The sequence below is a fragment of the Lepisma saccharinum genome, chromosome 23 (assembly GCF_977018435.1).
Source record: "Lepisma saccharinum chromosome 23, izLepSacc3.1, whole genome shotgun sequence".
Classification (NCBI taxonomy): Eukaryota; Metazoa; Arthropoda; class Insecta; order Zygentoma; family Lepismatidae; genus Lepisma; species Lepisma saccharinum.
In genome coordinates this window covers 56,507,540-56,579,628 of record NC_139251.1, presented here as the reverse complement: position 1 = coordinate 56,579,628, position 72,089 = coordinate 56,507,540, and the positions used below count along the sequence as shown (strand labels likewise).

General features: G+C 39.4%; 1 protein-coding gene across 1 annotated transcript; it reads left to right on the top strand.

The window, feature by feature from the left end:
- The first annotated feature begins 13,418 nt into the window (after positions 1-13,418).
- LOC146005522 (uncharacterized) lies at positions 13,419-52,199 on the top strand. Its single transcript, XM_083144767.1, has 3 exons — positions 13,419-13,677; positions 16,001-16,126; positions 52,090-52,199. The coding sequence occupies exons 1-3, from the start codon at positions 13,419-13,421 to the stop codon at positions 52,197-52,199; spliced, it is 495 nt and encodes a 164-aa protein (XP_083000893.1).
- The last annotated feature ends 19,890 nt before the right edge of the window (positions 52,200-72,089 follow it).

The window sequence follows — 72,089 nt, the reverse complement described above, 5'->3', positions numbered from 1 at the left end:
ATCACGTCATAATGAAATTCGAACATGTAAAGTTTCGACAAGTCGAGAACCGTTGCGCCAACGTAAATTGGTTTTCTGAATTTCATCAATTTTATATCTAGATTGAAAAGTGCCAAATTCTCGTTGTAATTTTTTCTCGACTTGAATCTAGGATCGGCTATCCACTTCCGACATTTATTCTTATCGGAAATTAATTTCACGTCTACGTGCTTTCTAACATTCTCCATGGTCTTTCCGTACACCGCATTGTTCATTAATTTAAAGAAGTCCTTGTCTAAATCGGAAGTGGCAGCTGTTCTATGTTGTGTGTTAGTTTCTATGTAAGGTCTTAACCACGTGGAATGTTTAAACTTTAGTATTCTTCTAACATTTACTATCTGAACACCCTCCCCAATCAAAAACCGGAGATTCTTGTAGTGGACGACGTATCTCTGTTTAGGGTCCAATTTTAACAAAAGCTTGTCTTGAACCGAGTCGGGTGGACATTTGATTTCGGGAGTCGGAGGCAAATCCGAAAACGTGTCGTGCAGGTGGTCGGAGAATTGGAGATCTACCTCTGAGAAGAAACCACACTCGCTATCGTCGAAATGAATAATGTCTATCGAAGTGGGATCTAACCATTCGAATCCCCGTAAGGAAGTTTCTGAACCATGGCATGTCCGTAGAGATTATTAACCTCGGCGTAGAAGATGTAATTCGATGCTCGATTTGAATCGTAATCTTCTTTCATGTGTACGTTATTAGCTTTTGCATGTCTCTGTACGCATTGCACCATTCCACCTCGTATCCCTCTTTCGATAAATAGCAACATGTCAACGTCCGATATCAGTTCCAGCTTGACCTTTGTCTGGAATAACATTGCCGACCACGCTAATCCCGGTAGACTGTAAAAATACGCTGGATCTAATTTATAAATATTCGTTGCCGTTTTCCTGAACGCTTGAAAAACATCCGCGAGTATCGTCACGTCTAATTTTAAGTATGCGTCGTGGTAGTCTCCGAGTGTCCTACATTCTAATTTCTCCCACATGAGTTGCGCGTGTTGGTATTCTTCGTCCGTGATTCCTTTCTCTCTGAGTCTGCTGTAAAATTCTCTTGGAAGTGGAAGAGCGTCGTCGTTAAATTTAGAATTATCACTAACATATTCGTAAGGATAAATCCCTTTACGTCTAACGAGTTCTATGTCTACGTTGGGAAAACTAGCTCTAGTTATTTTAAATTGATCGTCGGTGAGTTTGTTCGCTAAAGCATCCAGACTTGCAGAGAGAAATCTATACGAATCCAGGAAGCGCATCTCGATTGTATTTTTCGTTCCCGGAATCTACACTTGCTTGCTGAGACTAATGTAGCATTCTTCATTCTCGGCCAAGACACCTATACGTTTCGGATCGTAGCCAAGATGTCTCACCAGGTGGTTCCGTTGTGAAAGAATATGGGGATGAATTTAGGTTTCTGGATTTTAAGATTGCACGTGTTGCAAATTCCACCTATGTAGTTTCCGCTGAAATGATCGTGGTGGAATATTTTTTTGTTCTCATCAGTGAAACTTTGATCACATACCGGACACACCTCAGTGGAATTGTAATTTTGAAGTTCATTTTCAGTTAAAGGTGCCATCGGTTTTGATGTAAGCAGTACGCTACCAATTACCTCAACCTCCTCCACCATTTTTTCCAGGAAGTGTTCGATTACATTTGGCCCGCGGTATATATATGCTTCATTTATTTTATCACGTCGCACAACAACATAGCCTAAACTATTAGGTTGATGAAGCTGGTACGGCGTTGTGGAGGAAATTTCAGGATCCGGATCGCAGTATGAGAGTGGTTTGAGGAACGCCTCGAAATCTGCGACGATGATTGCGGGATGTTCTAACAATGCCTTGTGCATTTTGAATCCTTCGACTTCTTTCGTTTCGGGCATCAACATTCTAGCCGGTCTGTTGTCACCGCAATAAATTTTATGTTCGGCAAGTTTCTCGATAGCAATTTGACGACTATGAAGATTTTGATGATCACGTCGGTCACGATCGTCGAACGTGGTTAGGCATCTCGGGCAAACTTCGATGCAATGTTCATGCTTGGTTGTTTGGCTTCCTAGTAATCGAGACATTGAACGAATTAGCGTGTAATGATAGACATCCTCGTTGGAAATGAGAAGGATATTTATTACACAAGCATCGTCATCGTCGATATCGCTTATCCTGACGGGATGCACGAGATATTTATCTGACGTGAAGGAATATACATTAATAGCGATGCGTTTTCCTGCACGATTTTCGAACTTCGTTATATCCGACAATGTCACCGGGTATTCAATGCCAGACATTACACTTTGAAAGTCGGTCTCGTATTGTTTGTAATTAGAAACCTGTTCTGGATTATTTGACCAATGAACAGGATGCAGTGCAGCCAATATACACCAAAGGAAACACTTTTTATCGCTGTTCTGTATATTTAACACAGCCCTCTTGTGTTGAATGTTCGGTGGAAGAGGAACGTAGCTGGAAGCGCGAAGAGGCGAGAATTGATTCACGTAAACAGTTAACGTGTGAGGACTTCCACACAGAGACCATCCCGACCCTTTAGCCTCGAAATCGTCATGTTTCTTAACCAGCTCGTTGGAAACTTTATAATAGAAGTTGTCCAAATTTTCGACGTCAGCAAAATAAAGTGTCTGGTTTTTTCTACGATGATAAAAAATACTCGTTGTGCCATCAATTTCTCGTATTCAGAAAACAGAACAACGTATACTTTTATAGAGTTGTTTTCAAGTTTATCTTTTAAAATATTTAGTACCGATGTTTTCGTTTCATCCAAGAAACTAAGGATGTCACGGCCTGTTCTGACTTAATTGAAAAATCTTGGAGTTGGTCGTTGAATGCAGATCTAATTGGTTTGCGTTCATTAGATAATTTAATTTGCTTGGAAGTGGAAGCTTCCGTTTCTGAATTATCGATTTTCCTTTTCGATGCTTGTCCGGTCGATGGTTTGCAAATTTTGAGGTGTTTACTTAAATTTGCAATGCTGAGCATTTTTCCGCATCGAGCACAGGGCTTAGAAGGTAACGAACGATTAATTCTCGAACCTGTTTCGCTACATCTTGCCCTGTGTACCGGTAAATTGTTCCTTGAGATTAGCTTCCCACAAGTCACACATTCAGTTTTATCATTTTTACGATTGAAACTGGTGGTGGATGCCATTATGCTTTCTCCAAAATCACAGAAATCAAAAAGTCTAGTATATAGCGATACAATTTTCAGGTATGTTATTTATATAGAATTTCTTGGGTGCGAATACAAAACTCAAAAATTCAATGTACTGTGAATACAATTTTCAAGTATGTTATTTATATAGAATTTCTTGGGGTGAATACAAAACTCAAAAAATTCAATCTACTGTGAATACAATTTTCAAGTATGTTATTTATATAGAATTTCTCGGGGTGATTACAAAAATCAAAATTCAAATTAACGTGAATATATTTTTCATGTATGTTATTTTATATAGAATTTCTTGGGGTGATTACAAAAATCAAAATTCAACTTAACGTGAATATAATTTCCAGGTATGTTATTTTATATAGAATTTTCTCGGGGCGATTACAAAAATCAAAATTCAACTTAACGTGAATATAATTTCCAGGTATGTTATTTTATATAGAATTTCTCGGGGTAATTACAAAACTCAAAATCCGAGACAGTTCAGTTTTAACGTGTTCATATTTGAAAAAAAATGCAAAATACGCCTTGGAGATTTCAACCAATCCACTTTACTAGATTAGGGAAACTCTAACTATTGTTATTTGGAACCTTTAACCTTTTTTGGTGACGTAAAGTACGCGTAGAGAGGTTGGGTTTAGTGTGTCGGTCGAGTCTCGGTGTCCTCTGTCCTCCCATACCAAAATAAACATGGAACAAAAAAAAATGTACCGAAAATTTTCTAAGTCCAGCGTTAAAAAAAATCTTAAATTGCAAATATCTCGAAAATGGTAAGAGTTATCGAAAAAATATATCGAAAAACACCCCCATACGGCATCGTTAGATGCCCCCCTGTCGATTTTGGAGGTGTAGAATACGTATACCAAGTTTTGGTGGTCCTGGGGTCAAGGGTTAAGAAGTTAGCCCACCCCCTCCCAAAAACTTTGATCACTCGTAACTTTTGAACGAATAGTCGTAGAGAGGTCGGGTTTAGTGCGTCGGTCGAGTCTCGGTGTCCTCTGTCGTCATGGAACCATTTTTTTCATCAATCGAAAATTTTTTCCAAGTCCTGCGTTAAAAAAAATCTTAGGACAAAAAAAAACCTACAAAGACAGAGACATGGACATAGACATTACATATAGACATAGACATTACACATAGACATAGACATTAGACAACTTAACCTAACTTAACCGGGAACACGAGCCCGGGGACAGGGGTCCAGGGACAAGGGGAAAGGGACAGGGATAGGGATAGGACCCCGGGGACAGGGGGTGGTCACTCCACCGCAGCAGTGGTTGAACGCAGCTAATGATCGAATATTGTTTCCGATGTGCTTTGGATACATACATGAACACCATATATATATATATATATCAAGAACAACATATACATTAAACAACCCCGTTCAGAATCCGTAGACTCAACACAGAGAAGTAAATATACACACTGTTAAAGACTCCTAGACACGCTGAAAAACTTTCGACCACGACCGGGTTCGAACCTATAGGCCACACGTAGAACGAACAATGACAAGAACGAGTGAACGCCTTAACACGCACGGCTACGGAGGAGAACCGAAAAAGGGCGTGTATAATTGTTCTTATATACCCAACAAAACTCAGAAACTGTCATACGCGAGAGCTATATTTTGCAACAACTATAATTACCCAACACTAGCAACAAGAACAAAAAAAATATATCAATTTCTTGTATAATATTAATTAGTAACTTTAGATAATATTAATTATTAGTTTTCAGTTGTAATTAATTTTAAAAAAACAATTAATAACATGTTAGGTGATGATAACCAAGTGCAAAAAGCATTGCATTTTTTTTTACACACAAACAAAGCACCACTTAGTTCACAAAACCTCTAACAGATGGCAGATAGTTACATGGTTCTAGTTAGGATGATGATTTTTGGGTTGTTGGATTGGGGTTGAAGAAGACTATTTCTTGTAGTGACCACAGTATTGTTGTTTTTTTGTGTGTTTTCTGTTCTCTTACGAGAATTAATATAGGTTGTCATAGAACCCTCCAATTCATGACTTAGGAAAAATCTGTTTGGTGATTCGTCACGTACACCTATATGTGAGAAAAAGTATGAATAGAACCTATACTCGGAAATCCAAAATGGCGACCGGAAGTGGGGTTATCTTGGAAACGGTAAGACTTAGGAAAAATCTGTTTGGTTATTCATCACGTACACCTATATGTGAGAAAAAGTATGAATAGAACCTATGCTCGGAAATCCAAAATGGTGACCGGAAGTGGGGTTATCTTGGAAGCGGTAAGACTTAGGAAAAATCTGTTTGGTGATTCATCATGTACACCTATATGTAAGTAAAATATGAATAGAACCTATGTTCGGAAATCCAAAATGGCGACCGGAAGTTGGGTTCTCTTGGAAACGGTAAGACCTAGGAAAAATCTGTTTGCGAATTCGACGACTGCAAGATCAAGAACGTTTATCTCAAGAATGACAGGAACGAAGTGTTCCCGCGCGAGAATTACAACCTCGACATGACCAAAGACGATTACCTCAAACTTTACGAAGCTTACACCTCTTACAAGCGCGTGACCGAGGGAAACGTCGACATGTACTACACGCCCAGCGAATTCAAAGCACGGAGACCCATGTTCGTCATCAACACGACAAAGAGGAAGCAGGTGGTGGTCAACGATCGAACTAACATCATGGTCGTCTGCGAGTTCAACAGTCCGTTGCCCGAGGATACCGTGTGCAGCGTCATCCTGGTCGCAGAGAAGTCCTTCGCGTACGACGTGAAGAACGAGAGGGTCACGGAACAGTTTTAAAATTCATAAAAAAATTGCCACATACTAAAAAAAAAAAAATCAACATCCAACACATTTTAGGTTATATAAAATTTGTGAAAACCTTAAAATACTGAAATATTAAAACAAACAGAGTCCCTTGTAGGTTAGTTCGGTGCGTAAATAAAAAAAAAATTAAGGTTAAGTTATATCACTTAGGATCGTAAAAAAATTAAAAAATCGTAAGAAAAAAGATAGGTTAAGTTATATCACGTAAGATCGTGATATACCTACCAAGTATGAGTGGGGAAAAAAAGTGGTGCAGTGAAAATTTGTACTAAAACATCGCTGAACGCTAAAACATCGACAAAAAATTGTCAAAATATGTCATAAACTGATATTCAATTGATAAAAAAAAGGGATACCTACAAAGTATTACTTTGAATCGGCCCAATTACACTACTTTCATAGTTTCCGAAATATAAGGTTTGAAACCTTGCGTAATTTTAAACATCCCGCTGAAAATGCTTCCGACGTTATGGTTGAGTAAAAGCGTATAAGTGATAGTACTGATTGTCATTTTCCAAGGGCAGGGTGAAAGGAAGGAGCACCGCATGGTGAACGTCAACTTCCAATTTGCATTGCAGGTTTTACTATCGACGTAATAATTTTGCTTAATTTTGCTTAAGTTCTCAGTTATGCTAATCTCTATCTCTCTATATATAAAAATGGATATGTGTGTGTGTGTGTGTGTGTGTGTGTTCCGGCATAACTCTGGAACGCCTGGAGCGATTTCAACCAAACTTGGAACACGTATCACCTGCAATTTCGAGAGACATGTTAAAGGATCGATATTAGTGTAGAATCCATATCTTTTGAGGTCGCTAAGATGAATAGTTACACTCCCAATGCCGTTCAACTACAATACACATCTGGTACCCCTAGGGGTGGGAAGGTGTGACATGTAAAAATAATCAAAAACGTCGGATATTAGTGTGGAATACATAGTTTTTGGGGCCGCTAAGGTGAATACTGACACTGACAATGCCGTTCAACTCAAAAAACACATATGGCATCCATAGGAATGGTTGTGGGAAGAGGGTGACATGTAAAACGACGGATATTAGTGTGCAATCAATAGTTTTCGGGGTCGCTAGGATGAATACTGACACTCCCAATGCCGTTCAAGACCAATAAACCACTTCCACCGCTAGGGGAGTGGGAAGGGGGTGACATGAAAAACGACGGATATTAGTGTAGAATCCATAGTTTTCGGGGTCGCTAGGATGAATACCGACACTCCCAATGCCGTTCAAGGCAGGACACCAATTTCACCGCTAGGGGAGTGGGAAGGGGGTGACATGAAAAACGATATTAGTGTGGAATCCATAGTTTTCAGGGTCACGAAGATAAATAGTTGCACTCCCAATGCCGTTCAACTCCAATACAACTAAAGTACCTCTAGGGTAGGGAAGAGGAGTATGTAAAAGTAATTGAAAACGTCCGATATTAGTGTGGAATCCATAGTTTTTGGGGGCGCTAAGATGAATAGTGACACTCCCAATGCCGTTCAACTTCAAGACACCTATGGCACCCATAGGGATGGTGGTGGGAAGGGGGTGACATGTAAAACGACGGATATTAGTGTGGAATCCATAGTTTTCGGGGTCACTAGGATGAATACTAACACTCCCAATGCCGTTCAACTTCAGGACACTGCTTACACCGCTAGGGGTGGGGTTGGTAAGTGAGTGACATGTAAAACGACGGATATTAGTGTGGAATCCATAGTTTTCGGGGTCGCTAAGAAGAATAGTGATACTCACAATGCCGTTCAACTCCAGGACACGGCTGGCACCTGTAGGGGTGGGGGTGGAAAGGGATGACAAAGTAAAAATAATCAAATACGATCGATATTAGTGTTGGATCTATACTTTACGGGGTCGCTACGATGAATAGTGACAATCCCAATGCCGTTGATCTTCCAAGTTCATTTTACGGTATATTAGAATTCATTATTTTCCATTCTAATAGAAGATTGGTATAAATAAATACCCGGGCAACGCCGGGAAATCAGCTGGTCTTTAATAAATGAAGGCTGAATAACATAGAACTGGTTTTCCAGTAAGAATTCCGTTGTTGGGAGCTGGACTGGCTACCTGGCGGAAAATGATGGCTCCTGTCTTTCTCCGTTAGATTCTTTGGAACAGCCAATCAGAGCGAGAATTTGGTCATGTGAAAATAATCTGCGAGTTTCGAATGGAAAACTTTTGGTCTGTGGTTGTCGAGTGTTGGTTGTTTTTGTTCGCTATTCGATGAAAGAATTAGTAACAAAGGTAATGTACTTTCATGTTCATTAATATTTAGGATTTTTTTCAAAGCTATGAGATTTGTACACGACAAATGTGATTATTCGATAAAGAAAATCCTTATTATTAGCAGTGTATTATATGTTTGATATTTATAGTTGAACAAATATTTCTTATGCATGAATCCTGAGAATTTCATATACGAATATACATACACAAGTTCATTAAAAAGCTTCTTGAGTACCATAATGTTGTTTTGGAGCCAATTTCTAGCCCATGTTGTTCTCTTAAATTTTAAAAACAGCAGGAGCTGTTTTCCTACAACGTTATTCAAATCGCTCGTCCTTTTAAATTGTCTTCTCTGCACAATGCCTTGTGGGAACAATATAATGCCGACAAGTATCTTGTGAGGCGAGAACTAGCAGATGAGTCAGTACCACACAACTACAATAGTAAAAGTCCAACTGTCAAATCCAGCAGCAGATTCAGGCATTTAAATGACATGTCTGCATTATTGTAAATATTATTTCCTTACAGGGAATCTAACATACTTCCAAAAGTCTTTAAGAGTAACGATACATTTAAAATAACACATCAGTTGGAATGGTCAGGAACATACTTAAAGGTAAGATAAACTTATTACTATCATTATATTAATATAATATTATATATAATATAGTATTACAACATAAGCATTTTTCTAGGTATCATTTGTTCCTGCTTTACGAACACATCAGACGAACTTGAGATTTAAAAGTCACCTAAGAATTTAATGACATTCAACAGTCTTGGTATTTTAAAATATTGCTTTAAAATATTTTCACTGTATAAATCAATGTGCAATGTTAGATACAAATAAGAATAATATTTCATTTAGATAATTTATTTATTTATTGACTTATTTTATTGTACTTCGCGTTCTGTACCTCTTGGCTAATTTGCGAAGATAGGGATGGGTGAAGAAATAATGAAATTGATGAATGGACATTCACAAACAATCATGCCCGAGCGGGATTCGAACCCGGGACCCTTGTCATTTAGATAAGAATTAGTTTTCTCTGCATGTTAAAATTTTCTCAAAGAAAATATTTATTGAGTGGGGTGTAAACAGGGAGATACAGTAATGTGGGAAATCCCGTTTGAAACCAATCCCAATAGCGAAGCACCCATCAAACTTCCAGATACACCGAGGTAGGAATCGTGGGGAGAAGGGGGGGGAAGAAAATGTTAGAATGTAATACCAACATGGTGGCTATGTCCAGGCTATCTTGGACTCAAATTCAATCGATAAAAGACAAGGCAATTATCCCATATTAAGCAGAAGAACAAACTCATCGGATATTTTACCCTCCATTTTTACATATAGAATTCAAAGACTTCGTGCAGCATTACAAGTCACATACGGTTATTTTTTCCGTAAAGCAATTTTTCACTTCTTGAAAAAAAAAAAAAAAAAAAAAATATTATTCATTCAATATTTGTCAGTCTTGTTGAGATTTTCTCTCTTCTCTGGCCAAAAACGAAGTATGTTTTGAGTGTTACTTTACTCAAATTTAATTTTACGAATACATCCGAAGAACTTGAGATTTAAAAGTCACCTAAGTATTTAATGCCGTAAATAATTTTGAACCAAATATTTTACCTCCAGGAACTTCTAGAAATTACAGACAGAATAGTATGACAAACCACAAATTATTTTATTGTTTGATAATAGATTTAAAACTCATAATCAGGTAGATCATATTCTCATTCATAAGAGAAGGCATACTAGTATAATCGACGTTCGTACACATAGAGGTGCTGACTGTGCCAGTGACCATTATTTAGTAATTGCTAAATTAAGAGAAAGACTCTCAGTGATAAATCATAAGCAACAAGATCTAAAAGTTATAAAATTTAATACAGGAAAATTTGCTGATGAAAGAATTAAGAAAGATTACCCAATTAAACTGTCAAATAGATTTGATGTTTTGCAGGATTTAAATGATGATGAAAATATAAATGAAACAGATATAAATAAGAATTGGGAGCACATACGTAATGCAATAGAATCAGCAGCTAAAGAAAGTATAGGATACCATAAAGCAAGAAAAACTAAGCCATGGTTTGATAATGAATGTCATAATCTAATAGAAATAAGGAATAATGCTAGACTTAGGTGGTTAAATAACTCTGATGATACAAATCTAAGCAATTATAATAGAATAAAGCGAGAAGTTAACCGCACGTTTAGAAGTAAAAAAAAAAGATTACTTGAAAATCAAAATTAACGAAATTGAAACAAACTTCAAATACAAAAATTTCAGAGATTTATATAAAGGTGTAAATGAATTTAGAAAGGGGTGGCAACCTAAAGTAAACTTGATAAAAGATATAGACGGTGATTTTCTAGCTGACCCAAGCGATATTCTAAATAGATGGAAGAACTAATTTAATGACCTTTTAAATGTTCATGTAGGAGATAAATCAGAAGTAAATGAAGTGCACACAGCAGAACCATTAGTTCCAGAACCTAACTTGATTGAAGTTAAAGATGCTATTAAAAGGCTAAAGAATAACAAAGCACCTGGCATTGATTTAATACCAGCTGAGTTAATTAAATATGGTGGAAATTCGTTAATATGTCAAATTCATAGATTAATTTGTTTAATATGGAATAAATAAGAAATCCCTCAACAGTGGACAAAATCCATGATTGTTCCTGTGTTTAAGAAAGGTGATAAAATGAACTGCAATAATTACCGTGGAATTTCTCTACTCTCAACAACATATAAAATATTATCTAACATTCTTTTAACAAAATTAACCCCATATGCTAATGAAATTATAGGTGATTATCAATGTGGATTTAAACGTAACAGATCAACTACAGATCAAATTTTTCACATCATACAGACACTTGAAAAAAAGTGGGAATATAATGAAAATGTCCATCAGCTATTTATTGATTTTAAAAAAAAGCATATGATTCGGTCAAAAGAGATAAATTATATAATATATTAGTCGAGTTTGGAATACCTAAGAAGCTTGTTAGTATGATAAAAGTATGCACCAGTGAAACAGAAAGTAAAATTCGTGTGGGTATTAATGTGTCTGACAAATTTACAATTCATGATGGGTTAAAACAAGGAGATGCATTATCTCCATTGCTCTTTCATTTTGCTTTAGAATATGCTGTAAGGAAGGTAAAAGAAACTAAGGAAGGACTAAAATTAAATGGTGTGACTCAGTTGTTAGCATATGCAGATGATGTAGACTTACTGGGGGATGATGTGAATACAATTAAGAATAATGCTAAAATATTTTTCAAAACTGCTAAAGAGAGAGGTTTGGAAGTTAACAAAGAGAAAACTAAATACATGCTTACAGGCCGAAACCAAGTGTTAGGTAATAATCAAAATATAATTATTGATAACAACTCATTTGAACCAGTTTACAAATTCAAATACTTAGGAGTAATATTAACAAATGAAAATTATATTAAAGAGGAAATAAAAAGTAGGCTTAATTCAGGAAATGAATGTTACTTCTCTCTTCATAAACTTTTGTCTTCTCGTTTAATATCTAAGAAACTAAAAGTTAAAATATACAAAACAGTAATTTTGCCTGTAGTATTATATGGGTTTGAAAGTTGGTCCCTTACATTGAAAGAGGAACATAAATTGAGAGTATTTGTAAATAAGATCCTTAGGAAAATCTTTGGACCTAAAAGGGATGAGGAGACAGGTGAGTGGAGAAGGTTACATAATTTAGAACTACATAATTTGTATTCATGTCCAGATATTATTAGAATAATTAAATGAAGATGACTTAGGTGGGCAGGTCATGTGGCACGAATGGGAGAGGAAAGAGGAGTTCACAGGATTCTTGTTGGGAAACCTAATGTTAAGAGACCTATAGGAAGGTCAAGATGAAGATGGAGGGACAACGTTGAGATGGACCTAAAGGAAATCGGTAGGGATGGAAAAGAGTATATAGATCTTGCTCAAGATAGGTACAGATGGAGGGCCTGTGTTGCTGCAGCCATGAACCTTCGGGTTTAGAGAGTTAGTTAGTTGATTACTAGATTTGAAGACGAAGAATTATCAACTGATGGTCAATAGTCAGTGTCCTCATTGCCATAATATATAAAGAGAACTGGAATCATCACTGGAATTAGACAATGATGTGCTAAAATTAAGCGATTTCCTCCGAGGATAGAGAAACACGTCACTGCATGACGTCATCTTCCACAGTATCTTGCTATGTTATTGCATGCCAATTGTTGGTCCTTATTATCTTAGCATTTCACGTAGCATAACCAATCAGAAGCGAGGTCACGTCACGAATTCAGATGTAACGGCGGCCTGGTGAGATGTAAACAATATAAACTTCAAATTTTTAAAATCCAATAACTATTTATCCCACACCGAAACTGTTTTAGGTAAAAATCAATGGCGTTGCTTAAATACATACGTTGCAGGGCATAAAGTACACGTACGGAGGAATAAAGTAGAGATTTCAATTGAATGCACAGGGCACTGGCCTATGGATATAAATATCTCAATATTGATGAGATTGATCGTTGCTTAACATTACATGAAAATGTGTAGAATTTAAGTTTGTTTACAAGATATCTCTTCGATTGAATAACAATTTCCTCTCTTTAATTACATCTCTTCCTATTTATAATTATTAGTTATTATCGAGAACTGTATATGTTTTCCCTGGTGTATATGTTATATAACGTTAAAAATGATATAAGATATTTGGAAGCATTTGTGTTAGCCAAAATCATAAAGGAAATGCATCCGTCTAAAACGTACCTTAGCATCAGTAATTTTTAAGGGAGCGAAGATAAATAAGCTCGAACCCAGTTGTTAGTAAGATTCGTCTTTGCATACTCTCTAACCAAAGCATTCTTACTGGTATACACCTGCAGATCATAGGGAGATGAATTCTTCCTGCCCGTAGATAAAAGATAAACTCGAGTTAAACCTGAGTTAGCGTGTGAATTTTCGTGTACTAGAAATTTTGTATTAAAATAAATTATATTTCTGCTGTGAAAATGCAAAACCATGATCATCTTGTGACTTTAATCTACTCCTTAACAGATCTACATTTTGTCTCAGTACGATGTTCCGTTAAACAAAATGTTTGGAACTGTATACGGAGGAACATCACCTAAACCCATGGAGTATATGGATTCTGAGCTTCTAATTCTAGAAGTGGAAGTGGATGAGAATATTAGAAATCTCCCGGTTGAGTCGAGGAATTGCAAGTTTGCAGAGGAGACTGAGGGATTGTGGGCTTTCAAGTATTACAGCTACTCGGCTTGCATAGCGCAGTGCATGGTGGAGCACAAGCTTCGACTGTGCAACTGTACCGATGCTCAAGTAGGGTATCATACAGGTAAGAATTGATAATTGTAACGTTCTACTCGCTTTATTTCACTGGAGATTTATAAGCTATCATAAAATTAAAAAAAGGGGGGAGGCCGTGGATTAAGTAAGCGTTTGGTCAGTAGAACGTACAAATTACTGAGTTGGAGGCTTTTGCCATGTTTTTCGCGACGCCTCAAATAGCACTGCAAGTTTGCTGGGCCAAAAATCGTCACAATAAAGTTTGCTGTAAGAATAATTACTTCACACTAATGTAAATTCAGAAAGAAACACTTTTCCAAAATGCGTCACGCAATAAACAAATTATTTCTTGCAATCTACTCCACTCTACCATAACCAAATACACACTACATGCAAAAATACTAGACCCTTTTTGATTGTTATACTCAATTTCAAGTTTTGGCAAATATAAAAAAATATTCATAGTTGCATTTTTTTAATAACATATCTTTTATTGCGCGTATACTTGTCTACAAATTGCATCAAAACGATAACGCAAACAATTATGAATTTGCAATACTGCGCGAGTCGGCAATTTAACAAGATCACCCTATATATATCGCACACAACAATTCAAAAGTTAAATATTCGTAATTTTATACATTAACAATTTCTTTGGTTCATCCTACATTATATATATCACAGAAAATATGAGATACCATTGTATCTAAAGTATATTTCTTTGGTTTTAATTAAACAGACTAGATCATACCATTACTAACGCCTTAATTAATCTAGCGTGTAACTAATTCTTCACTTTGGCAACAATGTACAATCGAAAGTGACTTCTTTCGTTTTGACCAGCAAAACTACTGGAATCTTAAACTTATCAATTATACTTATCGTGTTGACTACGACTTCAACAAACTAGCGCAATTTTTAAATTACGTAATCAAAATTTGCATGCCTTTAATTTACAGTTACAATAATAATATTATATTAATAAGTTGCTCATAAAAAAGGGAACCAAAATCATAAATGTGAATTGTATTCGTTAGGTAAACATTGAGAGTATCACTATGAAAGTGTTGTAATTTGCCAGATTTACATTTTAGCAAAGAATAGCGTATTTTTCCATTCATATCAAGTGAATGAGATTCATGTCATTAATTTAATATGTGTCGTTTCTAATCGTAAATTACGTGTACTAATATCTTGTGGTCACTCGTAACCTCTTTACATACCACAATGCAAAATTATTGGCAAATTACAAACCGCCAAAAATTCTTCTTTACTGTCACGTAATTTTACACTCAAAGTATGCTTACAAATCAAATCACGCGTACTTGTGCTATTTCGGCATTCGACGCAATTTCGAAGGGTCAAAATGGGTACTTGTCAAAACCACACACGTTGCATTATAAAGTTAACTGCTCATACCTGTATAGTAATGTGACGTGTTCTAGGCTCGAGACTTCCAATTTTTCATGTATCGGCAAACGTGGTCAAACGGATTCATTCGTGAAATGAAGTCCCATCGTAATTTTTGCCTGGCTTCTAACGGAAGTAGCAGTGAAAAGTATCTGGTTCGAATCAATTTAAGCTTCTCATAACTTCGGTGCGAACATCTCACTTCTGCCAATTCTGTTTAATTCATCACTTTCTTGGTGGCTTAATGTTTTTGAACTCGATGACGTATTTCCTACAGATCTTAGAGCGAAGACAGGGTTCAGAATTTTCCCATTTTTTCTGCGGTCACCAATGTATCAGAGACGTAGACTTGCTGGCGCGATTGAGGAAGATACGACTTCGGCCAAGGTCGTGGTACGTGCTGAGATGCCGGTCTGTTTAGGTCTGTTTACGCCGGAACAGTTGGCTCCCATCACTGGAACAGAAGGAGTCATTGTCTTTACAAGACCACGCTGAGAGCGAACGATGTTTCCCACTGAAGTTGTCAAGATATTTTAAAATTAAAGTCCCGGAACACAGAAGTAATGGCACTTTTCATTCGGCCATCTGCCTTTCCCAATTTCGACCAAATGCAGCTTGGTTTTTTATGGTGACAGGAGCGAAATGTTGACTGATAGATGATTAGAGTTCATTGCGGGACCACATTGGTTTCTATGACAGAGGGTGAGTTAATTGATTAAACGTACGCCCGGCGTTGTGGGAAAGAGAGACGCCTGTGTCATTTTTCGGAGAGCAAAACAAATCTCGGGAAAGTTTCAAGCAAGACCGAAATGGTAATGGTAAATCGGTCGTAAGCAATATCTCCAACAAACGTAAGATTGATAATGGAAATATAACCTATGACGAACGTTGGGGAAAATACTACTTCGTTACAAACAACAATGGGAAGCTGCAGTGTTTGGTGTGTTTGCAAATTATATCAGTACTCAAGGAATATATCGTGAAGAGACATTATACAACTAAGCATGAAGAAATATACGGAAAGTATGAAGGAGAGTCTAGGGATTTGATAATTGTGGACCTGAAGAAGAAAGTCAAACAGCAGACAGGTATGTTTAACAGTATTAAAAGGGAGCAGACGTCTGCTCTGCATGCTTCTTATGCAGTTTTATTTGAACTTGCGAAGGCAAAGAAACCTTTTTGTGATGAAAACATAGTGAAAAGGTGAGCAATTGAAATGCTAAAAGCTTTCGGGGTCGCTAGCGTTGCTGGTCAATTTGAATCAGTGTCACTTTCTAACCAAACTGTACAAAGACGGGTTATGGATATGGGAGAACAAGTAACAGATAAATTTATAACATGCTTAAAAGTAGTTCCTATTTTTCGTTGTGTCGGGATGAAAGTACAGATCAAACAGATATGAGTTAGCTCTTGATATTTATACGTATAAGGCAGAACGATTTTTCAACAAACGAAGAATTATTTGACTTCTGTTCTCTTCACGGAACCACTAAAGGGAAGGACAAATATGATGCGGTAAAAAAAAATCGGTAGATAACATCGGAGGCTTTGATAAGTGTTCATGCATTGTAACAGATAGAGCAAAATCGATGACAGGAGAAAATCTGGATTTGTAGGATTGCTTAAGGGAAGTGGAGCAAATTGTCCAGCGTTGCATTTCATTCTTCACCAAATGTATTTGTGTGGGGAATCAGTGAAACTAAATAAGTATTGTAGATGGCTAGGGATGTGGGTGCAGAACGTTTGCTCCTTGGTGTACTTCACGTCCAGTTTCCTCCGTATCCTGGAATGCTCCGACTTGCAGAGGAGAATTCCACAGGAAACGGACGTTGCAAAGTACATCGAAACTGGCTACTATTTAAGCGAAGGGTGCCCTTATGATGATTGATAGCCTAGAAGCAGCCCTTGGATGATTGATAGTAGCAGCCAGTGCCGCCGCCAGGAAGCAGAGGTAAGTGCTGGCGCATCCCTCAGCCACCTACCCTTCTCCTCCTACTCTCATTTGTTTAGCCAAGTAAACTGTATAACACCATCTGACCTTATTTCATTTCTCACGAAGTAAGTGCTCGATCGATATGTAAGGTAGACGAGGTAAGGTATTTAAAACAGTTATACAAATAAAAAAGAAGATTCGAGTATGAACAGAGCTCTTCTACATAGAAAGTTACGAGAGTTTTTGGAGAATAAGGAGGCAGAATATGACGACTTATTCTTTTAAACCATGTGAGGTGGTTGAGCGCAGGAAAGTGCCTTCAGAGATTTTTGTGCAATAAGAGAAATAAATCCATGCGTTCCTTGAAGAGTTTGCCTCATCGGACGCAAGACAACTGGAACAATTTCAGAGGGTGCACTTCCTTAAGAACTGGCGTATCTAACAGATATCACAGGTCATCTGAACGAACTGAACTTGAAACTGCAGGGAAGAAACTGGCTTGTTCATATTTAATGGGAAACATAAATGGGTTTCGTAATGAACTGAAGATTTTCAACGTTACTTTGGAGAAGAATAACCTGGTCCAATTTCCAAGCTGTCGGCGTCTAGCAGAAGATTAAGTAACACTGAACTTTTCTGAATTCAGTGCAAATATTAAAGAAATAAGGATGAGTTTGACTACAGATTTAAAGATTTTGAAGAATTTAAAGCAGCATCCAGCTATTTAGCGATACTCTTGGCGTTAACATCAAAGAACAAGAAGCTTCTCTCCAACTTGAATTGTGTGATTTACAAGGCGATGTGTTACTTCAAACTAGGCAAGAAAAGGGGGCAGAGGTTTTCAAATACCTTTCAAAGGAACGCTGTCCAAACCTTCGTAGTTTTGGGCAAAAAATGGCATCGATGTCCTGCAGCACATACACGTGTGGAAGTGTTTTTTCTTCAATGAAGTTCATCAAGAACCGCTACAGAAGCCGACTGGCAGATTCTTCACTGCATCACATTCTGAGACTTTCAAATACAGAAATTGAAGGGGATATTCCAACTTTAATAAAAGAAGCAGATGGGCTTCAATTTTCACATTGGACACTTAACCAGTGTAAACGTATTGTTTCTACGCAATCCTTGTAGGTATGCCTAGTATTTAACCTCAGTTGTGACATATTTTGATGATTTTGATGATTTTTCTGTTGATTTTATACGATTTGACGATGTTCTAGCCCTATTTTTTGCTCAATCTTATTTTTGTAGGTGGTGTGCCCTCAACGTAAACGCCTACGATGTATTTGAGGGGGTCTCTCTTTTTGTAGGTGGGGTGGGCCCTCCGCGTAAACGGCTACGATGTATTTTTTATGATGTGTTAGCCCCCCTTTTTTCACGATGTATGTCGTGGCCTTGGTTCAATGCCCCCACTACTTTTGGAGGGGCCACAGTGAGAGGCTCGCAGTTATAGAACTCGTCGAGCAATAGCAGATAAAACAAGAATCGTTTCCTACAGCCCATAGTTTATGAATTACAAAACATCTTACAAATTACATCTTGAAATTTTAATCTAAAATAACAATGCCTATGAACTCTGTTTGTAAATTTCCGAGCATAGGTTGTATTCAAACTTTTACTTATCTTCGAGTGTACATTACAAATTCGCAAACAGATTTTGGCTAACTCGTACCGTTTAAGAGATACCTACTTTCGGTCGCCATTTTAAATTTCCGAGCATAGGTTGTATTCAAACTTTTACTTATCTTCGAGTGTACATTACAAATTCGCAAACAGATTTTGGCTAACTCGTACCGTTTAAGAGATAAACCTACTTCCGGTCGCCATTTTGAATTTCCGAGCATAGGTTGTATGCATACTTTTACTTACCTTTGGGTGTGCATTACAAATCTGCAAACAGGTTTTGGCTAACTCGTACCGTTTAAGGGATAAACCTACTTCCGGTCGCCATTTCGAATTTCCGAGCATAGGTTGTATTCACACTTTTACTTATCTTCGAGTGTACATCACAAATCTGCAAACAGATTTTGGCTAACTCCTACGGTTTAAAAGATAAACCTACTTCCGGTCGCCATTTTGAATTTCCGAGCATATGTTGTATTCACACTTTTCACACACAACTACAACAAAAGGGGTGCTAATAGGGGGCAAGCATACAGCGATATGAGAATATACGAATTGTCGGTTTCTTCGATTCAGACAGATGAATCGAATTGAAACTGGGGTATTTTGCATTTTTTTATATGATAGCTAAAAAACAGAGATTTTGATTGGCTAATAATTTATACGTGGTGTTTTCTGATTGGTTTAAGTACGCAAGATTTTTATTGGCTCTATAAATTTATATAAGTCAGAGCACAGTGCTGATTTCTCACCTTTGCTGGATCGGCAGAGGAACCCACATCGCGGGGGATAGAACCTGAACGGGCTCCACCAAAGTATAGGAGACCAGAAGCATATAATTTGGCTTAAAAACCCAAGTAAGGTCATAGAGTTTTCATAGGGAATAGTATTATCAGGTTGAATTTTAAGTTGGTGATATCCCATTAAATTTTATATAAAAAAATTTAAATTTTATATAAATAACATATCTGAAATTTCTATCGTTCGTTTGCTTATATTTTAAAGCATATAAAAAAATGGAATCACCTACCTGTTTTACTCGTAAGAATGATAAGATCGAATGTGTCACTTGTGAGAAACTAATTTCAAAGAATAATTTATCAATACATAAGACAATGTGTAACGGAGCAAATCGTTTGTTACCTTCTAAAGCCTGTGCTCAATGTGGAAAAGAAATTAGCATTCGAAATCTAAGTAGACATTTGAAAATTTGCAAACCATCGACCGGAGAAGGAACATTGAAAAGAAAAATTGATTATTCTGAAGCTGAAGCTTCTGCTTCAAAACAAATTAAATTAACACTATAACGACGGCTAGAATGACTATACGTTATTGTCGGATCGGGTCTATTCGACCCGGGGAAATATTATCCTTTTTTTTCAGGCGTTCAAACTTTCTAATTTATATCAATGACTCAAAATAATGTTTCAGGTTATTTGTTAATGATATTTAACCATTTACATGTTTCTAATATGTAACATGTTTTACAAAATAAATTTAAACATTGAATAACATATGTTATAAAGAATCCCTTGAGTTTTTATTATAATAGTTTTCTTACATTTGGAACATTTTTATCATATGTCCAGTTATCATTAATGATTTGTAAGAATTTACATATTTTTATTATCTACTTTTTGTCAAGAATAACTTACAACATCGATTAACATGTGTTACATAGAACACGTGAATGCTGAGTACAAACGTTTGCATACATTTCGAGCACACTGTTCTTGTTTTCCGATCGATTTTTGATGGACAAATATAACACCTCCTTCTGGATTGCTTCTGTACACCTTGCTCTTCATTTGAACATCCGTTGGTTTGCTCGTCCATTACTAGTTTGCCACTGAGCTCCTTTCCCAGGTACTGCAAGAACCTTCTACATCTAACCGATTTGGCTCCCAATTCTTACAGATGTACTGTTTGGTACAAAACAAATGCATTTAGTGCACTGAAGTCGATCATATCATGAAATATAACCATGGCCATCTCCGAGCTTTTCGTTTCACACTGTAGTTTTGTACCATTTTGTGTTATTAGCTGTGCTGTGAAAGCGTCGATTTTCGGCTGTTCATGGAACCTAGAAAGTAGAATCACCACTTTGTTCTTCTTGGGACAATATGATGCTATCATGAGATCATCTTGAAATCCAAACAAAGTGGAGCAACACACTCGCTGTTTTGTGGCAGTAAACTCTGGCGGCAGCTCTCCTTTGTTCTTTCGCATCGTGCCGACCAGAGTAAGTTTTTTGGCAAGTAGATCCCTTGGAAGAGATACATTGGTGAAGACATTATGGGACGTGATGTTTCTTCCACTACCTTCGATTTCCTTCACTAAACCCTTCACTACTCTCTCTATTTGATTTTTCTCCCTATTAACTCCAGCTTCCTTTCCTTTGTAGATTTGAGCCTTCAAAACAGAAGCTTATTTGAGAATCACAAATCAGCCACAGCTTGATTCCGTATTTACCAGATTTCGACGGCATGTACTGTCTAAAAGGGCATCGCCCTCTAAAATTGACCAGTTGTTCGTATACAGTCATGATGCAATCAGGAATGTACGCTTCTCGGAAGTAAACAGTCCAAGTCTCGAATACATCTCTTGTAGGTTCGAGCTTACCTGGAGACGAGACACGAGACCTAAGCTTTCGTGTATTTGGTACGCGAGCCATTGTATTTCTTCAATTATACACAAGAAATCTTGAGAATGAACAAATTCGTCGTCCAAACTACACAGATGCTATGCACCAAACAAAGTGTGCATGCAGATTCGTTCAGAAAGTTCCGGAAAATTGCGGAACCTGTGCTTTGAAACCAACAAACTGAAATAACCAACAATAGTTATGCAGACTATTCTCGACAAACAAAAAAATCCTTTTCTGCAGTATCCGTCTGCAACTTAGGTTATTTGTTTTTCCTGGGTAAACTGAACAGGCAAAGGGTACTGTATACGATTTCAATTGATTGATTTGTTTTATTTTACTTCGCGGTTAGTGCCTCTTGGCTAATTTGCGAAGATGGGGATCAGTGATGAAATTATGAAATTGATGAATGGACATTTACAAAGAACCTTGCCGAAGGGGATTCGAACCCAGGACCATTGACGTCGCAGTTCGATGTGCTAATCACTAAGCCACGGGATCCAGGAATACGCTTTTCAAGGTTGTGACTATCCTTGAAAAGTCACAGAGGCGAAGAGGGATATTTCTGCAGTAGAAAAAATAGGCCTATATATTTAAAAATTAAAATCGGGCCTAAAGGACCCGTCCGTCCGCAACGCGAGTAATACATTTTCTGACCAAAGTTAAAAAATAACCAAAGATTACAATAAATGATTTCAAAGGCCTTCGAAATTGACGAAAAGTCACGGAAGGAGAACACATTCATTTGCAGCATTAAAAATTTAGACAGGTAAAAAAATTGAAACCGGGCCTATAAGACCCGTCCGTCGTTACAGTGTTAAATAATAAATATAAACCAGTTAGGTCTGCATTTAATGATCGACTTCAGGATTTATCATTTACGTCGGAAACAGGCCGTGACATTCCTAGTTTCTTGCGTGAAGCGAAAACTTTTGTACTGAATACTTTGAAAAGAAATCTTGAAAATAATTCCATAAAAGTATACGTTGATATATGTTCCGAATATGAGAAAGTCGATGGTACAACAAAAGTTTTTTATCATCGTACCAAAAACCAGGCTCTTTATTTGGCAGATGTTGAAAATTTGGACGAGTTTTACTTTAATCTGTGAAATGAGTTGATTATGAAACATGACACTTTCGAGGCTAAGGGGTTGGGATGGTCTTTATGTGATAGTCCTCATACATTAACCGTTTACGTGAACAAATTCATGCCTTTTTCTGCATTGAGTTACGTCCCTCTACCACCGAACATTCAAAGCAAGAAAGCAGTGTTAAATATTCAAATTAATGAATCAAAATGCTTTCTCTGGTGCATCTTGGCATCCCGTTTATTGGAAAAATCATCCAGAGCAAGTTTATCATTACAAGCAGTAAGAGACAGAGTTTGAAAATGTAATGTCTAGCATTGAATACCCCGTGGCATAGTCAGACATATCAAAGTTTGAGTCGCGCGTACGAGATTCTGTTGGAAAACGCATTGCTATTAATGTATATTCTTATACGCCAAAAAAAAAACTTGTGCATCCCATCAGGATTAATGATATCAACGATAATAATGCTCATATAATTAATCTTCTTTTAATTTCAAACAACAATATTCACCATTACTGCCTTATTTGCTCACTATCACGACTAATCAGAAGTCAAGCAACGAAGTATGCAAATCACATCGAGGTTTGTCCAAGGTGTTTGACCACGTTTAATGATCGAAGAGAATTCAATCGCCATATATATACCGCACTGCAAATTGCTATTGAAAAACGTGTCGAACATGAAATATATTGCGGTGACAACAAACCAGCTCGAATTTTAATGCCCAAAAAGAACGAAGTCAAAGAATTCAAAATGTACAAGGCTTTGTTTGATCATCCAGCCATTATCGTCGCAGATTTTGAATCATTTCTGAAGCCACTGTCCACCTGCAAACCAAATCCAGAAATTTCCTCCACAAAGCCATACCAGCTTCATGAACCAAATAGTTTTGGTTACATTGTCATACGACAAGATGAAATAAATAAACCATATGTATACCGTGGACCGAATGTTATCGAACACTTTTTTGAAAAGATGGAAGAGGAGGTTGAAAAAATTGGCAGCTTCTTTGAAATAATCAAACCGATGAATTTGTTGACAACAGAGGAACAAAAAATATTTGATGAAACTGTTGAGTGTCCAGTGTGCAATCAATACTTTACAAACGAGAATCGTAAAGTGTTTCACCATTCGCACACAGACGGTCGTTTCATCAGCGGAATGTGTAATGCTTGCAACCTCAAAATTCAAAGCCCCTTATTTGTCCCCATATTTTTTCATAATGGATCGAATTACGATTTTCATATCTTAATTCGGAAACTTGGATATGACACACACAAAAAATATATTTTTGCTCAAAATTAAGAAAGATACATTTCTATAAGTAAGAAAGTAAGATTTCGGGGACAAACAAAACCATAGAGATGAGGTTTCTTGACTCGTTCAGATTTCTCTCTGCAAGTTTGGACACTCTAGCAAGTAAACTCTGTGACGAACAATTCAAAATTACGAAAGCTAGTTTTCCCAACATAGATATAAAACTGATTAGAAGTAAAGGGATTTATCCGTATGAATACGTAAACAATGAATCTAAATTTAATAACGACACTCTCTCTCCTCGAAAAGAATTCTTCAGGCAACTGAGAAAAGCAGGAATTACGGACATAGAATACGAACATGCACAACTAATGTGGGATAAACTAGAATGGAAAACATTCGGGCATTATCACAACGCATATTTGAAATTAGACATAACAATACTTGCGGATGTTTTTCAAGCATTCAGGAAAACGTCAATGTCTATTTACAAGTTTTACCCTGCCTCCCGGGATTAGCAATGGTCTGCAATGTTGTTGCAAACAAAAATTAAGTTAGAATTATTAACAGTTGTAGACATGTTACTTTTCATCGAGAGAGGGATTCGAGGTGGGATGGTACAATGTGTACAGAGACATGCAGAAGCCAACAACATGCACATGGAAGAAAAATATGATGCAAATAAACCATCGAATTACATTTTTTACATCGTCGTTAATAATCTCTATGGATATGCTATGGTACAGAAACTTCCTTATGGAGGTTTCGAATGGATAGAACCAACTTCCATAAATATTATTGATTTTGATGATTGTGAATTTGGTTTATTTGCAGAAGTGGATATTGAATTTCCAGACAATTTGCATGATATTTTTTCCGATTTACCACCGGCACCCGAACTTAAATGTCCACCTAATTCTAATCAACGCAAGTTTTTATTAACTTTGGAGAAAAAAGAAAGATATGTTCTCCATTACAAAAGTCTACAGTTTTTGATAGCGATGGGTGTTAAGGTATTGGATATTAGAAGAGTCCTCAGGTTTAAACATTCCGAGTGGCTCAAACCATACATTGAAACTAACACACAACATAGAACAGTTGCCACTTCCGATTTAGACAAAGATTTTTTCAAATTGATGAACAATGCTGTATATGGCAAGACAATGGAGAATGTTAGAAATCACGTGGACGTGAGATTGGTTTCAAATGAAAATAAATGCAGTAAGTGGGTGGCTGATCCATAGATTTAAATCACGAAAAATTTACAACGAGAATCTGTCATTTTCAATCTAGATATAAAACTGATAAAATTCCGAAAACCAATTTATGTGGGTGGAACAGTCTTAGATTTATCGAAACTTCACATGTTACAATTTTACTACAATGTTATGCATCCTTTCTACAACGATAGCATTTCATTACTTTACATGGACACGGACAGTTTTATTTATAGCATTAAAACATCCAATCTATATGAAGATGTTACAAATCCGTCTTTGCTTGATTATTATGATACTTCTTCCTACGCTCAACAGAACAGATTTGGAATTCCGTCTAGTAACAAGAAAGTTCTAGGTAAATTAAAAGACGAGTGTAACGGTGACATCATTCTCGAGTTTGCCAGTTTGCGTTCCAAAATGTATACATTTAGAACTGAGAGCAGCATCACGAAGAAAGCTAAAGGTGTTGGTAAAAATACTGTACAAACCAAACTTTCATTTCAAGACTATATTGATTGTGTGAAGGAATTGAAGAAGCAGCTACGATTGGATAAAAGAATCCAAAGTGTAGACCACGTGATTACAACAATCAAAGTTAGGAAAGTAGCATTAGATCCACATGATGATAAAGGATGTATTTTGTCTTGTGGGATCCACACGTTGCCTTGGGGTCACTATCGTTTAGATAGTAGTTAGAAATGCATACAATGCACTTAAAAAATAAAAATAAAACATCGTACACAAGCTTACGGCTGGCAATATTTCTATCAACACAAGCATATAAAATAACCATGCCTATGAATCTGTTTGGCTTCAGGAAGCAAGATATGGAAGTGTCCGTCCAGCCTACGTCGTCGTCGAGTTTCAGCGAACTCCTGCCTTCCATGCTATCTAAACTTAACGGTCTGTTAATTATACACTTGAATAGCATTCTGACCCAGTACAACGAGGATGTGGGCAAAACTTTCTATGTATTCAACAACAACTTGAATTATTACCGGTTCCTCATCTCCAGCAAACTGCAGTTCAACATAAACCCTGAGAACAAAGGGGAGGTCAAGGTTTCCTCTGGCAAGAACATCTATCGCATCAAGCATGATAGGATGGACTGTACCACTACGTACGATGTGTCTGCTGGCGATCGCCTGTACGTGTTGCTCTTGAACGACTACGACAAACTCATCCCTCTTTTTGTGGAGATGCGAATCACGTACCCTATATTCACGTCCACGCTCAACTCCAGCCTCCAGTCAGAGATAGCTAGCCTACAGTCTCAGTGCCTGGACCCCGTACTCAAGATCGACGCCGAACTCAAATCGCTGCTGCAAAACTACACCGACCTCGCGTCAATAGACAAATTCGACAACTTTACACTGAGAATAGGCAAGCTGCAGAACGAATTTTTGAAGCTGCAGCAAACGCAGAATTCCGATGTGGAACAGCTGAAGCGACACTTGCAAGACCAAACTAGCACCATCCAGACTGAACTGCAAACCATTATCCAGAGCATCAAGACTCAAGATGACTACGATCGCCTGAACGCCAGTATTGATAATTGGGGAACATTTTCAATCTTTCGAAATTCCTACGTTGGAAAGCATCAAGGCTGAGCTTCAAACGGACGCTTTGCATGCAGCCATCAACGAAGTCAAAACTAAACTCCAAACGCTACAGGACTTCATCGACAATCTACCTTCGTCCAGCAAGCTGAACGCCATTGCCCGTAGTGTTGCCAACATAAAACTTAGACTTGAGACCTACGAGGATTTCGGGAAGCTGCAAGGCACCGTAACGCATATTGAGGATGCTCTCGTCGTCATCAAAAATGATCTGGCAAACGCACACGAAGCACTGGAATCCAAACTGCCTGGCATCAGGGATACTCTGGCCAGCGTCCAACAGCAGATCACCAAGTTGGAAAATCTAAACACCGAATCTGAGTTGTCGCATTTTCATCACTTGATCGACGACATACAGACTAAGTTGGAAAGTTTGCAACAATCCACTCCCACCCAGGACGACATAACACAATTACAAGAAGGCATACGCGCTGCTGCTGCTGCCTGAGTTGGACGCGATGAAAAAAGCTTTAGAGTCGCTCCAAAACACGGTGGCCTACCTCGCAGGAATTGAAAAGCGTGAAGAGGGCTCTCAACCAAATACTCAAATCCGACGACATCAAAAACATCCAAACCGAAATGGAATTGCTTCGGGAGTCTGTTGCAACCTTGCCTACCAACCAGAACATCAGCGAGCTACATGGCTTGTTTGCGGAAATTAGAACCCAGGTCCACGACCTCGCAACCCAGAGCTCCAACTTGACACTCGTGGAAAGTCTACAGCAGATTATCGCCAATGTGAAAGAGCAAATTGGCAGCATCGAGGCGAGCCAGGAATCGGCCATAGCCAATTTCAGGCCCAACTACATGAGTTAAACGAAAAATTCAATAGGCTTATTGTCGATGTGAAGATGAAGCCCGATTACGACACTGTTGTCCGTGCTATCGAGGAGCATCTGGAATCAATAGATGGTAGATTGGAAGATGTGGAGAGTGAGGATCGAACCAATGTAAACACCGTGAACGCCAGCATCGACAATCTCAAGTCCAATGTTGTCATCGAACTTTACACCATTCCAAACAGGGAATTTTCCTCGCCCTTCAATCCAGGTTCCAAACTCTACATGTTGACTCCTGCAAAAGGCTATCACCAATTTTTCGTCGCTGGCACACTTCAGCTCGTCAAGATTTCATACTGGTCTTTGCCTCACGCAACCCACTACCCAACCATGACCGTGACGAACATCGGTGACGAGCCTAAAATAAGAGGAGTGGAGTTGGTCGATTTCACCCACCCCGAAACTCGCGAGATTGCCTATGCCGAAGATGCCACTCAAATTATCGACATAGAAATAGGAGACAAGTTATACATAGAAAACCCGGCATTGTCTGCAGCCAGAAATCCCATCCAAGTTATATTCTTATTTTCGCGCAATGTCTACGCAGGCTATTGTGAACGAGCTGCACAAATCTGCACGGCGAAACTACAAACGACTGGCGGTAGTGACCAAAAGCATAGACGACCTGTGGCAAGCTGACCTTGTGGAAATGAGCAGTGGCAACTTGAAAAATTTACATAAAATCAACAAGGAATACAAGTATTTTCTCACTGTTATAGACATATTTTCAAAATTTGCGTGGGCTTTACCCCTCAAAGCAAAAACAGGAACCTGTGTAGGGGAGGCATTCAAAACTATTTTCGATGAAAGTGGCAGGCGACCTCGATATCTTCAAATAGACAACGGAAAAGAATTCTACAACTCTGTCTTTCGACAATTTATTCAAAAACAAAATATTCAACATTACTCCACCTTTAGTCACATCAAAGCCAGCGTAGTGGAACGTTTCAACCGAACACTCAAAACACGCATGTGGAAACAATTCTCGCTTCAGGGGAATTACAAGTGGCTCGACATGCTTCCGGAACTTGTTAACAGCTATAATTACAGTTTGCATCGCACGATAAACATGAAACCAGCTGACGTCAACAAATCTGACGAGCGGCGTTTAATTTCTACAGTTTATTGTCCAAAGTACAAATTTACAAGCAAGAAACCAAAATACAAAATTGGAGATCAGGTGAGAATCAGTAAATTTAAGCGTGCGTTTGAAAAAGGCTTCACTAAAAATTGCAGTACGGAACTGTTCACCATAGTTCGAGTTTTACCCGGAAACCGTCACACGTATATAATAAAAGATAATAGCGACGAAATTCTGAAAGGAAGATTTTACGAAGAGGAACTTTCTAAAACAAAATACCCCGACACGTATCTTATTGAAAAAAAATTACGTAGAAAAGGTGACAAACTGTTGGTGAAATGGCTGCGACTCGAGGAAAAAAGTTGGATAGACGCAAACGAGGTGATTGTGTAACGGATGCTTGGGATGTGGTACGGCGACTGCCAGATTTTCCATCGGAACGTCAGGATAGGAAAAATGGCGAGCTTCTACCCGACAACATTCGCTGCCTCATTGTTGGACCTGGATGTGGAAAAACAACGTTACTTATTGATAATTTTCTTCTTGCACCCAACTGGTTAAACTGGAAGAACAGGCACCTGTATGTTTTCTCCAAAAGTTTGGAGCAAGCGAAGTATCGCCAGCTGTCGAAACTGTACGAGGGACTAGGCATAGCTATATTTGCTTCTGAAGTGATACCACTAGACTGCTGTCTCGAAAATCCGGTGGTGGTTTTTGACTATGTGATCCTGGAGAACCAGAACGAAATTCGCAATTTTTTTACTCAGGGTCGACACAGAGGCATGGACGGCTTCTACCTTACTCAGACTTTTTCCAAAATCCCCAAGCTGCTACTCCGAGCAATGCTAATTTTATTTGTTTGTTTCGTCAAGACTACACCAATTTGAAACACGCTTACGATGATTACGTAGGTGGGGACATAAACTACAACCAAGATGATTTCGGATTTGTCACAATAGACATGACGAGGAAACCCAATAACGGAAAATACAGAAACAAAATTAATAATTTTTTAAACGTTGCAACGTTACAAGAAACGTCTTGACCTATTATATATAACTACATACAAAAAAATGAAACGCAAACTTGCCAGACGACAACCTGAAGCTGCGTAGCTACCTGGCAAAACGGTTTAAGGGTTGGAAATCCGAGAGTCGTGGAATTTACGAAGAGAACAAGCGTCAGGACCAACCTATCATCGATGCCATCAGTGAACTTGGTAAAGAAATCAAAGATGTCACCGAGCAAAACAAAGAGTTAATCAACGAGCTTGTGCCACTTACTGCTCGAAATTATACCATACCTACACCGATATCCAGCATTCACACTACTCCGTTGGAACTTGCTCCGGCTCCGAGACGTCAGGCCCTAGGCAGTACCTCTTCGGACAAGCAAGTCGAGCTGCGTTCGTTGGCGAGGGATTACCTACGCACCGGGAAATTCGAAAAAAACGAGGTATTTGGATTGTACCCGACCATGGAACATAACGAGGGTGTGGTTTGGAAGATTGGAAAGTCAAAAGTCACGTACGAGGGCGACGATGTGAAAGTTAATTTGGGCGAGAAGAACAGCTGGACTAGGTATCCCGGCACCGTGGGACTGTGGGAGCTCATCACCAAAAAGATTATACAGACGAGGATTACCAAAGTTACACAGAAATTTTGATCATGGCGTACGCTCTGTACCAAAACAATGATGCAACACAGAATCGCGTGAAATCTAGCAGTGGAGAAAAGTACAGGAACCTCATCAAGCCAATATGGACCCAGCTCAAGACTGGCAGCGGTGTCAAACTCTACAACACCTTGCCCAAGGAGTTTGTTTGGGTAGACGACGTAAGTAAGCTTGTAGATCGATTGCTGGTTATCGCAAGCGAAGAGAATGCAGGCAATCGCAACCTCCACAACGAGAAGGTGGGCATCATGGACATGGTTAGCACCAAGCTTGCCAACTTCATTGTCAACGACAACAAAGGTATAGGTTATCTTATCAAAATCATCAACACCCTGTTTCCCAAATTCTGGAATGTAACCGAGGGTCGAGGTTTGGTGAACGATATTATCAACAAGCTACCCTTCGAGATGCACCTGCCAGGTTACCAGTACTTCGGTCCGGGTACGAAACTCGAACAGCGACTGGAAAGAGGAGACAAGGGAGTGAACCCACTGGACGCAGCATGCAAGGACCACGACATTTCCTACAATACTCACACCGATCTTGACGCACGTCATGATGCTGACAGAAAATTGAAGCATGCGGCTTTCGGGAGAATCGTCAGCAGAGATGCCTCGCTAGGTGAACGGGTTGCCGCATTGGGTACGACCATCGCCATGAACACAAAAGAAAATTTAGGGTGGGGATTGTAACTAAATAACCCTTGTGAAAAAAGCAACTTGTATAACCAACCTATCATCACTTCATTGCATTAGGGGCAAAGCACAGATTTTTTCTTACCTTCTTAACGATATATAAATAACATACTATAACCATGAAGACCAAAGGTGTTGTTTACCAAATTCCCTACGCAAACCTCAAGTCTCTCGGAGCTGTTGATGGAATGCTCACCAAAAAGCAGCGCGAGAAGAAACATTCCTGCTTGGCAAAAGGTCATGGAATGAAATTTCTGCTTAGCATTCCTCAGTTGAGGAGGTTACAAGGTTCGCGAAAGCAGCAGAAGACTGGAGGTTTCTTATTCAGCATCCCGGCTATCTTGGCAGCTTTGGATGCTGCAGGTATCTTGGCAGGAGGCAGTGCCGCCATTGCCAAGACCATCATCGATGGAAAAAAAAACAAGACCGAGTTAGAAGAACAGAAACGCCACAACCTGGCTATGGAGAAGAAGGGGAAAGGTGTGGCCAAAAAGCGAAAAAAAACAACCTCTAAGCTTTGAAAAAGTTTTAAAAAAAGAAGAGCCCCTGTCCAACTTCGATATTGAATCTTTGATCGAATCGTTGGGGTCAAGTACTTCAGGGGCGTTTTCATGTTTGATTCTCTACCCTCTGTTGTGAAGAAAAAAGAGCGTGGTGTGGTTAACCTAGACAGTTACGAAAATCCAGGTACACATTGGATATGCTACCTCAAAGCCAACAACAACAAAGCATTTGTTATCGATTCATTCGGAGGCACGCCACCTGCTGGGTTGGTTAAGTATCTCAGTGTTGTCAACCTCTACTTCAATGACGAACGCATCCAGGGTTTCAGCGATGTGAACTGTGACCATCTCTGCGTTTCCATGCTTGTCTTCCTCTCGCAATTAAATAACCTAACAATCGAGGATTTCCAGAAAGCATTGTGGCACCTGAAGTACTATGTGAGTATTACATCTCACAAGCGAGACTTCGCTTCTGAAACTCACATTGCATGACGATATCATCTATCCTAAATTTATTTCTCTTCGTGCATTCTACAGCATGTACCTAATACCTAATGTGACGGTACACAACAATACCATCAAAATTGGCAGCGAAAAAATCAGCATCACCACTGGCCAGTACAATCTGTCTACCTTGCAGGCTCAATTGCCAAGAAATGTGCTGCTGTCGTAAAATTCTGTAACTCACAGGGTGGAACTGGTGTCTGCCACGGAAACCATAGACCTGGGTACCATCGGAGAGCTTTTGGGATTCGAGAAATACACAAACCTGGCATCACGCACATCGGTGCTAACATTCCTAAATTTCTAGGAGACTCTGAACATACATTGCAATGTGGCAGAAGGTATGATCACCAAATCCTCGGACGGCATCCCAGGGAGTCACAAGCAGACAGGTATTATCGCTACGTTCAAACCAAACTCTGAGTTCATGGAACCAAGTATGTGCACACCCTCCCCACCGGTATACTTTCCTGTATCTCGTAATCGCACAGACAACATAGAATTGGCAATTACTAACGAGAATTGAGAGGTGGTTGATTTTGCAGGAGCCACGACCACTGCCGTCGTGGAGATTAACATATAATAAATAACCATTATGGAGCAAATCGAAAGTTACGAGTTGCAGTCCTTCCCACCCAATCGTCGCATGTTTGCCAACCTCAATGAAGCGAATCGAGAGATAGAATACGACGTGGACGTCGGGGACGGGTTCATTCACCCTCAGAGCTGATTTGTATATCAAGTTTGATGTTGTGAAGAGAGACAACTTCGAAGCATTCCTTGCCAATGCAAATTTAAGACTTGTAGATAATTTTGTGCCGTACCTGTTCTCGCAGGTGGAAGTTAGAAAGCATGGCACCGTCATTGATAGGGTTGACTACCCCGAAATTACCTCTACAGCTGTGGGAACACTGAAACTCTCCAAGACCGATGCAGCATACTACCAGGCAGAGGGATTGGAAGCAGGTAAAAAAATCAAAACTCAAAGTCACACAGTACTGTTTCCCATGCGTCTGCTTCCTGGCTTCTTCTCCGACTACACAGAGATTATGTGGAAGTGTGGTTTGCGCGTTACTTTTCGCAGAAGCGCCAACGACAACGATGCGCTGATGCGTTACAGCACCTTGAGTGCAGACGGTTCAGCACTTCCCAACACACTACCCGATCCTGCCAAGTGCATCATCCAGTCCATGGTGCTGCGCATCCCGTAGTGGAATACGAAACTAACTACGCTCTCAAGTACAAAGCTGACATTTTGAAGAATCCCCAAGTACCCATCCAATTTTACGGTTACCAGTGCGTGCAGAAACCTGCTTCCGGCAACCATTTTGAATTTGACGTGACCTCACAGTTTAACAGCATCCGGTACGATATGCCAGAGTTTGTGGTCGTGCTCTTCCAGACAGCGAAGGATAACAACCAAGAAAAAGAATCGAGCCAGTTCGACAACTGCAAGATCAAGAACATCTACCTCAAAAATGGCAGGAACGAGATATTCCCGTGTGAGAACTACAACCTGAACATTGCAAACAACGACTACCTGAAACTGTACGAGGCATACACAGCTTACAAGAGAGTGACCTACGGCAATGTGGACGTGTACTACAATCCCAATGAGTTCATAGCTCGCAGACCCATGTTCGTCATTAACACATCGAAGAGAAAACAGGTGGTTGTTAACGATCGTACCAACATAAAAATTGTATGCGAGTTCCATGACGCCTTGCCTGCCGATACTCTATGCAGCGTTATTCTTATTGCAGAGAAAACTTTTGTGTATGATGTCGAGAATGAGTGACTGAACAGTTTTAGATACAAGAAAAAAAAATTGGATAATTCTATAAAAATTACACTAACCTTAGATCCAAACATTCTTCACACATAAAAAAAATCACTATACTATAGAAATGTATGGTAACTTCTATTTGTAGGTTAGCTTCGCCGTGAAATATCATATGGTAAAATGTTTGAGGAGTAAGTTGGCAACACTGCGAGCCCCCCACTGTGGCCCCTCCAAAAGTAGTGGGGGCATTGAACCAAGGCCACGACATACATCGTGAAAAAAGTGGGGTTCACACATCATAAAAAATACATCGTAGCCGTTTACGCTGATGGCTCACCCCAGCTACAAAAAAAAGCTCCCCCCAAATACATTGTAGGCGTTTACGTTGAGGGACCACCACCTACAAAAATAAGATTGAGCAAAAAATAGAGCTAGAACATCGTCAAATCGTATAAAATCAACAAAACAATCATCAAAATCATCAAAATATGTCACAACGGAGGTTAAATACTAGGTCCACCTACAAGGGTTGCGTAGAAGCAACCATTTTTACACTTTGTAGGTTATTTTAACCCGTAAAAGGCTGTAAAAAAGTGAATAGGTTAAGTTATCTCACGTTAGATCATGGCATACCTACAAAGATGAGGCTCCAAAAATGAGATTGAACAAAAAATAGGGCTAGAACATCGTCGAATGCAATAAAATCCATAAAAAAAATCATCAAAATTATCAAAATATGTCACAACTGAGGTTAAATACTAGGCACACCTACAAGGATTGCGTAGAAACAATACGTTTCCACTACTCACTTATTATGAAGGATTCTTATTTGTAAGATGTGTTTTTAATTTCTTTCAATTGATCCATAGGTATTTGGTTTTGTGAAATAAATTTTAATTATACAATTTTGATTTGTGATTCCATTGTTTTTTTGCCTCAGTTTAGAAATTTAGGTCATGCGAAAGTACTACATTTTCAGTTCAGTACTTACAATTTTTGTAATTTTTAATCCCACACCCCCCAAAAAAAACGCGGCCCGTAAATCAACTGCTGGATATAATTTTGGACCTCCGACCTTTTGAAGTTGGAAACCACTGTGGTATATTATTTATGTGATCCATCCGTTAATAATTAATAAAAATACAGTAATAATAATAATAATTGTATAATTTGGCTTAACCGATTTTTCATAAAAATAAGCGGTAAACTGTTCTCCTTGGGTTGTCCCGCTTTAGAGTCAAAATATTTTGGTCATCCTAGGCATAAGGCATAGCAAATGTTATTTTTAGTGAGAATGCGGGACCGAAAATCCGAAATACGCAAATGGAAGCGGGTAGTGTATGGTATTGTGGAATGTGTGAACAATGCAGATCATGTGCACCATGTAGAATAGGGAAGCGAGAAAGCATCCCTAAAAATAGCATTGTACTATAACTATATATACTATATATATATAGTACTATAGTACTATTGTACTATAACTGTAACTTCCTGGTTCGACTCTGAGCTCTTGCTTGCCCTTTTAAACCGAAAAAAGGCCTGGGATCTATGGAAACATTTTCCTAATGAATACACACGGAAAACTTTCACCGACTTACGACGTCACTCTAAACAATTGCAGAAGACCAAATACAGGGAATACATCGGTGCCATCACAAACAGTATCAAATCAAATCCAAAACGTTTTTGGTCACTAATCAATTCAAGGAGGCAAAATTCCCGAATACCTTTGAAAGTAACACATGACTCAGTATGCGCAGAGGGCCCTGACAAAGCTAATCTTTTTAACTCTTTTTTCTCCATAAATACAACCTCGAATACACCGGCTTCATCCCTTCCCAACCTCCGTTCAGTTTGCTGTCACTCTCTAACTTCTCTCTCCACGTCTCCAGAAGAAGTGCAACACATCCTATCTTCAATGCCTCAAAATCGCGCCAATGGTCCTGATGAAATCCCTTCTATTTTCCTAAAAAACGCTGCTTCCTCTCTCGCTATTCCCTTCTCTATTTTATTAAACAGATGCTTCAATGAGGGTACATTTCCAGATTCATGGAAAAATGCTAACGTGGTACCATTATATAAATCTGGAGACAAGTGTGCTGTTTCTTCTTATAGACCTATTTCCCTTCTTTCACCACTTTCTATCGCCTGTGAAAAGATAATAAAGGACCGACTCTACAAATTTACCTCTCCATATATAAATACAGCACAGCACGGCTTTTTACCAGGAAGCTCCTGCTTAACCAACTTAAGCATTTTATTATCTGACGCTATCAACTCTATATCTGAAAATTCTCAACTGGATGTAATATATCTGGATTTTTCGAAAGCTTTTGACTCTATAAACCACAATTTCCTGCTTCATAAATTATCCCACCGTTTCAATATTCATGGAAACTTTCTCTCTCTGCTCAAGCACTACCTCCAAAACAGACAACAAAAAGTTGTTCTTTCCGGAATGTCTTCTTCTTATCAAGCTGTATCTTCTGGTGTACCTCAAGGCAGTGTTCTTGGACCTCTTCTCTTCATCCTGTACCTTGATGATCTCCCAGAATATCTTTCCGAGTCATGCAAGAACCTTCTCTTGTTCGCTGACGATTGCAAAATATATAGTAAAATCTCCAATTTCAGTGACATGACACTTCTGCAAAAGAATTTAGATTCTCTAATAAAGTGGTGTGAATTATGGAACTTAAAACTCAACCCTCAAAAATGTACCATGATGACCTTCTCCTTAAAGAAAAACACATTTAATACTAAATATTTCATAAGAAATAATTGTGTTCAAAGAGTTGCCGCACAAAAGGACCTGGGCGTCATATTTGACGAGAAACTTTCCTTTTCTGAGCACATCTCTACAGTCACAAGGGGTTCAATGCGTATGCTGGGTCTTCTCTATCGTTTCACGGAAATAAACAACTTGACTGCCCTCAGCACCTTTTACAAATCTTTTGTGTCACCTAAAATTGAATACTGTTCTCCGATCTGGTCTATGGCATGCCCCTCAAATTCAGATAGACTTAATTCCGTCCTAAATTTCTTCCTGGCCATTGTTCGACACCGAATTCCGTCCACAAAACACTTGCAAAAGTCCATCCTCCTGCAAATGTTAAATATCCAAACTCCACAAGAGAGACATAGACAGGCTGACCAAATATTTCTACATAAAATAGTGAATGGCAACCTCAGAAGTGACCGCCTTCTTCAGGAAATTCACTTTCGTGTGCCTGCCCGTTCAACAAGAAGCACTCAACTTTTTGCCTCTCAGAAGCCGAGATTGTGTCTCATCCAGTGCTCTCTGTTCCATAGACTGCCCAGTCAATATAATAATCTAGGAAGCCAAATAGACATTTTTGAAAATCTGAACAGTTTTAGAAGAAAGTTAGCAAAAAATATGTAAGTCTTTTAACCACATGTAATTTTTTTTATGTTATTATTTTTTATGTATTATGTTATTATTTTTTTTGTCCTTATGTTCTATAAAAACGTTCCAATGTAAAATGGCTAACGCTGTATTTGGAATCTTCTATTAAATAAATAAATAAATAAATAAATAAATAAATATGCAGTAATCGAATTGGGCAGATATGAGCCGGTACGGCATACCGGTAGTTAATTAAGGTGCCGAAAAGCAGTAAAATTTTAAAATTGGCAATTATTTATTGGAGCTGATCGCACAAGTAACTACACAATCGCCAACAATGTACTACTCACTAATTCTTCTCCCCCCCTCCTCTGCCTTTCTTGCACCGTTCAGCACTCTGCACTCTCTCCTCCCTCCCCCCCCACTCCGTCCACAACCGAACGCTCCTTGTTGATCACACGTCATGAGAAACGTAACAATAGCGCATACAATGTAATAAAGAGTGCTAAATTGACCCAAATTGAGGAATCAATTAACATACTGAATCAAAGAGACTTAAAGCGCAGAAGGAATACCTTGGCAGTGACGTCATCTCCCACCTTCACCTCTCCTTGCAGAAGCGATGGCTCATTCGCTAGAGCGGACGACAAGGTGACGTGCAAACCAATCGAAATCATTCCGAGAGAGGTGATGCAGGCGCGCAAACCCCCCATACTGCTACTACATTAGTCTAACAAACCGCAACTACGAGCGAGGGATTGCAGGATATTTTGTTTCTTTGTTAGGGAGGTTTTATTGATGGTTTTGTCATTGTTGTACAATGAGCAGTGGCGTAAGGTAAACCCTTGCACATCGATGCAAGAGAAATAGTTTTCAATGTGTATAAGTACTTTGATTGCGATGAAAACAAAACCACAGCTGTTCACAGAACGTCCGTGGCGACAGGTGTCAGTGAAAGATCTGTGTGGAGAATTTTGAAGGAGAAAGACAAAACTGTTGTGAGTGCGAGCGGGAAACATTTTTCAACTGCGGGCAAAAACCGACCGAAAAACCCAGCAACGTGTCACAAATCTGGATTCTTTTGAAGAAGCAGTCGTGCGCCGAATAATCCATGATTTATACACGAAAGGCATTATTGTCACCGTTCATAAACTGATGAAGGAACTGAAAAGAAAATATCAATTTTAAGAGTTCGCGTTGGTCGTTTCGTATGATCATAAGAAAATTATAATTCAGATTTAAAAAGCATAGAGTAAGTCTCAGGAAGCTACTCCTTGAACGAAACAGGATCGTTGCGTTGCGAGCGGCTATCATTTCTTGTGCGGAGTTAAAGAACTACGCAGAGAGCAAACCGCCGATCTTTCATTTACATGGATGAAAGTTTCGTGAACACACACCACACTGTCCCCAAAGTTTGGCTGGATTTCAAAGATTCGGGTGGAGCGGGGCTTAAAAGTGCCAACAGCAAAGAGTCCCAGGTTTATTATTGTGCATGCCGGTGGTGAAAGTGGATTTGTGGAGGGGGCGAAGTTAGTGTACCTTTCAAAAACAACTTCTAAGGACTATCATGGGGAGATGAGCACTGACAATTTTTTGTTGTGATTCGAAGAACAGCTTCTTCCCAATCTCTCTTATTGTGTGTGACAATGCTCCGTACCACAACAAGTTAGTGGGAAAAAATCCCAACATTTAACAGGAAGGATGAAATGAAGTCGTGGCTGTCATCTCACAATATTTCGCATGCAGAAGGTTTGCTGAAAGCCGAATTGTATGAAATAATTAAAATATACATCTATCAGTGCTAACATTAAATTGAAGATTTGATAGTTTGCACCTCGATCTTTACTGCTCGTACTCTTACACGTGCCATGGTTACTTTCATAGTAGTTGGCAACTCTGACTTAGCAGGGAGTCACGTCACTGCCAGGTTATTCCTTCCCGGCTGTACAATCAACCAGTAACGTGTTTAGAATTGTGTATAATATTGGTAAGAAAGGACGACCTTTTACAGATTAACCACATGACAAAATTTTCAATGAATTTAACAATGTATCAGTGGTAGGACAAATCATAATGATCATGCATATTAATTTTGTGGCTGATTCTTGTGGTCTTAAGAATGAGAAACGGTGTATTATTTAAGAAATCACAAAAAAGGATTGTATCAAAAGACAGGTCTCTGCACAAAAGCATGCCGGCAGTAATTCATATCTAATTCAACCTCTGGCTGGCTACATGTGTTTACAAGTCAGAAACCATACATTAGCATTACAGGCACAAAAGAGGCACACACTACGGTACGACACTACTCATCACAGTTTTCATCAACTCCCTGTAGCATTCTGTGCCATTTCTTCCCCGAAGAACGGCTATTTTGATACACAAATTCTGTTCACACTGTAGCATGGCGGTTGACTCAACAATGAATTACCACTGTCATCTGTAGTATAACCGTTAATCACACTGCCATCTAGTGACGTGTCCACATACTACTGGTGCCATGCTCTCCGGGACATGCGATCATGTTATGGTAACACCATTTAAGTTTGCGAAATAAATATACAGTAGTTGCCATGACTTATGCCCCAACCCTCGTGTTATTATAATGTAGGATAATATCAACAGTGTGGCTGGAAAGTAACTCCATATCCCTGGTTTCCCCTAGACCATTCCACAGAAAGTGAGCCTAAATGCGGCGGGAGGCAGAAGATCGTGCTGTTGTCACGTCAGAGCATAACCCCGTGTGTTCAGAGGTTTAAGAGAATGAAAGATCTCATTGTAGAGTTCTAGATATGAGACTCCATTGGTTAAAACTTCAAAGAAAAATTAGGAAATGCACATTTCAGACTGCTGACCGTTAGTACTACATGATATATTTAATTACTAGCATTATTTGAAATATTACATTATGTTTTCAAAAGTAAACATAATCTGAAAATATTTTCATGCAAGGGTTGCCCAAATTAAAGTAAGACTTTTATGTTTTTTTTCTGTCATAGTTTATTGGTTGGAATATTTTTATACGTATAGGAAGTGATAGTGATACATGGGCTACGTATCCGCTACACATAGTCGGCTTGTCAATTGAAGAAAAAGTTGAAACGCATCACTTTTTGCGGATACCCTGAACGAAAAACATCTGTAATTAGCTGCAGAGTTAGTATTCTTGTTTCCCAAAGGTGTGGTAGTCAAAGAGAGTCAGGTCGGTAATGTAGGGAGGATGGGGTATTCGAGGACTTACCAGTGGTGCAGCAAACCTTGGCACATTCATGCCACTACGCCATCTGAATGCTGTACAACGTGACTGTCACACATTCCATACATATCCTTTATACGATGATACATTTCAGCTCCAACAACACCTTCAGTCATCAAAAATTCATTAATTGCAGTTTGAACCAGTTCATGTCACAACCATACGTAGTCTACTTGCTTCAGCACACTAACACTATCCGATGGTAACGGATTGAGTTCCGACTTACAACGCAATCTACTGGTGCATACACAAAGCTCTATGTACTTAAACAACGACGCTAATACAAGTCTCAATTTTACTTGGGCGACCCTTATAGTACGTATAATAAGATAAAGGCAGTAAACCTTAAATTTATAAATTTTACTCCTTCATTGCAGAACGTCAACCATTGTGTGATGAAAATGGGAGAGCCTGCATTGAAAATCATCATGGTAAATATTTATGCATTTTATAATTTAGATATTGCATAAAAAAGTATACAGTATTACATTTTATGACAGTAGTTGTAACGAACAGTCTGATACATATTTTTTCCCTTTAAACTTGTCCTATAACGAGCCTTCCAGACCGTTCTCGAAGCGAAGACCCTTCAAAGTTCAGTCTCGAAGCCGTGGAGTGGAAGCGGAAATCTCTAGAATTGCACTTCGACTGCAGCGCCAAATACGATCAGTAGATAAAACTAAGAACATGTCTTTCCCATGTTTTGAAAACTTATTATTTCACCATAGAAATCACATAGCATTTTTAGAAGTTCTCACATTTGCATTTCCACTCAACACAAGAGCTACAACGTACTTCCACGATATCAAACAAGTGAACGATTGTAGAAGTATACCGGGCGTCCCAGAAGTCTTTCCCTGATTACAAACTTTATTCATATCCGCTATATGTGAGGTAGAGATGTGAAAATGGTGCCAAAATGTTTGAAAACTAACCAAAGTTTTTTGTTGCAGGTTTCAGTATCCTGGCTGTAGTGTAGCAGTGTCAGTGCCCAGGAAACCGGAAATGTTCACAAATCAGGAAAGAGCTCAGTGTGTCCCCTGGTATCATTAGGCAACAAAGCCTGTATAATTTGCACTTTGTATGCACGAAAAAATAAACGTTTGTGTAAGATATGATAAAGATAACTTTTTGGCTGATGTTTTACGTTGTTTGAAATCGCTGAGGTTGATGGTTCGGCCACTTCTCGGTAAGAGAGCAACAGATTCTGTGGTCTTGAACTTGTCATACTACGAGTTAATGCTCTCGACATCGGGCGGCTTATTTCCATAAATTGTTTGACAGTTCCTCTGCACTGTTATTGGTTACCGGGTCTCGTGACACACTGAGATTTTCCCTGATTTGTGAACATTTCCGGTTTCCTGGGCACTGACACTGCTACACTACAGCCAGGATACTGAAACCTGGAACAAAAAAACTTGGTTAGTTTTCCAACATTTTGGCACCACTTTCACATCTCTACATTCCATATAGCGGATATGAATAAAGTTTGTAATCAGGGAAAGACTTCTAGAACACCCGGTACTATATTAAAGAAGACTGCAATATTGTGTGCTCCAAGCAAACGGCTCGGTTGCTCGTTTTATTGACACTTTCGAACCTCACTAGCGGAAGTCACTTCCGACAAGATATTACTTCAAGTTTACATTTTGTACCTTCCGGACAGAGCCAAAGCCTGGGTCACTACAGAAGCCAAAGCTCCGACCTTGAAAGTACAAATTGATGCAGTATATAAATTCTCAATGACATTACATAAAGTGACTTTGCTGGATATTCAGATGAACGCATACGTGGTTGTAAAATCAGCAAGAATAGTGTTAAGGTAGTTGAGGATTTGAAAGACACTGACTTAAGTGAATAATACTTTCATCCAGTGGCGGCGACTGGGTTCCAAAACTAGGGAAGCAAGGAGGACAAAGACACTTTACTTTCCATTCGGAGATAAAGTTTAGCATATTGGTGGGACAAAAGTGTTAGAAAGTTAGGAGGCAACTGTCCCCCTCGCCCCCTCTATTCTCAGCCACTGCTCCTGTCCATAGATATAGTGGTCACAGAGTGGGTGGGTGCACCCCCCTTTATTTTCAACACTACGATGGTTATGGTTAAATGGTTATATGGATACATACCAGATGGTTTAAGGGTACAGAACAACGGCAAGAAGACCATCATTTCAGAATTCTGCGCCATGTTCTGCTATACTTTGCGTTGCAAGTGTGCCAATTCCTGAAAAAGATCTTTCCCGGCCGGTGGATTGGAAGAGGTTCTGAAGATAACCCAGCTCTTTTAGCTTGGCCTTCAAGAAGTCCCGACCTCACCCCTGTCCAACAGAGTCTTAAATAACCGGTATCATACAACACAAGAGTTACGAGCAGCTGTGAAAGATGCCTTCACGTACACTGACCTCAATTAGTACTCTGATAGTTTCTTTTTTATACAGCATATTTGCAGAAGATACAATTAAGACGTCCCAGATACGAAGGGCGAATTCAACAAAAGTACATTTTGAGGAAAACGTATTTCAAGTTGTGAGACAAAGGGCGAACTCAACAAAAAACTTTAGAAATCACGAAGGCAGACTTTCCAATCTACTGTTACCAAGTTTTTGTATAGTTCGCACTGTGCCTGACAACTTGAAAAGCATTTCCCTCACAATGTACGTTTGTTGGATTCGCCCTTCGTATCCGCAACGCCTCAACTATATCCACAGGTGTATCAATATACGATGTATAAAACACAAATTATTACTATCTCCATTGACCCTGTACTTGACCTTGACCTCGTTTTAATCGCAAAACATCTGCCATAACATGGCTGAGAATTCGGCTGTGCTATAAAAATAGCGGTCTCCATGCATATGTTTTGGACTCTTAAGCCAGCAGGTATGAGTCCATATCATTGTCTCTGTAGAACCTCTTAGGAAATTCGGAGATTAGGATTGTAAGTACCTAGGTGTATGTAAGAGAGGACATTGACAGTACTTGACCAAAAGTGGTAGACAGATCTTAGCATTTTTTCACGGAAAAATTGTTAAGTTAAAAAAATCATTATTTATTGTGTTCTTTATTGTGGAATTATTGTGAATCTTTGTTTTGAGGAAGACCCTCTTGAGGGTGGAAACGTTAAGTTTACTGTCTTATTTTACAATAAAATTTGGCTTTGGTCAGCATTTCAATTTTTTAAAATTATTTTTACAAGCTAAGTACTTGTAAATTTTCTGTACGAAGCTTTTCAAAATTATTGAATGAATTATGTTTTTATCTTGCAGTTATAAATTCTCGTATCCATACATTCCGAAAAGAAGAAGCTAGTTCTGGTTTCTTTTGTCCATGCATGTTGTCCTGTGAGTCATTCAGCATGATATTTTCTCGTCGGTTTTGGTAAGCAATTTTTTAATGCATCTGGCATATAACCAATTTCGTAGCTTCTAGTCATGTGTGAAATATGTGATGATTATTATAATAACGAGCATGACTCGTGTGATGGCTCTGTATATTGGCCTACTTTCGATTATTTCTGAAATATCCAAACCCATACAACTAATTTCCTGCATGGAAACTAAAATGGTAGTAGATAATATTAGCGAAAGGATTAAGGAATGCAATGGATCATATTCAACTTGACGTCATCACGCAGTGCACTTTGGGAAGAGACAACATGAAGTCGGGAAAACAGGTTCGCAGCTGTCAATGATAGCCTATGAAAAGTAAGGTGACCATGCGTGACATTTCATGATAAAAAGAAAAGATGTATTGTGTGTGTTCCGTTATTTGTTAGAATAAGTGTGCAGTTTCTCTACGGAATTGCAACAAGAGATTAAAGTTACTGCGTCTTGGCTCAAACTCAAAAGAATAATATAGAGTTCTGTATCTGATATGTAGGTAAGGTTTTCGGGGAGATTTATAAACGATTGACGAATAATAAAGCTGCTCCCAAGAAAATTGGTTCCTCTGCTAAATACTTCTGGCATTCCTCAAGTTCAGCGTAGGACTAACATCAAACGCTGATCAGTAACGACGAGAATCTTACAGCGCGAAATTTACGATATTTTATACACACACATTCCTCCTATGCTTAAAATAATCATACCTTGAACCACTTGAACAAAGATCATACGCACAATATTTATCTGGCGTGTTTTCAATACGGTATCTGAATGTCATGTTTGCCCGAAATATGGCGGCGGAGCGGGATTTCGCGCAATGAATTGTGGGGGAAGTTGTTCGCTGAATATCATCCATTCAATAACAGCACCTTGTTAAACCTTTATTCTATATTGTAATAATATTACACTGTAACCCCGTGGAATTTCTTTTTTCATAATTCTCTAAATGTTAGTGACAATGATTTAGCATGCAATGTTAATGGGACATTATCCATTGTCTAGTGCTTTAAACTATACTTATTATAACACTACGTGTCGAGAGAGAAGCTCTTCTCTCGTCTTCAGGCGGTGGGAATCGAATCTAAGACAGACCACTGATTTTACTTCAAATTCGATGCTTTAACCAATCACTTCACGGCATGTAAGGTAAGGATAACATATGTAGAATGTAGCATCCTAGCTGAACCTGCCTTATAACCCTCAAAGTATCCAATCACTTTATTTATCTATTTCTCTAACTTGAGCTCAAAGGTGTGAAGTATGCTCTTGATACACACAACACTATGGCTTCCTCTGAGCCTAACTTGCTCCTAGGCCTCCCCGATGGCGCAGTGGTAGCGTCGTCCCCTTGTAATCCCTATTATGAAAGTAAACAGATTCAGAAAATTTCGTTTAATTTTCCATGTAACTTTCTTTATCTTCCTAAAACGATTAAAAATAAAAAAAATAAACTGAGAGAAACTTGCCTCAGAGCATTTATAAATACTGTATGTACAGGGTGGGCCATAATGATGGGACACATTTCAAATGCATATGTGGAGCATGTAGGAAGCAACATTTATTACCAAATATATGGATAACACTGCCAAATGGCGGGAGTTTAGCACTGTGTTCAGTGTTTGAAGATTACATCCCTGAGATGGACACTACCTTGACGAGGCCTCCCCGATGGCGCAGTGGTAGCTTCGTCGCCTTGTAATCAAGGGGTCCCGGGTTCGATCCCCGGTGGAGGCACATGGTGGTTCGTATCCCACTTTAAACTGTAGGTCCAGTCCCGGTTAGCCTTACTGTGCATAAAGTGGACTTAAAACAACAAATCAACTACCTTGACGAGAACATTATTTGGCGCTAACAGTCAAGTTCAGCATAGTTTTGCGCAGGGTCTCGGCTGGGATGGCCGCTATCTCCCTTCGGATGTTGTCCTTCAGTTCATTAACGGTAGTGGGCCTTGTGGTGTACACCTTGTCCTTTACGGGGGGGGGGGACTTGCCCTTCCTGAGATTTCTGGAAAGGGTTTGCATAATTCAAATTTTAAAATTGTAGCGTGAAAACATGGATGTGAAGTGCCGTGGAAGATAGCAGATTAAGTGCCTAAGGAAACATTCTTCATACCTGAAATGAGACGGCTTCGCCTAAGGGACATGTGGCTGCAGCAGTATGGTGCCACTAGTCATACAGCAGTAGCGTCAATGACAACCCTTCCACGACACTGGTAGTGCGCCATTTTACAGAAGTTTTAACTGCTCCATACAATTCGACAGAGAACCATGCTCTGCATCTGTATGCACGTTAAACAGGCTTGTTTAATGCATACAAACCTTTGGAAAGCGCGCAGTGGAAATTTCCGCCTTATAGGTCTACTTATTTTGCTATGGGGCAGCTATGCTATTAGAAATTACAGATACAACACCTTTTCCAAAATATGCGAGTTTATTCATATTCACATAATGTGCAAGCACCATTAGTCTACATAAAGAAAGATTTTCGATGTTAAACTCGCTAAAATAAACCATTTTCGTGTCGTACCACTTGTGCCAGTTGGATGATTATTAATTGAACTAAATAATTAATAATGATGAACTAAATCTATTCCTTTACAGTCAAGTGAATTCTCCACGTAGTTTAACGGACGAGAAAGATGAACAAAATATAATTTTGGTGTGTGAGTGCCAATTCGAAACTTAAAATTACTTATCCTTCTCCTCCCATGTCGTGGTTTCGCGGACCCCTTCTTAAGGTGTCTGTCTAGAGGAAAAACTACTTCCTCTCCCTGGGCCAGAATCCAAAATGCGCTGCCTGAAGGGCTGCGACTTCGCACCAAGGTTTCCTTGTTACGTCATTGCGTAACTGATGCTATTGCCCTCTGGTGGCAAAATTAAGAAGATTCCATCCATCTGGCACACAAATAAACAAAATGACGGCTCCGCGCACACTACGGTCCATACCGGGACGGCTCATCTCGAGATTCGGTGATGTCCATTTGCCATCCAGATCCCCGGATCTAACTCCACCGAACTACTTCCTGTGGTTTTACCTAAAGCACAAGGTGTACACCACAAGGCCCACAAGGTTCCTGTATTTGGTCAATGGCATGTGAAAGCAATTTAAAGAAAACAAACAAAGTAGTAAGTTTCTTCGTCAGAATAGTCAAGCACAGATGCCCAGCCCTTGCAAACTTCTCCAAGCAAGAAATTCTATCCACTCTACAAATACATGACCTTTCTCTTCGCCGTCAACTCTCAGATTGTTCAGAATCATTAATGGACAACTTTTCACCAGCGAACTCTTGCCACTTCTTAATATCAGAATCCCACGTCCCAACATTAAATGCAACAACTTCTTTTATATTAAATCTTCAAGGCTATCTTTAGAACAAAGATCACTTCTCTACAGGCTAGAAACCATTTACAACTCATTAAAAGACGCTCCGGGCTTCCATTTATCAAAGCAGACTTACAGAACGACGTGCATAAAGCAGCTGAAGTGTAAAGAATATTTTTTTTGCATTAGTTGTTATTATTCTTGTTATATATGTATATGTGTGTGTATGTGTCCATCTCAGTATTTTGTTTATTTCTTTTCTGGTTGATATCCTGATGTAAAATGGATTTTTCTGTATTCAGGACTTTTCAAATAAATAAATAAATAAATAAATAAAACCATCAATGAACTGAAGGCCAACATCCGAAGGGAGATAGCGGCCATCCCAGCCGAGACCCTGCGCAAAACTATGCTGAACATGACTGTTAGAGCCTAAGAATGTTCTCGTCAAGGTTGTGTATATCTCAGGGATGTAATCTTTAAACACTGAACACAGTGCAAAACTCCCGTCCTTTGGCAGTGTTTTCCATATATTTGGTAATAAATGTTGCTTCCTACATGCTCCACATATGCATTTGAAATGTGTCCCATCATTATGGTCCATCCTGTATATATTTAATGAGATTTGCATTAATATAAGTTGCAAAAATTTTCACATCTACGGAGATACTACAAATGGGAATAGGGAAAACATCCGCTTGTACATTTTTTTATGTTTTACCAAAATTCATGAATAATTTCCAGAGCCAATAATTCACGTGTAATTACCGGAATTCACGCAATTACGAGTAGCTACCCAGATATTGTCCAGCAAATTATAGAATGTAATTCACTTTTCATATCCACAACTAACTTTTACTAGCAGCACAAGTGTAGTATTATATTAATTTGTAGATAATTTTGAAAATGATATAAATGATATAAAGAAATTAAAATTTGTTTCCAAATTAATATTTGCTTATTACGGTTCTTGTGAAATTTTGTTTCAAATGAGCCTATCTAATCACCATTTTCTCAGGAATTTTGTACCAATTTAAGTTTTTTGCAACCTACTTCAGAATTTTTCGAGCCTAATTTAAGATTATTAAAACCTATTTTATGATTTTTAGAACCTATTTTAGAATTTTAAAACCTATTTTAGAAACCTAAAAGCACACTTTTTAGAACCTAAAAATCCGAGGTCTAACTATAAGTAGCGCAACCACAGAGGGGGTAGGAGAGGCATTGTCCCCCAACTTTGCATGGAAATCGATTCATGGGGGGCAGGGAGTGCAAACATTGACGGCCAATTGCACCTGCAGGCACAAAGAGGAAAATGACACCTTGATTTCAAATTTATGCAAATAAATACACATTTCATAAAATTTTCCTGCTGCTTCGCTCGCATACCTCATTTTCTTGGTCTTATCAAGTTCAGAATCGTAGTTAGGGGGTGGCGGGAGCGATCAGAATGAAAGAAAGTTGTAATTGAGAGAATGTCATAACCTCAGTAAAATCAATATTGTTTCCAGTTTGACCTAAAATTTTTCTCGCTCGCTTCGCTCGCACTTTTCTTCTTTCCTGTAAATTCCCAGACAGAAAAGGAAGATTTGTCTACATTTATTTTGTCATATGAAATGCATGGACATCTGCTTGCAGGAAAAAGAGCGTGCACATTTCACAGGCAATTTATGTAATTTTTGCTGTTGGTTTATTATGAGGTGCCTAAATCGATTCTGTAATGTACTATTTGTATTATATATGTTGTGTATATATATATATATATATATATATATATATATATATATATATATATATATATATATATATATTTATATATATATATATATATATCTGTGTGTGTGTGTTTGTGTGTGTGTGTGTGTATTAAAGAGACTTTGAATATGTACACAGTTTAGTGTTAACATGTTGCATATGTATTTTCTTATTTTATGTCGCTCCATGATGCATATGTGTAAAACATATGTTGTACATGAAAGTTATACATGTCATATGTAAAAAAGAAATACTATATTAGGAATGCATTTATTGTGCATTTCCTGTCTTTCAAAAATACAGTTCGTATGGTTGTTATCCAATATTAATGTGAAATTGGATGTTTTGAATAAAACATCCAAATAGTTTGTTCCAACACAAATACTTTAACACTGACTTCCACAACTATTTGCGTAATTTACGAGGATAATAACGTTTTTGATGATGCTGCTACTACTAATACTACTACTCCTATATTAATGTTGTTATGTTATTATTATTATTGTTACTATTATTATTATAATTATAAATGGTACTTTTATCCTGGTACTCGAACCCCCCCCCTAGACAAAATATCGTGTTTGCTGCTCTGGACTTACTTTGTACATATTGATAGAATACTTACTATCTTTAAGAGTATGATGTTAAAAACGTGCCTAACAATTATTAACACTTAAGTTGTGACTCGCACTCTTCTTTAATGTTAGGCAAGTACTTAAGTTGTGACTTGTACTCTATTTTTAAACATAATCTTGCTAGAATGTTAAATACAATGTAATGTTTCTGGAATGAATACGATGCATAAATCTTCCATGACCTTCTGCGTACCTTTGAGCTCAAGTTTAAAATAACATTTGAAAGTCATAGAGCAGGTTCAGCAGAGATGCCTGAATTCTAAGTGTGTTATCTTTATGGGAAAAATAAAGACGAAAATGTCGCTCCGATCCCAAATTTCGTGTGGGGTGTTTTTAGGTCCATTGGCACCCTACTGGGCGGTGACTTGTAAAATTCGAACATTCTGGAAATTATTGACCAGGCTAACACCACAGTTTGGTCAACGTTTTATCTAAGTGGTGTGCTGATTATACCACTGAGTCTAAACGTAGATTAAAATATGATGTGTACCTGCTTATTAAAATGTAGATTTTGACTTATTATTGATCATATTATGCTGTCCTTATTGCTTAGTTTTTTCAGGTTTTTTCTTTACTTCATTTCTGCCAATTTTAGGTAATCGTGAGGATGAGTGATGATAATATGAAAATGATGAAGGGGCATTCATGAAGAACATCCATGCCCGAGTCGGGATTGGAAAGTGGTTTATTTTTGATCATATAAATAAATATACGTTCAAATTATTTCCTTAATCTCCATGGGCGTCCGGTGTGGGGGCGAGGGGGGGCGTGCCCCCCCCCCCCTTGGGAAATGAAAGTCAACAAAAAATTATATAATTCACACATAAAATTTCATTTCAGCCCCAATAATATATGTTAATTATTGCATGAATATGATAAATTCAAATTTACGCAAATGTTTTTTGGGGTAACAACACTATTATTGGGGAAAGTGTGCCAACCCTGGAAAACAATACCTTCCTTGTCCCTCCCTGGAAAAAAATATGCGGATGTCAATGTTAATCTCTTAGTATTTTGAATTTTCTTCATTTGACTTTAACCGCGAAGATGAAGATGAGTGATGCACACGTGTCGATTTTGAGAATCCAACCAAGAAACTTCAATGGCGATACCTTCCAATCACTAATTTGATCTGCAATAGGACTAGACTTAAATATTTATTTTATTATTAAATTAAAAATACAATTCAATAAAAGAGGTTAAACTGTAGAAATAGTACACCTGAGAATGAAATGCGTAACTTAAAAGTGCACGTACATGTATATTGAAATTTCAGATGCTAGCTAAATTATAACTTTTTACTGGTTAATTTCGTACTGAATGTTGTTGAAGTAGCTACAAATTAGAAATTAAGTAAAACGTATGTCAATATATTAATAAATTGTATTCTAAAAACATTTTTAACTTTTATTTTTTTTTTATTTTGAAAGGAGAAATCAAATTCCTGTCCCTGGAATAGTGAACATTACTAAGTTATTCAAGTTTGAAACAAGACGAAGGCGCATGTATGCTATACGGGATATAATGGATATTGTAGGTAAGAAATCAATATACTAATCTTACCTTCCACCTCATAGCCAACTAGGAGTGTGTGTGTGTTGGGGGGGGGAGGTGTTTATGCATAGATAACCCTACCTCACCACTGCCAGTCTCCCTCTCACAAATCCTACCTAGATTTTTGTCTTCTTATCTTTCCAGCGGCATTTTTATCAAGCCAGTTTTAAGACAAATGAAAATAATATTTCTTAAGTTGCCTTCATTGTTTGATAGCACATGTAGGCTATATTTATCAGTCACACAACACGGGATAAATATATTAACTAAATCAAAACTGAGAACAAAATATTAAAATGAGTATGTTCAAAACTTCCCTAATAATATTAATAAAACCAATATAGTAACACAAGAACTAAAACTATACTAGCTCCAAGCATAAAGTCTCCATACCGTAGTAGATAGCTAAGAGCTGATGCTGTAAAGGAGCACTTAGCACAAATGACAACAAACACAGGTCAACAGGACTCAACAGACAATTATGTTGACCGTGTTTATTGGGAATGAGATTTATAATTGAGAACTTTTGACACCGAAAATACCCCTGAGGGTCATTGGTGCATGTACTACATGAAACCAATTACCACATCTTGAAAGTAATATTTTCCTGTGTTAGAATCCTGGAAGGTGTTTATAATTTAAATGAATTTATAGTTAAAAATGTACCTCACCGTGGCCGTAAGACCGGCTTCCGTGGCGGAGTGGTTAGCATGTGTCAGGGGTCCCGGGTTCGAATCCCAGCCTAGGCATGGATGTTTGTGAAGTGCATTCATCAATTTCATCATGTCATCACACATCCCCATCTTCGCGAATTAGCCAAAAGTGGCATAAAAAGCGAAGTAAAAAAAAAAAGCAAATCAATCAATAAATCTTAAGCGTCAGGCTTTGGGTTCCGGCTACGGGACGTGCCGGTTCGAGTCTTCTGAGGAAAGTATTTCGGCCAGTGTATGGGACGGATCCACCATCGTGAGGAAATTGGGGAGCTGCGAATGAGTAGCGTAACCCGGTCACGGAAACATAGAGCAACGACTGTGGGTTCGTCGTGCTGACCACACGCCACCCTGTAACTGGAAGAATGATCTCCAACTTCGGCAGGAGGGAGTAAGGCCGCCAGTTGATAGGTATTTCCTGGGCGTCAAGAGCTGTTGCGCTACGAGTTATTGTTGTCATAGTTGAAAATTCATTTTCTGCACGAACATAAAACCAAGTATCTGTATTAGTGTTCCGAGCTTAATCAAGCCTAAATTGTGTTTATTAAGTATAGCAGTAAGGAAAACATTTGCTTATTTCACCTATTTCTTGTTTCTTATTTCAGTTTCCATTGGAAGCGTTTTTGGTCTCTTCGTCGGTGCCAGCATCATTAGTGTGGCTGAGGCCCTCTACTTCATCCTTATAAGACCCATATTTTTGTACTTGAAATATTAATATGTATCAGCTATTGTGGCCGCGGTGGCTCAGTCGGTAACGCGTCTGACTACCATTCTAAAGGTCCCGGGTTCGATCCCTGGCCGGTTCAAATCCGGAAACTTTTCTTGCGATGGAAGCGGCCCAGGCGAACACCCAGCGTCGAATAACATGGGTACCTGGGGGAAACCCTGGGGTGTAAAGGCGGTCAGGGGCGTGATGCTGATCACATCACCCCCACTCACGACCGGATCAAGAAAGTGTGGGGCGTTACCCCCACACCTCCTATATGCCTTCATGGCGTGGTGCTATGCACAGAGGAGCACTTTATTATTATTATTATTTTTTACAGCCATTCGATTTGAAATAAACATACCAGGTGGTCAGAATTAAAATTCCTTTATTCGGGGCCCTTTCGAAGCATCAGATTTAGGTGACACTTGGGTAGAGTCTACGGACACCATGGGGGAAAGAATGTTGAAAAGAAAAATAGTTCCAATTTTGATCACCAGGTGGAAATGTGGTGCTTCGAATTAAAATTCTTCTATTCAGAAAACTGTGGAGCTTGTTCGAAGCATAGGATTACGGTGAAACTTGGTATAGAGGTTGTAGATATCATGGGGAAGCGAATGCTGAAGAAGAAATAGGTTTGTTAGTTGCAGTGACGCAACCACAAGGGGGCATGGGGCAGGGGGCAGGGGGCATTGCTCCCCCACCAATCTTGAAAGGAAGTCAATTCTAGGGGGGTTCAGGAGAACAAAATTGACTGCTAAGGGCACATGCAGGGGGCACAGAAGAGCCATTGTCCTCTCGATTTCAAAGTTTATGCAAATATAGATAAATTTGGTAAAATTTTTGTAGCTCGCTTCGCTCACAATGCCGACCGGTTTTTCTTGGTCTCATCAAGGTCAGAGCGGGGCGCCGAAAGAATATAAATGAAAAAAGTTGTAAAACAGAGCTCTATTCTAAATCAATATTGTTTTCGTTTTGGAAAATAAATTAATCTAAAAATATTCTTGCTCCCTTCGCTCGCAGTTTCTTTGTTTCTCTGTATTGCATTGTGAATTACCAGAAAGAGAAATGAAACTTCTGTTAATTGATTTTGTCTTCAATGCATGAACAATTGTTTTGAGGAAAAGAAGCATGCACATTTGAGAGACAATTTTATAGACATTTTGTTGTTGTTTTATTATGATGTGGTTGAATTTGTAACGACTTTGCGGGGTCGCCATATTTAAAATGTTTTGTCGGGGGTGATTAAGAAAGCATACTAAATGCCCTGCGAGGCATACTCCTTCAGTTAAAGTTTGAAGCTCATTTAATCTTATGGACTTCGCTGTAATTGTTGACTAACATGTAACTTGTATTGTTGCAACGTATTTAGTTTGGCACACATGTGTTAAGATTGAATTACCATGTGCTTTTAGTATTTTTTTATGTTAGTGACTTTTACAGTGTAAAACATGATAATTCATAGGTTGCTACTCCTAAAATTTGAATCGAGTTTGAAACGCTGCAGCAGGCTTAGTTCCGATCCTTTCCACCCGCCTCTGTGCTGCCACCAAACAGTATATAAACGGAGCAGCGAGGCCCGGAGCTGCACACGGGATTCACGGACAGATCCAAGGAGGGAGTCCCTGGTGTGGTGGATACCAAGCCACGCCAGGGGATTACGGAAGACGTCGCCTAGTTGTGGAACCTGTGCCTAGATGTCGGACAAGCAGAAGATTTCATTAGACGACCGCATTCCTTCCGGTGTGTTGTTCATCTCTTCAGCCATGGGTACCGAAGGAAGACGCGACTGGTCAGACGAGGTCGAGATGGAAGAGAACCTATCAGCAGAGACTGCCAACCAGGATGGCACGCCAGCAGCCCAGATGACTCCACATTTCCAAGATCTGAAATCCAGAAATATCGGCGCCATCCCTCGGCATCATCCCTACCCAAGAGTTGGTTTTCGTGGTGGCCTGAAATCCAGACCGGTGAGTAGGCTAGATGTTGAAGAATCTCGCAAGAGAGAACGTCAACAGTCGATTTCCAGTGCAGACCAAGATACCAACTCCGATGGTTTTCAGTTAGTGAATCCAAGGAAAGCTGTGAAGCCTAGTCAATCTGTGCCGCTTGCTGCCTCAGTGCCAGTGTCCAACGCATATCAGCTTCTTCAGACTTATACCAAGGACTCTGATTCTATTGCAGGAACATCTGCCACCAACGGACATCAAGATGGAATTGAATTCGCAGGTGAAACAACTTCGTCCAATCGCAAGATACCTCCGATATATATTTACAATGTATCGTCTCCGCACACATTGGTGGCTACGCTGCACAATATTATGAAATCCGAACCGCGAATTCGATATACAGCTAGCAGTATTCGAGTTCACTGTCAAACAACTGCTGACTTCGAATCTCTCGAACGCAACCTCACCACCAAAAAGATTGAATTTGCAAGTGCACCGGTTCGACAAAATCGTCCTCTGAACGTCGTAATCAGGCAATTACCTATCGACGTGCCCTATGATACTTTGTTTGCGGAGTTGGCAAAGAAAGGCTACGATGTGCAAAATGTACAGCGCATGACGCAGAGGGACCGAAAAACTCACGTCCAGAAGCAAATACCATTGTATCTGGTCACACTTCGCAGGAACGAAAAGTCTGCTGACATCTATACAGAAGAGTACCTTTCCTATTATCGGATCAAGGTTCTGGCATATCGACCACCCAGCATCCTACAATGCCACCGATGTCAGCGCCTGGGCCACACCCAAAGTAACTGTGCAGCTCGACCACGTTGTGTGAAATGTGGAAGTTGCCACCTTACCGCAGATTGTCCAAAGAAGGACAGAGAAACACCCGCAGTCTGCTGTAATTGTAAGGAAAATCACCCGGCGAATTACCGTGGTTGCCGATACTTCACCGCCATGGCGAAACGGCAAACAGTACAACCGACGCAGTCTACACGAACACAGAGTCCTTGACCACTCCAGCCGTAACCACCTCTCAGGATGCCACCAGCTATGCAAATACCGTGAGTGGTGTGGCAGACAACAGATGACGTCAACGTCCTAAGGCTAATGAAGAAAACGAAGAAGATGTGGGTTCCATACTCAAATCTCTACTGGATATGGTTAACAAAATGCACTTCGAGAAGATATTGAAGCACATTAATAGAGGACTCCAGCGAATGTCACGCGCTACAACCAGCATGAACTATGTCACGATTGTTCTGCAAACACTCATTGAAATGCAAAGCGATGGGTGCTTTTAATCGCAATGGACTTCTACGTCAGATAAATTTGCTTGTCTTTAATGCAAATGGCATCGAAAAACAGACCTTATTGCTTCAACATTATTTATACTCACGGAATATAGATGTCGCTCTTATCAATGAGTCTCATCTTAAACCTCATATCATATGGACAGTTCCCAACTATAAAATATTTCGAGAAGATCGAATTGGTCGTCGAAAGGGAGGTCTGTTAATACTTGTTAAACGTGGCCTCACTGCTATCGAGATACCAGTTCCACCTTTAGCTTCGTTGGAAGCCTTGGCGGTGAAGCTCCATGCACCAAATGAAGACCTAGTTGTCATTTCAGCATATAAGCCTCCACAAGAAGTTCTGGCCACCAACGATTTTCTTGTACTAGAAACACTTGGCGATAGAATTGTACTGGGGGCGATATGAACGCCAAACACGGTGACTGGCATTCTATCACCTCCAACACTGCCGGGAATGCTTTGGCTGGTATAATGGATCAGCTGGCTTTTTCCATCTCTGCTCCTCACGAACCGACGCATTATCCACGCAATGGAAGTCGCCCCGATGTGCTAGATGTCATCGTGACCAAAGATGTCGGCCTCAGCACTATGCCATTTGTAACTTGGGACCTCGATTCCGATCATCTCCCTGTCTCTGCTTCCATCGGATACGGTTTATATCAACATCAGTTCCGCACCTTACGAGAAGCTATTACTGATTGGACTCTCTTTACCGCTCGTGTCCACAATTCCGTTGACCTAACTACTCCGTTGTCATCACCTGCAGACATCGACAGGGGTGTTACTATCTTCACCAACGTCATCGCAGATTCCTGGCGCCACTCCACGACATTCACAAGAGATCGACTCTCTACTCAGGCTACTCCAGTTTTGTATATATTAACACGACTTGTGCGTTGGGCGCGCCGACGATGGCATCGCTACAGATCGCCCATCCACCGGGGAGACTGGATGCTCCTTCAGCGTCATCTTCATCAATACTTACACCGTGAACGAATCCACCAATGGGATCGCAAACTTGGCCAATTGACAGAGCTTGATCCTGCATTTTGGAAGATTGCTCGTAATTTAAATCAACGTCAACAGCCTACTATGACGGCCATTAATAGCCCTGCAGGCCCAATTATGGACCCCCAGAGGCAGGCTGAGCTTCTAGCCGATCATTTCTATGATCAGTTTCAACCAAACAATGATCTTCATGACGCTGTTACAGAACAGATCGTCGATGCTGCTTTCCAACGTCTTCAACGCCAGCCTTCGTCGTTGGATGTTCCACCTGTCTCGCCTCGCGAGGTGGCAAATGCAACACGGAAATTGAAAAATAACTCTGCTGCCGGCTTAGACGGGATACCGCCAGCTGCACTGAAGCATCTGTCCCGTAAGGGCTACGTCTTTTTGGCCAAGTTATTTACAAACATCTTGAAGTTTGGTTACTTTCCACTTCAGTGGAAATTAGCGAAACTCATCGTACTACCAAAACCTGGTAAGGATCCACAAAATGCCAACAATTACCGTCCCATCAGTTTGCTTTCTCATCTTAGCAAGCTTTTTGAACGAGTTATGCAACGACGACTTCATGAGATCATAGAAGCTAACCATCTGCTCCCAGATCATCAATTTGGTTTTCGCCGTTCCCATGGGACGAACGAACAACTTGTTCGCGTCGTCGACTATGTAGCGATTCGTCTTGATTGGAAGCGACGAGCATTAGGATTATTTCTCGATGTACAAAAGGCGTTCGATCGAGTTTGGCATGCTGGACTCCTGTATAAACTGCGACGAATGAGGTTTCCACTCAGCTATATAAAGGTCATAGCCAGCTTTCTGTCTAACCGAAGTTTCATTACGTCTATAAATGGGCAGAAATCGACGCCAAGACTGGTCCGTGCTGGGGTACCTCAAGGATCGGTGATTTCTCCGATACTTTACTCTTTGTATACTGCAGATGTACCCACCCCAGATAAAGGGATAATTGCCACATACGCAGACGACACTGCACTATTCACTACCGGCAAACGTGTGCTTCAGTGTCAGAAACAGATGCAAACTTTCCTGCCGATCTTTGAACGTTGGGCTCAACGGTGGAAAATCAAGATAAATCCAGAAAAGAGTACTTCAGTCGTTTTTAGTCTATCCAATGCCAAAGAAGGGGCCAGCTTGCAACTATTTCAGCGAGATGTACCCAGCGCTAAACAAGTTAGATACTTGGGGGTGTTGATTGATAAACGCCTTACCTTCGGACCACACATCAATGCCCAGACTAAGAAGGCCAAACAGAGGATAGGATATATATACCCAATGTTCCGGTCCATGGCACTCACACTCGAGACACGCCTGCATTTATATAAAATGATGGTGCGGCCGATATTACTATACGCCAGTCCCGCCTGGCAGCATGCAGCGAAGACGCATTTAATTAAACTGCAAAGAGTCCAAAATCGAGCTGCCAGAGCAATTGGAAGGCATCCTCCTCTTACTCGCACAATCCAGATACACGAAGATCTGAATTTGGAGCTTCTTGATGTAGCACTACGACAAGCCAAACTATCCTTTTGGAATAAAATAAGAGGACACACAAATCCACTAATTAGCAAGCTGGGGTCGGAGAGACCTCGTCATTTCCGCATTAAACTCCCGAGATTGGAGTAATTTTTTTTTATTGTTGTGTTATGTATGTGGTGATTGTAATTGTTTTGTTCACTTTGGGAACACAATATTTTAAACTTCGAGCGACAGTTGCCGAAGCGTGTTCTTGTTATTATGTATATCAAGTTAATTGTTAAAGATTTTGTCTACAGAATACAACAGATTGGAGTCAAATATAATCATGACACTCCATATCGATTATGACATATTACCGCACCGCACCGCACCCGGAGCTGAGTCGACTACCAGATGCCGACTGCGAAAGACCTGTTTCCCAGATCTAGTCTGGATGCTTCAACGACCAGGATACAATAGCCAAAAAACCAAAAAACATGCACTAATTGAACTCTCTGAATTAAATAAAGTCACTAACACTCCCCACGCACCTTCCTGTGAAGAAGTAAGTGTGTATGTGCTAAACTGGTATTTTACATGTGTGTATAAATATGAATAAACTTTTACTAGCTGACTTCTTACCTTTCCATGCTAAATCCCGCAAACTCTGAGATACTATGAATCCATGTCTACGGCTGGCTACATGATAGCATATATGGGTAGACTTTTGCATCGCTTCCTGGTGTAGTGTGTAGTGCTACGGGAGGAACGTTGCAATTTGATTGTGTAAAGTATTTTAATAATTTATGTTACATAAATACGTATGTATTAAATAAACTTTGAATACGTACACAATTTACATGTTGCATGTGTATTTTTTATCTTACGTCGCTCCATATTACATATATGAAAAACGCATGTTTATCATGCATTCTCTGCCTTTCAAAAATAGAGTTTGTGTGTTTGTTTTCCATTTTTAGCTAATGTGATATTGAACTTTTGGAAAAATATATGAAATCGTTTGTTGCAACACAAATAACCTCTTTACTACTACTAATAATAATGTCACTATTATTATTGTTATTATTATTATCATTATTATTATTATTATTATTATTATTATTGGTACGTTCATCCTGGTACTTGCTCCCTCCAGACAAAAATTCGTGGTTGCGCGTCTGGTTAGTTGAGTATTTGAAACGTATTTAGAATCTAAAACTGAAAGCAAGAAAAATTGTTTTGAACAATTAAAGACGTAGGAAAAATTAATTTATTAAGAATTATGTTACATAAATTAGGTTACACAAGTGATAACGTTCGTAAGTCACAGTTAAGTGTTTTTCTCAATTAAGAAAACATAGCAAAAACTTAATGCAAAGAGACTATAATAATTACATTCAAACTGTGACGGAAAGTGCTGCTAAAAACCCCAAAATGTTCTGGAAGCTAATTAACTCACGCCGACAACACGACCGTATTACCGTTCTAGTCTCCTGGAACGGTAAGTCTGCTACAAAGAAGGAGCGCACATCACTTTTTAACTCGTATTTTCACAGAAACTTTACAAATAATACCGCTACTGCACTGCCTGAAGTCAAGCCCATGACTCCTTACACACTCTCTCAAATCTCAACTAACTGCAATGAAGTCCACGAATTATTAAAATCTCTTTCATGTTCTAAAGCTAACGCTCCTAATGATATCCCTGGCATATTTCTACAACGATTAGCCCATATTCTATCCAAACCAATTAGCATAATCTTTAACAAATGCTTTTCCGAGGGTGTATTTCCTCTTGCATGGAAGCAAGCAAATATAGTTCCTATACTCAAATACGGAAACAAAACTCACGTTACTTCTTATCGTCCGATTTCCTTACTTCCTGCACTTGCACTACTAGCCGAAAAAATAATTTCCAATCGTATCCTTGCGCATGCTACTCCGTTCCTCTCTCCCACTCAACACGGTTTTCTTCCTCATGCTTCATGTGACACAAACCTTGCTTGTTTGCTCACCAACGCTGTTAACTGCCTGAGTGCCAAGCAAGACATGGATGTCGTTTACTTAGATTTTTCTAAAGCGTTTGACTCTGTCCCTCATACAAAACTCATCCATAAACTTTCAAACAGATTCAACATTCACGGACCTCTTCTTAATTTACTCTCATCTTACTTGCACAATAGAAAGCAAAGGGTTATCATAGCTGGTTGTTCTTCGTCATGGCTCCCTGTAGTTTCCAGTGTGCCTCAAGGAAGTTCTCTAGGGCTCCTGTGTTTCACTCTTTTCATGGACGATATTCATGAATATATTTCTCCAGAATGCTCAATTTTATTGTATGCTGATGCAGTGGCGTACGCAAGGGGGGGTTACGGGGTTTAACCCCCCCCCCTTGAGCTTGTGAAATATTATGAAAAATGCTGTGGAAAAAATATTAAATGGACAATTTTTCACAGTCAAAGATCTGGGACAATAATATTACTATTCCTACTTCTACTACTACTACTACTACTACTACTACTACTAATAATAATAATAATAACAATAATAATTTGAATTATTATTTCCATGTAGCATGGAGAAAAGCACAGCATTCCAAACACACGCGTCTTTCAGAGTGATGCCTTGAAAATAAACACGAGTTTATGAGGTTGGGTTAGAGTAACTACGAGTATGATTTAAAAGATAAAAAAAGTTGTTTTGTATCTCAGTTGCAACAATGTTCAATACACTGCCGTACGCAGGATTTTTTTTCGGGAGGGGCTGGAATAGTAAATGTGGAAAGCACATGGCTTCGTTTTGGAGGGCAGGATGCATAATAAAATATTTCGTATTTTTGGAGCTTTTCAGTCTATTAAAATTGTATTCAAAGACAAAAATGGTAATCGGGACTCACTTTAAAAGAAGTTTCGCATTTACACATTTTGATTTTTTAAAGTTCTTAACGGATTTTTATTTGAAAATTCTGATTTTCTCAAAATTTTGGTAGGGGCTGGAACACCATCGGCCACCCCTCTACGTACGCCAGTGGTTCAACGAACATGTATTTTTTTTTGTGTGTGTGAACAATGAAAATTAACTAAATAAAGTTGTTGGTACGTTGTAAGAGGCTAATGTATAGACAAAGGCTAGGCGGACAAGAATACAGTCACCAGTCCGCCTTCCCATTGTATCGTTTACCGCAGCACGTTTGAATGTCTCTCTTTGAAATGTCTCACCTTGTTGACTAGACAATTATTCAAACGACAATAAGCTTAACTATTGTAAAATGTTTTATTGGTAAGAATAGGGAGACAATCCAGATGTGAATTATCGGGGACATTTATGCGGGGAAGAAGCCGGAAAAATTCCAACCAATTTCGGGAATCGAATCCGGATCTCCCGAGTGATTGTCACTTGTCAGACGCTCTACCGACCAGATCACCGCAGCTTCTTGGATGAGTTCCATACTTTGATTATTTCAATTTATTTTAATATATTTTCTTGTATTTATGGATCTTCTTCACCCTTGAAATCTCACCTCGTTGACCAGACAATTATTTCGTAACAAAGAAACAATAAAATGCTCCCAGGATTTGATAAAAATCGAATGACTAGAAAGTAATTTCGTTCTAATGTTTTCATAAATACTATATATATGTAGATCTCTACTACTTAATAGTAGTAGTAGTGGTATTAGTAGTATTATTAGTATTAATTTAGCTAATTAATTAATTATAAGTATTATTAATTAATTGTGATTATTATTATTTAATTAAAGTATAATAAAACAATGGTAATGTGAATTTGGAAAAAAAAGTTTTAGAAATAACACCCCCCTTGATGAAATCCTGCGTACGCTACTGTGCTGATGACTGTAAGTTATTTAGAAACATCGCTTCAGTTGAAGACACTTGTTCCTTGCAAGACAATCTCACACACATTGAACGCTGGTGCCAAGACTGGAATCTGAAAATAAATCCCGAAAAATCCGTTTTTATGAGGTTTACCCTCAAATCCAATTTTACAGCACCATCCTATAGATTATGCAACAAAATCATCCCGTTCGTACAACAGCACAAAGATCTTGGAGTCATTTTCGACAGCAAACTCACTTTCATCCACCACATAGATTACATAACTTCGAGAGCCATGAAAACCCTGGGGCTAATTTACAGATTTACAGATATCACACATGTTTCTGCCCTCAAAACCTACTTTACATCGTGCGTAGTAGTTATTCACCCCCGTTGAAGTCGATAAATCAATTGATTGGAAAAGATCGATCAAAGATCAATTGATGACCAAGCAGTGTGGGCAAGCAAGGGTGGGTGTTTTGAGTGATGACGTCATAAATGGGTGGGGTTTATTTTGTTAGGAGGGATTTGATTGGCGTGACGTCATTGAATGGGTTGTGTTTATTTTGTGAGGAGTGTTTTGATTGGTTGTGGGGGGGAGGAGGAAAAGTGGCTGTTGGGGAATTGATAAGATGGTTTCCTGTTGTTAATGATGAGGTGACGGTTTTCTGGGAATGTTGATATGGGTTGAGGTTTCCTGTTGTTAATCAGGAGGTGACTACGGTTAGTTTTCTGGGAATGATGATATGGGTTTCCGTTGGGGGGCGTAAATGACTGTTGAAGTTGATAAGCGTCGACGGTTGAGAAGATAAAGGAGTTGGAAAGGAAATGTGTTGGGATGTTGAAGTGATATGTAGAGATTGTGGAACACGTGTTGGGACATGTCGGGTGTTTCTTGGAATGGGCGTGTAGAAGTTCGTGGGAACGTTGATAAGGTATGACTGTGTGCAGGATACGTTAGTAGGCGGCGGAATGGAGAGCGGGCAAAAAGAGCGGATGTGTCTAATTGGTTTTTAGGGGCGTTGGTTATGAGTTTAGTGGAGATAAATGCTATTTGTGTAGGAACATGTGCTGGTTGGGACTGTAAATGCAAAGATAGAGAAAATGTGATACTGCTGGATGGAGAACGGAAGGAAAGAAAATAAAAAAGTACGTTTCTCCGATGAAAAGAAAAAAGTACGTTTCTCCGAAGAGGTGGATGTGTATGCGATACCGGGGGAGGAGGATCGACGAGGAACGTGGGCACTCGACGCTCTGCGCGAGAGGATGCGCAAGGAACTTCAGGGAGAAGTTATCAGCGAGGAAGAGGAGGGGTAGGTAGGTATATAAAAAGTTCCGTTGTGTTTGAATTTCACTATTCACCAGACATCTTCAGCTGTGTACATTATTGGAGATAGTTGTTACCGGAGGAAGCGATAGAACAGCTATTCGAAGGAAGGTAAGTATGATGGGTTTGGTGTCCTGGGTGTTGACGTTTTTCGGTGGGGTGATTGGAAAATTATCCCCAGCTGAACCAGTTTCGGATTGTAGTAGTGACGTACCTGCTCCTGAAAGTTTACCGGAATCATCGATACGTCCAGGTGGGAGTACGGAAGAGAAATGGTATGAGGGTAGTTGTATTAGCGAAGCAGAATTTCGACGTAGTTGGGAGGAAAAAAATGCCGCCCATCATGTATACGAGAAACTAAAACGCTGTAGACGAAAACGTTTCGATGATGACGGTAAACATTCAAGGAGGAGGAAACAGAATATTCTGAAGAATGTTGTGTCTAACCCCTTATATGGCTATACGGAGTACTCTCCATGTAAAACAACGTGTCTGGCATACCCTGCTACGATTTCTGGTCTAGGGAAAGTGAAGTCGTCGGTCAAACCAAAATTGTCTGGTGGGAAGAATTGTGAGTTGCTGATTATAGATGCACCTGTAAGATTCCGAGAATCTCTTCTGGTCACATATTACAGCAGGAATGTATCGCGTGAAAGATCTTTGGAATTGGACAATGATGGATTTGCGATCAGTATGTTCTATTCCCGACATCGTACGCACGGATTATGCGAGACACATTTTGTTACAGAAAGAGCTCCCGTGTACAGCCACTTACCGTACTGTGTGTGGTCGGAGAAAGTAGCAGATGATATAGCTGCACACGGGTACCAGGCAGGGCCGTTCATTGTAGTTACGGGGGTTACCTCGACTAACTGTATATGCCAGGAAACAGAGACGGAGTTAAATTCCGAGCATATAAATGTAGATTATCTGCATGTTCCTCCTCAATGTGTTGCCACAAAATATCTGATGCGAGCCGGCGAGAACTTGAGACATTCTGTTTCAGGCATCGAGATGGTTCGCTATGAGAATTTGGAGGAGCTAGTTAGTGAGGAAATCCCACGTGTCTACCGAGTAGGGTGCCACAAGTCCTACATGATAATTGATTACTGTGACGTTTCAACGTTAATGCAGATGTTTCGAAAAAGTTACCGAGACTCTGTATTAACGTTGAACGAGATTTTCAAATGGTTCCACACCGGTATAATGTTAAACAACTCGATAGGCACGGTAATGGGTGTGAACGGCCATGTTTTGGATCCTGCGGAATTACTGCAGTACGGTAACGATCCGACAATAAGTGGACTAAAAAGAATATTCATTTTTCTTTCCAGCATATACAAAGTGGAGGAACAGTTTTCCGGAAGTAGAACCCCACCGACACGGCGGTACCCAGATATCATAGAAGAGACGGACACCTCAGAAATTGACGAATAGTGAAAGGTGAGAAAGCATATTGTTTTTTTCTGTATTCCGGAGTAGCGTATAATTTCCGAAACTGAGGGTAAAATGAAAAGATCGATATTTAAAAAAATAGTAATAAACGTGTACATATATATTTAAAATGAGCTATGAATACAGAGTTAGAAGCGATAGAATATAAAAAACAGAAAACTCACAGGAGATTCGGTACTTATACCTGTTGAGCTTCTTCTTCTTCTTCTCCGGAAAGTATCTCCACTATCTCCGCTTGGGGGTTATTTCCACCCGAAGATAGTGAAGTAGTAGACTTACCAGCATTCGGTATCAGGGGGGAGGACAGGCGTGCGAACAGTAGAGCAAAACTCGGAAGGGGAATTTGTGGAAGAGCTGCAGGTTCGAGAGGCACGGGTTCTGTAGCAAGAGTGTGAGTAGTAGAGGTAGAAGGTTTGGAACGGTCGAAAGGTGACGTAGGTATTCGGGACAGAGGGGGTGGGGGGTTTACTGTTGTGGAAGATGAAGAAGTTTGTTTTCGTCTTAAACTCTTCCCTGATGCTAGATGCTGGTAACGTCTTACATGTCTTTTTCGGAGAATATCGAACCTGTAAATAGATAGAAATATTTGGTGAGAAAATGCATATAAATATATAGAACGAAGTAGTAATGAATAAAATGTTTAAATTTAGAAGAACGTTTGTAAGTATAGGAAAGTATGTTTCTATGTGTGAATCGGGAATTATCAGATACTTTAATCGAAAAATTGTAAATATGCGTGTATAAGAAATTATAATTTGAGAATTCCAGAAAAAATGTATTCCAATATAATAGACGTGTCAAAAATATTGTATTATAAAATATGGTATTTACCCTGTTTGGTGGGTACGGCACTCGTCCAGAATCTCGTTCTGCATATCATGAGTACCGAATCTCCGGTCCAGCTCCTCTTCCATCTGGTCCAACTGTCCCCTCATGGCGTCTATTTTTTGCTTGAAGAAATTTCTGTTTTGCTGATTTATCCTGTCATATTTCGCCGATATATTCCTTATTTTTTTGAGAAACGTCTCTTCCGTACCCGTCATCACACCGAACATCTGCATTAATATGAACTGTGTTTTCATCATGTTGCCCATGGTGAAAAACTTTTCCTGAAAACAAAAAAACATATGTCTTACTTTTTGTTTCTTATTTCCAGATGGCATCCCTACCGTTCGAATTTGACCTCCTACACGCGAATGTGAAAAATGAAGCTGAACGTGGAGGTGAGAGAAGGAATCTATGGAGCAAAACCCATGCGAAGCAGGCTGAGAAGCAGATTGCGTGCTTTGTAGATTTTTGCGAGGAGAATGGTTTAGCTGGAGAGTTGTTGGAAAATCTGGAAGAGGTGTGCAAGGATATGGAGGTTAGACTCGACAACCTCGTCAAGCTGTTCACGTACATATTCGACAAAAAACAAACAAGTCCGGTGTTCGAGGGATTTATTGAAAATATAAGAAAAGCTACCTATGTACCATCCCACTTCAGCATGAAAGTGTGTTTTGAACTGATGGAAGTTTTCAAAGGTGTGCGGAAGCAGAAAGGTATAGATAAAATGGGGGTACAGAAGGTGAAATGGAGAAGAGGATGCTAGAGATTTTGAAAAAACGAAAATTGGATAACTAAAAACTAACAATGCTAACACACTAATCATCTTATTCAATTTTCGTTATTTCTATATATGTAATGTATATAAGTTGACATGTGTGCAGAGTAACACTGTTTTTTCTGATCCATATATGTATTTTGAATAAATGGAAATAATAAACATATATTGAATATATATATATAAATGATTATGTTAATTATTTACTTGGAATACTTACAAAGTTCTCTCTCTCCATATTCTTGATGGCTTCTATAAGATGTCAGAACAAACACTGTCAGTGTATTCGACAAGTTTCATTTTCCATTCGCAATATCAAAAGGAAATGGGTGGATGTTGATATCTCTGTAAGGAAATGGGTGGATGTTAATATCTCTGTACGGAAGTGGGTGGATAGCGGTATCATATTCTGCTAACGAGAATGACAAACAATTCGCAGTATGTCACAGAACCTGCTAACACACATAACTCATGGTTAAAGTGTAAACCTTTGTAACCGTAAGTTAATGACCGCTAATAACAGTAGAGTTATATATATATATATATATATATATATATATATATCACACACACACACATATGTCAGAGTATATATATATACATATACATCTTGACCTTGACCTTGACCTTGGCCGTGACCTTGACCTTGACCGTGACCTTGACCTTGGCCGTGGCCTTGACCTTGACCTTGGCCGTGACCTTGACCTTGGCCGTGACCTTGACCTTGACCTTGGCTGTGACCTTGACCTTGGCCGTGACCTTGACCTTGACCTTGGCCGTGACCTTGACCTTGACCGTGAATTTGACCTTGACATTGGCCGTGACCTTGACCTTGACCTTGGCCGTGACCTTGAAACTTCAAACCCGGATATCTCGGTAACCGGAAGTGCTAGACCGCAAATGACACCATATTCGGATTCTACGCCTCGAGATCTATCGATTGGACAACTTGACCTTGAAATGACCTTCAAACTTAAAATCGCTATATCTCGACTCCTAATTGACCTAGGAGGATGATTGATAGCTTGTTGGACTCGGAGTGAAGGCCTCTTTCCGGTGAACCAGGTTTCATTGTTCTAGGACCGGCCGTTTCCTACTTTCTTTATTTTCAATCGTAGGCCCCCCCTTCCGACCACTCTACTGAAAGGTCTCGACGTGCAGATTACGAATTTGTCATCTCTTCCGGTCTAGCTCAATTAGGAGCCGAGCTATTTTCTTATCTACGTCCTTCTTCCTTTGCCGATAGATAAACATTTCAGACGTTCCTTCGTTAAGAATTTATCTACATCCTGTGTCCTGTGTTTACAGATAAACACGAAAACCGTTACATAGCGATATCAACGAGGAAAACATGTGGTGAAGACTGTTAATCATTTCCGGGATAATCACATAGGGTCAGTAGAACCGTTAGGATCGGAGATAACTGTTGCGTCATGCTTGCATATATAAAGAACGGCGTTCTCTCCACAAGACAGTCTTCTTGAAATAATCATTGTACGATCATGGACGTACAGTTATCCGCTGACGATCTGTTAGTGCTATATCGTGACGGATATTACACAACACCTGCACAATTACGGGAAGTGTTGGCGAACATTGCTGAGTCCCCAGGCCCCTCATCGACACCTGATCCTGTATCCCGAGTCACAAAGGAGACGCAGGCATCCGACACAGGAACTTCTACAAACGCTGCATCCAGATCACACCCGGATCCTTTGCCAGGACCGTCATGGAGACCGAACCCACCAGCAGAAGGAGGATGGACAGGTATTCCCGAAGAGTCCCCAGGCCCCCCGTCAACACCTGATCCTGTATCCCGAGTCACCAATGAGACGCAGGCATCCGACACAGGAACTAACGCTGCATCCAGATCACACCCGGAGCCTTTGCCAGGACCGTCATGGAGACCCCCCCAGCAGAACAGCCATCAAATGGGAAAGGTAAGAAAAGGAAACGTGCTTCAGTGTCTCGTGAACAGATAGGGAATATAACATTACATAACATTCAAGAACGTGAATATCCTAAATTCCGTTCCAAGGGACGACATGTTGAATTCAGTTTCTCACAGCCACCAGAAAATGTCGATCCTCACATTTGGATTCGCGAAGGTGTTGAAAATCTTCTCACCTACGTTAAAAAAGACGTCAAGGATGAAGACAAAATAGGTTTAACTTTGTCTAACATATCTGACCCAACTGTGAAAGATATTTACATCGGGTGGCATAGATGTGATCAGTTGCATAGTGATATGGTGTGGAACATTATGTACAAAATACTACAAAGTGCGAAAACCTTCACTGCTACAGATCGCTTAATTTTACGAGCAGACCATGTCAGTATACCTGTTGGAGGTGGGGGTAATCGAACATATTGTTTACCTAATTACATGTTAAGCACTCGAAAAAGAAGTATCGTCGGTGTGCCAAATAGAAAAAAAACCCTCTGTTTAGCTGAAGCGCTGGTCATTGGGAAAGCCTATGCTGATAACGATCCTTCCTATACTCAATACAGAAGAAACAGAAATCTTCTCAAACCTGTTTTCGAAATTATGCGAAAAGCAGATGTAGATCTGACAGACAATACGTGTGTCGGAAGTGGAATTCCCGAACTGAGAAAATTTCAGCAAGTTCTCCCAGAATATAAAATTATTGTATACAACAATCTTCGTGACGTTAAAGATGTTTTGTTTGAAGGACAGGTTGAAAACGCTTCCAGATTTATATATCTTCTCTACGATAACCTGAGACAGCATTATGATGTGATAGTGAACCGTGTTGGAGCATTTGCGGCAAAACAAGAATGTCGCGGGTGTAACGAACTCATATTTCAGAAAGCTCATAACCATCTGTGTAAACAGTTATGTTCTATGTGCCGTTCAACTCCACCGTGTGTGCCTGAACAGGGTGTTCGTAGAATATGTCAAACATGTAACAGAATTTTCAAAAATGAGAACTGCTTCACGAATCATGTTTCTACACCGTTCCCAAACGGTACTGTCTGCAGCGAAATCCAACAGTGTCCCCGATGTTTCAGAATTATTCTCACGAACAATAGATATGAGAAAGTACATAGATGCAACATGAAATATTGTACGGTATGTAATTGTGTGAAACCTGTAAATCATTTCTGTTACATGTCTATACCGAAACCTAAACAGAACTCAAAATTTATATTTGTGTTTTACGACTTTGAATGCTACACTGACATTCCTTATTTTGAGAAAGAAAAAACTTTTCTTCACGTTCCGAATCTTATTGTGGTGCAGACGGCCTGTCACGCATGTTACAAAAAAGAGGATTTAACGGTTCCGTGTTCTGTTTGTGGAACAAGAGAGTTTATATTCTGGGATGACCCTGTAGACACATTCCTGTCCTATTTGGAATTGCATCATAAGTTTTCCGACATAACCATCTGTGCACATAATGCACGAGGTTACGATTGTACATTTTTATTACGGAGAATGTTGGAGAGAGAAATGAAACCTCGTGTCATCTTAGATGGTACCAAAATCATCAGCATGACATATCAAAATCTTCATTTTGTGGACAGTCTCAACTACGTTCAGACAAATCTTGCAGGCTTTTCGAAACTTTTCGGTTTGCCTGTTCAGAAAGGATATTATCCGCATTTGTGGAACACCTACAAGAACAGAAATTACATTGGACCGATGCCTCCTCCTTCTGCATACGGTTATGAATACATGAAAACAGTTGAAGATCAACACCGTTTCATGTCTTGGTATGACGTCGAATGCATGCGAAATATACCTTTCAACAACAGAAACCAACTTCTCCAATACTGCATCAAGGATGTTACCCTGTTGAGACAAGGATGTCTGAAGCTGAGACAGAATTTCCTAGACATATGCAGAATAGACATTTTCAAGGATTGCCTCACAATAGCATCTGCCTGTTCACTAATTTACAGACAGAAATTTATGCCTGCTAACACTATAGGAATAATTCCTAAAGGAGGTTACCATCATGCAGATCAGATGTCGAAGTTTGCATTGAAATGGCTAACCTACGTTGAAGAACAGAATGATGTAATACTTCTTCACGGCGGACGTACTCGTGAAAAATATGTCATAGGAGGACGTTACAGAGTGGACGGTTATCACGAGGAGACGAGGACAGTGTATGAGGCCCTGGGCTGTTACTGGCATGGTTGTCAACGTTGCATATCCGTTAACAGGGATATGTATCCGAAAGATGACGATGAAACCGATCAGGATAGTAACAGTCAGAAACACAGTGACATGTTGAACACAGCAGCCTTCAGATACGAGACAACATGTCGTAAACTTGCGGCTTTACGTTCTGAAGGATACCATGTGGTCACTATGTGGGAATGCGATTTCAACAAAATATTGAAAGCAGATCCTGAACTGAATAGATATCTATCGACACATCCTATTGTCTGCTGCATTCCTTTAAATCCACGAGACGCCTTATATGGAGGAAGAGTTGAAACAGTCAGGACTTATTACAAGATCAAGGAAAACGAGAAATTGCAGTACAACGATTTTACAAGTTTGTACCCTTATGTGAACAAATACTGTGCCTATCCTGTCGGACATCCTACAATATTTCTAGGAAATTCTATTCCTCCGGTAAATGAGGTTTTGAACATGGAGGGACTCATCAAATGTACTATTCTGCCACCGAAATCCCTTTTACATCCTGTTTTACCTACAAAAATGCACGGAAAACTGATGTTTGTATTGTGCAAGGAATGTGCTTTTAGATTAAAATGTGAAGGTACATGCAGCCATTCCGATGATCAGCGTATACTTTCAGGAACTTGGGTCATAGCCGAGGTGCGTAAAGCTTGCAGTTTAGGCTACAAAGTGCTGTCAGTGTCGGAAGTGTGGAAGTATGAAACATCGATGTACGACCCTGTCACAAAGACTGGAGGACTTTTTTCTGGTTATGTCAACACCTTCTTGAAAATAAAACAGGAAGCCAGCGGGTGGCCTTCATGGTGTCAGAACGACGAGGATAAGCAGAAATACATACAGGAATATTTCGATAAGGAGGGTATTCTGTTGGAAGAAAACAGTATCGAAGTCAATCCCGGGAAACGTACTCTGGCTAAACTCTGCCTTAATTCTTTATGGGGCAAGTTCTGCCAACGGGACAATCTTTCCCAGACAACCATCATCAAGGAATCGAAGGATTTCCTCGATAAAATGACTGACCCAAATATCATAATCGGAGGAGTCGTATTCATCAATAAGGACACCGTTTTAGTGAACTGGAAATATGTTGAAGAGGCAGTCAGTCAGAACAGGAAAGTAAACGTTCCTATCGCTGCCTTCACAACATGTCATGCTCGTCTGAAACTTTATGAACTTCTAGAAAAATTGGGTGACAGGGTATGTTATTGTGATACAGATTCAGTAATTTACATAGATAGTCCTGAAATGGAATACCATCCCCAGACAGGTGACGCACTAGGAGAACTCACTGATGAATTGGCAGATTTCGGCACCGATGCGGTTTGTGAACAGTTTGTTTCAACGGGACCGAAAAGTTACAGCATGAAAATAACAAAACCGTTTTCCGAAGCACAGTATATCTGTAAAGTGAAAGGGATTACATTGAATACCTCCACATCAAAATTGATTAATTTCGATACCATGTGCGACATGATAAACAATGAGAAACCTGAAGTTATGGTCGAAAATATTTTCCGAATCAGAAGAACAAAACAGTTCCAAGTCATCAGTACAAATGAAAAAAGCTGTTTCAGCCAGTATTGTTGAAACGACAATTCGACCATGAACATTTATCGTTTCCTTTCGGATACTGTGCAGACTAAAATATGTCTGTAACGGTCCAGATTTCGAACCCTTCGTGGGCTGATATAAAACGTGTTCGCAGACTGCCAGACCTTCATTTTTCTTCAGAATCTGTAAGACGTTTCTTCA

What these genes read in the sequence shown, in the direction of transcription:
- LOC146005522 (XM_083144767.1), top strand. Translation starts at nt 13,419, where the DNA reads ATGTTTGGAACTGTATACGGAGGAACATCACCTAAACCCATGGAGTAT. An exon ending in TCAAGTAGGGTATCATACAG is followed by an intron (nt 13,678 to 16,000) that starts GTAAGAATTGAT and finishes AAATTATATCAG; the next exon opens with TACTCAAGGAATATATCGTG. An exon ending in GAAAGTCAAACAGCAGACAG is followed by an intron (nt 16,127 to 52,089) that starts GTATGTTTAACA and finishes TTCTTATTTCAG; the next exon opens with TTTCCATTGGAAGCGTTTTT.